At 38.3% G+C, this 54988-nt stretch overlaps 1 protein-coding gene, 1 long non-coding RNA gene and 2 pseudogenes across 3 annotated transcripts; 1 reads left to right on the top strand and 3 right to left on the bottom strand.

Moving 5' to 3' along the window:
- Positions 1-448: 448 nt before the first annotated feature.
- Positions 449-14622, bottom strand: LOC143591464 (uncharacterized). The gene is made up of 5 exons (XR_013145692.1): positions 14421-14622; positions 14215-14315; positions 13889-13963; positions 588-746; positions 449-522 (listed from the first exon to the last, which is right to left on the bottom strand). It is a non-coding gene; the product is annotated as an uncharacterized LOC143591464 (long non-coding RNA).
- Positions 14623-17672: 3050 nt separating this feature from the next.
- LOC143593235 (cysteine-rich receptor-like protein kinase 2) lies at positions 17673-22273 on the top strand. The gene is made up of 8 exons (XM_077072930.1): positions 17673-18142; positions 19655-20058; positions 20220-20342; positions 20469-20596; positions 20686-20896; positions 20981-21212; positions 21558-21711; positions 21798-22273. Exons 1-8 carry the CDS (start codon positions 17688-17690, stop codon positions 22107-22109), a joined length of 2019 nt encoding a protein of 672 aa, XP_076929045.1. The 5' UTR covers positions 17673-17687; the 3' UTR covers positions 22110-22273.
- A 5661-nt stretch (positions 22274-27934) lies between these two features.
- On the bottom strand, positions 27935-31320 carry LOC143592227 (sucrose synthase 5-like; annotated as a pseudogene). Its single transcript, XR_013145879.1, has 6 exons — positions 31147-31320; positions 29500-29616; positions 28942-29409; positions 28307-28870; positions 28080-28218; positions 27935-27970 (listed from the first exon to the last, which is right to left on the bottom strand). The product of XR_013145879.1 is annotated as a sucrose synthase 5-like (transcript).
- A 20576-nt stretch (positions 31321-51896) lies between these two features.
- On the bottom strand, positions 51897-53131 carry LOC143593245 (mitochondrial uncoupling protein 5 pseudogene; annotated as a pseudogene).
- Between the last annotated feature and the right edge of the window lie 1857 nt (positions 53132-54988).

Below are 54988 nucleotides of genomic sequence, written 5' to 3' on the forward strand. Positions count from 1 at the left end.
GTTTCTATTTAATGCCAATACTTCTTAAATGATTAAATCAACTTGACCTCCACCTATCGAGTCTCGGGTCAACTTGTGGAAAAACAAAATTGTCATATTCATGGAAAATTTGTGGCGCGACATTAATTGAACAAAAAGATAGTGGTCAATTTTAGATATGAACTAGGGGGTTCACCCGCCGCGAGGCGGGGATGGTTTGACAACCGATTATCTCTGTTGACGGTGACGAACCAAAAAAACATACGTACAAATGTTAAACCACTTTTGTCTACATGAAAACCCCACCCATTGTGTCAGCTCGAACTTAGTTAACACATGTAGGCGTCAACATTTCTGGAGTCACACCATAGTTACAAAAGAGGTTTCTACGTGTATAATGGCAAAAGATTTGAGGTTGGCATGCTAGACAAATGATGACACAATTATAAAAGATTACAAAAGGTGAGTATTGTTTGGTCCTGGTCTTCTCTACTTGTAACCATCCTTCTATGGTTCTTGCTTTTTTGCTGCTTGCTGCATTGTCTGTAGATAAAAAGTGGTTGGTTACTATGTAGTTTATTCAATTAACTTGCATGTGTGAAAAGTACCTGTAGATTTGTGATGAAATGTTTTAATCAACATCATCGCCAAATATGATGTAAGCCTCAATTGCCTACATGTAGATGAATCCAATTGATAGCACCATCTAACCCATTTGATAAACGGGTATTGTTCGGGTTGACATGTTTATCCGATTTATTACACCCCTGCCAACTTGTTTAACCTAATGTAATAAATAAAAGTAACTGAAAAACAATTGAAATTGAAACATAAAATAAACTACATAATTACTCAGATCTCACTTCTTGATGCATTTCTTTCTCATTGCAAGCAAAGAGTTCCAGAGATAAGAAAAAGCCGAGCACGTAAAATCCAATTGTTAATAAAGTAAACTGTTTTCCATTAGTATTCTTTTCATAAAAATCAATATATTTAACCTAAAATTAATAAACAAATAAAAAGATGCCACACAAATTTAAACTGCAAAAGTTTCGAAGCATAAACTTAGAATTATGCTTCAAATTTTGAAAAAACAATTATTAAGTCTTCTTGTCTTCACCTTATAGCAAAATGTTCAACTTATGAGCGCACTAATGTGATCTTTACAAATAGGGCAAAGTAAATTAACAAAATCATATGCAGCAAATTAATCAAAACATCATGTACTATAAGCGTTTGCCTTAAAGTGCTTACAGTAAACTAATCAAACTGAATAACCTCAAGTGAAGAGGTATGTACCCGCCTCAACACCAAGTAAGGCGGGTCAACCCACAAGATAAAGACATTATGAAGGCACAAAGCCAAAACCCAGGCGCATGGCGCATACAAAACATGCTCAGGCATCATATGCTCGCGCATCACATATGCGCGCGGCGCATATCGCATGCTCTTGCACATCACATATGCTCGCGCGTCACATATGCGCGTGGCGCACCAGCGCGTGGCGCATATCACACGCTCGTGCATATCACACCTGCGCATGAAATATCTGCGCGTGAGAATAAAAAGAAGACTTCGCGCATCCTCAGGATGGGCGCATATCACACGTGCACATAATCAACCTCGTCCTTATCCAAATCAGGATTAGGGCAACCTTGATTGTGCACGACAGACAATCTTCTAGAAGGCATCTTTTTAAGGAGTAAGAATATGCTGATGTTGACAGCTGCCAAATGAAGGGTCGACAACTCAGCATGACACATGTGCTACCACATGATTACAACCAACGAGAAAGCGCCAGGTGTCCCAGAGGACACATGGCGCAGTGCGATTGGAGGAGGCCAACGAGGCTGAGCCCAACCAGTGGAAACCCTAGCACTATAAATACAGCATCAACTCCACTTTGATGACACATTCATTCACACTCAATCATTGACAGTTACAAGCAGTGATATCACATTCAATCATATTGAATTATATTCACTCACAGTCAGTTACAGAAAAACACACAGTCACATCATCAAGGGTATTCAGCGATTCAGCAATACTCTTGAGATTGACTTACCTACAAACATTATTATCTTCTCCAAAAGATACTGATTCTCACGCCGGAGGGTTACCCCAAAGAGGACCCCTCTGTCCCTTTCTGAGGGGTAAGTAACGGCGCTGTTCATTTTGTAGGTGGAAGAACTCGGATCCAGAAGAACCATCGGTGAAATAGTTTAATCACACCCGAGGAAAGTAGATCTGCTACCAGTGAGTAGATCCACGTTTCTTCATTGGCGCCATCCGTGGGAGAAAAACGGCAATCAGATCTCATCCAGATCTAAAAAATTCAATCACCATGGTTTCTGGAGTTCGTAACGTTGATCAAGCTCTGGAGGATATTGAACGTGAGGGTGTTAACGACGGACAGCAGGTTCTGAGGGTTCCGCGTGATTCTACGCGTACCACCAGCAACCGTCCCTTCGTCACAACCCCTCACGGCCAGACTGAAACTCCTCCAGACGATCACACGTTACAAAATATGGCCGGCGCGAAGCTGAAGGGACCAATGGGTCCAGAAGATGAAGCAGACGATCCGAATGAATGGCTCATAAATGAGCAGCGGCGTCTGATGGAAAAGTACACTGAAATGATCAAACAGAAGAAGCTAGCCGACCAAACACAAAGGCAAGCGATGGAGAAGCAGCCCACAAAAAGGCCGCGCGCGCCGGAAGAAGGGCATTCTGTTCACACTGCACACACAGAGTTCAGTGATGAAGAGGTGCATAGCATGAGAAAGACAAGGGATACTCATGCAGGAGGCTCGCAGCTCCGCGCGCCTGTGAACATGGCGCCAGGAGCCAGAGCAGATCCGGATCTGCACATGCCATACAGCCCACCGGTCAGAGGGCAAGTGGACGTAACCACACCCTACAGACCAGCCATCCTGGTAAAACACTCAAAGTTTACTGCGCGCATCGCGCAGGCTCCCATCCAGCACAAGACCAAGATGCCAAGTGGTCTGGGGAAATATGATGGCACGACAGATCCAGATGACTTTTTGCAAGGTTTCTATAACACGGGAAACCTAGAGAGCTGGACGATGCCAACATGGTGTCATATGTTTGCCCGCTGCCTCACGGGCGCAGCGCGAGTATGGTTCGAGAGCTTGCCGACAGGGCAAATTGATGGGTTCGAGGAACTATTAGAAAAGTTCCAGGCCCACTTCGTACAGCAGCGCAGGCACACGCGCGATCCTGATGACATCATGCACTGCATCCGCAGGAATGATGAAACGATTGAAGATTACATCACTCGTTTCAATCAGGAGTCCCTGGCAATCGGGGGCATAACTGAGCAGCTCCTGCGCGTGGCCTTTATACAAGGCGCGCGCAGTGATCAGTTACGACGAGCTCTCGTAAGCAAAGATGGTATGCCCACCACGTGGGCCAAGTTAATGGAGGCATCGCGAGTTTTCGCGAGAAATGAGAAACAGATTGCCCAAGATAGGGCAAGAGAAAGAGCGCATCAGGCTGAATCACCGCGCAGCAAAGAGAAGAGGGCCAAACAGAACTCTGTATGGTCCAGGTTGCAGCCAACAAGTTTTTCTTCCGCGGAAAAACAAGCGCAACCAAGCTCACCCCAGCCCCAAAAGGATGCTCGTAAACACGGGGAGGGTGACAAGAGGGAGGGCGGCAGAGATCCTAGCAGACCTCTGCCAAGAATATGGACTCCCCTCACTAAAACACCTTCACAGGTGTTAAGTACTGAGAATGTCCAATTCAAGCCTCCCAAGCAACTACACTACAAGGGGCCGCAAAACAGTGGTAAATATTGTGAATTTCACAGGTCCCCGGGCCACAACACCGACGCATGCCATCATTTAAAGGATGCGATCGAGAAGGATGTAAAGTCTGGCAGGCTGGCTCACTTGGTAAAAAACCAAAGAATAGAAGATGAGCAACCGGAGGGAGCCTCTGCCAGCAAGAAGTACAAAAGAATCTGTGTGGCTGAGGGGGGACGACAAGGGCAGACGTCAAGAAAGAGAAGCGCGCAAATTCACGGAGATTGGCGCGAGCAGCAAGTCATCTTCCCAAGAATCAGGGGAGGCCCTTCAATAAGCAGTCCTCTCGTTATTACCACACACATTGCTCATTACGAAGTGTCAAAGGTCCTGGTGGACACTGGAAGCGAATCTGACATTATGTATGAGCAGTGTTTCAGAAAGTTAGACCCGGCAGACCAAGCTCGGCTCGAAATTGTGAACGCACCAATCTGTGGTGTCTCAAATGAAATCATACATCCCCTAGGCCAGATTCAATTTGAACTAACTATGGGGGATGATGAGCACAAGCGAGCCGAAGTTGTCAACTTCTTGGTCTTGCCCACCACGTCATGCCACAATATGATCCTGGGTAGGGGAACGATTGCCCAATTTAATGCTGTACCGTCGCCAGCGCACGGCGCATTGGGGATCCCTACACCAACAGGCGTAGCATTTGTTTACCGCGATCATTTGTGCGCAGTGACAAGCACGCCGCGGGAAGGGAGAATGAAACTTACAATGGCTGACAATGCGCCAGAGAAGTGGATTTTAAACCCAAAATTCCCAGAGCAAACGGTCACAATTGGCGCTACCATTTCAGACGAAACGAGATTGAGAATGAAAAAGTTGCTCACAAAATACACGTCGGTTTTCGCGTGGCAACACTCCGATATGACGGGAGTACCGCGAGACTTGGCGCAACATTCTCTTAACACGTTCAAGTCGGTGGAGCCAATTGCTCAGAAGAAGAGAATCATGGGGGATGAAAAGGCGAAGGCCATGAATGAGCAAGTTGAGGACTTGTTGCGCGCAAACATTATCCGCCCGATCCGATACCAGACGTGGGTAGCCAATCCTGTGATGGTAAAGAAAAGCAACGGGTCATGGAGGATGTGTATTGACTTCAAGGACCTCAACAAAGCATGTCCGAAAGACTGTTACCCACTACCAAACATCGACGCAAAGGTGGACTCCGTGGCGCCATTCAAACTCAAATGTTTCTTGGATGCCTACAAAGGCTATCACCAGATTCAAATGGCACCACAGGATGAAGACAAGACGGCCTTCAGAACCGACAAGGGTGTTTTTTGTTACACAAAAATGCCCTTTGGTTTAAAGAATGCGGGCGCCACCTATCAGAGACTTATGGATTCTGTTTTCAATGAACAAATCGGAAGGAATCTAGAAGTCTACGTTGATGATTTGGTGATCAAGAGCAGGGAGGAGAGACAAATGCTCAACGACATCGAGGAAACTCTTCAGCGCCTAACGGAAGTTAACATGAAGCTCAACCCGAGCAAATGTACTTTCGGCGCGGAAGAGGGGAAATTTCTTGGTGTAATGGTCACTAAGGATGGTTTCAAGGTGAATCCTGAGAAGGTGGAAGCCATCCTTGACATGCCTTCACCAGCCACCATGAAAGAGGTTCAGAAGCTGAATGGTAGATTGGTGTCAATCAACAGGTTCCTAGCTAACCACGCCAGCAAATCTACTCCATTCGTTAACACCTTGAGGAACTGTTTGAAGAAGAGCCAATTCAAGTGGACGCCTGAGGCTGAGCAAGCTTTCACTGAGATAAAAGAATGTCTCATTAAATTGCCAGCGCTCACAGCTCCACTTCCTGGCGAGACCCTTACATTGTACATGTCAGCTGGAGACCGCGCGATCGGCGCAGTATTATTGGTGGATCGCAAGGGGATACAAACGCCGATATACTATGTGAGTCGGGTGCTCACAGACCCTGAGACGCGCTATTCAATCATGGAAAAGTTAGTTTTGTCGCTAACACACGCGTCGCGCAAGCTCCATAGATACTTCAATGGTCATCCTATTGAAGTACTGACTGGTTACAACATCCAGCAAGTCTTGCGACGTCCCGCGCTCTCCGGAAGGCTGACAAAGTGGGCGCTGGAATTAGGTGAACACACGATCACTTATAAGCCCCGTCCAGCAATAAAGGGTCAAGTTTTGGCGGATTTCATCACGGAAATCCCAGAGGGAAAGATTGAAGAAGCTCAGCGCGAGGTAGACCCTCCGCGACCAAATGATGAAGAAGATGTTTGGAGGCTATTCACTGATGGAGCCTCCAACAGCGAAGGGTCTGGCGCAGGTCTCAAACTGGTGGACCCTGATAATCATGAATATACTTATGCTATCAGGTTGGACTTCAAGAGTACCAACAATGAGGCTGAGTATGAAGCCCTGCTGGCTGGTCTGCGCATCGCGCGCAAGTTTGGGGTTAAAAGACTAGAGGCGCATGTTGATTCTTACTTGGTAGCTGCTCAGGTCAACGGCCTATATGACGCCAAGGAGAACACAATGCCTCTGTATCTAGAGCAGGCAAAAAAGCTCGTTGAGCAGTTTGACTTCTTCAGAATCATACACATCTCGCGAAGCGAAAACAAGTCCGCAGACGCGTTGAGTAAAATGGCATCAACTAATTTTGATCACTTTGGCAAAGATGTCAGGGTGGAAATAATGAGCAGCCCGTCAGTGCAAACGCAATCGGTCCTGGTAATTCATACAACTCCTTCATCCTGGATAACTCCAATAATGGAATTCCTGAAAGAGGGGAAGTTACCGGATGATCGCGCACAGGCGAGAAAGATAAGACACAAGGCACAGAACTATGAACTACTTGATGGTACAGTGTATCGGCGCTCTTATCTTGGACCGCTCATGAAATGCCTGGATGCGGAAGAAGCAAGCTATGTGATTAGGGAGATTCATGAAGGAATCTGTGGAATTCACGCTGGTCCGCGCATGGTGGTTGCCAAGGCGATGAGCTCAGGCTACTATTGGCCAGGCATGTACTTGGATGCGCTAAAAGAAATCCAAAAATGCAAGGCATGTCAGAGCCACGCGCCAAACACCATGCGTCCAAAGAACAACTTGATTCCAGTCACCTCCGCATGGCCTTTCCACAAATGGGCCATTGATATTGTGGGGCCCCTGCCGCAAGCGCAAGGGCGAGTGAAATTTTTGGTAGTGGCGATAGACTATTTCACAAAATGGGTTGAAGCCAAGCCACTAGCAAAAATCACAGCTGAGGCGATGAAGCAATTTATCTGGAGCCACATCATTTGCCGTTTTGGCCTTCCTATGGAAATTGTGAGCGACAATGGCAAACAATTCACTGACAGGAAGATGTCAAGCTGGCTCAAAGAATTGCACATCAACCAAATCTTCACGTCCGTCTACCACCCTCAGGGGAATGGCCAAGTGGAGCGCGCGAATCAAAGTTTGCTAAATGGGCTGAAGAAAAGATTGGAGGGAGAATCCCATTCTTGGGTCGAAGAGTTACCTAATGTCCTGTGGGCGCACAGGACATTAAGCAAAACTAGCAACGGCGAGTCACCGTTCAGCCTAACCTATGGGACAGAGGCTATGATCCCAGCGGAAATTGGGTGCCCATCCCATAGGGTACTCATGATGAGCAAAACTGATAACGCGCGCGAAAGAAGATTGGACCTTAATTTGCTTGAAGGGCGCAGAGAAGCGGCTATCATTAATGAAGCCAGATACAAGAAAAAGCTGGAAAAATATTATAATCAGCGCGTTAAAGAGTGCCACTTCAAGAAAAATGATTTTGTCCTTCGAAACAATGAAGCTAGTCGCGCAATACCCCCAGGAAAAATGTCTCCCAATTGGGAAGGACCTTATCAAATTTCAGAAGATTTGGGGAAAGGCGCGTACGCTTTAAAAGATTTGAAGGGAAAAAAGATACCGCGCGCGTGGAACGCGACACAACTTAGAAAATGCTTCATGTAAAAAGTTCAAATTTGTAATCAAGGCTTTCAAGCCATCATGAATGTTGATTCGCGCTATCTTTCAATATTTGTCGCGCTATCTTTCAATATTTGTTCTATTACCTTTGCATACATGTTTCACACTTCCTTTATTAAATTGGAACAATATGACAACACTATATTGACTTCAAAACAAAATAAAGCGAAGTAAAACATACATGCGCGAGCCTTAGCTCAAACGCGTTAACGAGTCTTAACTCTAAAACGTCAGGGCCTTAGCCCAAAATTACGAGCCTTAGCTCAAACACGTTAATGAGTCTTAACTCTAAAATCGTCAGGGCCTTAGCCCAAAACAAAGAGCCTTAGCTCAAAACACTCACATACATCCATCTTATACCCCGCGCAGCCTGATCATAAAAATCCTTAAACATACATGCCATATCATGTTAAGGTCTCAGGTCGAGGCCGCGCGCGGAACCATAGTGGATATCTGAGTAACACAAGCTGACATGTAATGGCTAAACTCATACTTCCATACCGCGTGACACCAACGCGCGAAAAAGAAATAACGAAAAATTAGCGCGCATGTCAGCATGAGCAACATACTGCGAGAACCACAAACAAAATAGAACAGAGGTTAAGTGAATAATTTCCTTACAACCTTGTTCTTATTTTAACGTTCAAGCATATCTTATATCTATACAACCAAACATGAAGAGATGAATGGAAATGCGCAAGATACGAAAAGGAGATAACAAGTTTCATTTCATTGGATCGAAATTTACAAGTATGATGAGTTACAAACTACAAGTATAAAAGATAAATATACAAAATTTGATGAAGGGCTTCTCAAGTCTCCACGTCGACGTCAGCCGCTTCATCACCCTCATCATCTCGCGCAGCATCTGGCGCGGTCTGCTCTTCATCTCCAAACTGACCATAGTCAAGTTCTTCCTCCTCATTGGAGTCTTCGATCACAACGGTGTCACGAGCAGATTCTTTCGCCGCGCCAGAGCCGCTGGCAGGGGCAACATCCCCCGCGCCACCATCATCGCCACCAGCCCTCTCGCAATCATCAAGCAACTTCTTTAGTGCGCCGAGGTCGGGCTGGTCAGCAAGCGCAGCTATCTGTAAATCATTAGAAAAGTAATGAGTACAAAACACTTAGAAAAGTTAGTAAAGTAAAACTCATTAGGATCAAGGTACCTGCATAAGGATGGGGATGGGAGTATTCATATACTTTTCCCCCACCGTGGCCATGTCCGCGCAGGCCGCATCGCTCTTGTAAGGGTACTCGGATGGGTTCTTCCTCAACATGCCATACTCATACCCATCCGTAAACCCTTCAGCTCGGCCAACCAAGCGCGCGGCGGCATTGCAGTCCATCACAAGGGCTTGAAACTCGGCGGAATATTTCATCGCCAAAGCGCAGCGAGCCATGCCCTGTGACACCAGCCATTGGCGATCCTGCGCGAGGCCAGCAACAGACGTCTCGAGGGCAGGAACCTGAGAGTTTAATAACTCAACAGTTTCCTTAGCCTTTTTTAGTTCCTCCTTATCAGACGCTGCTGCCGCCAAAATTTTTTCTTTTTCCGCCTGCGCAGCACCAAGTGCTTCCTGGCTAGACGCCGCCGTGGCCAAGGCCTCATCTCTATCGGCCTGCGCGGCCGCCAAATCCCTTTTCAGGCGCGCAACCTCGCTCTCCAGAGATGATTTCTCAGTAATACTCTGGATGATAGCTTGGTCACGCGCCTCGGCCTGCTGTTCCAAGACACGCACTCTGCGCGCGTACTTGGCAACTTCGGCCTCCGCTAACTGCTGCTTCTCCCGCGCAGCTTGGAGCTCATGCCCGCGCTTGATGTATGCGGTGTTGGCACTTGCTCGGTTTTCACTGAGCTCCGCCTGGAGTTTCTCAGCTCGCGCGCGAGCATCAGACAGGTTCCAGGCGGCCACCTTAGCCTCTCGCTGGGCTTCCACAAGAGCGTCGCGTACTTTAATATAATCACGACGAAGCTCTTGGGAAGCAGCGAAAAAAGCCGACCCAGCGAAAACATGGTCGTTAAGCAAGTCCGCGCGAGTGCGCTCCTCTTGATACCTCCTTTCAGTAGGAGGCACGGCATGAGCCCAGAAGTCCTCGCATACGCCCATGGATTGAAAGGAACTTTCTTCATTAATATTCCATCTCGGGCGGTAAACGTGGTCACCTTCCTGCAAAAACACAAGAAAAGTTCTAAGTCATAAAACATACTTATATGGAGATACGCGCAGCGGACTAACAAATCAATACATACCTGCGGGGATGAAGCAGGAATGTCTGCGCCAGCCCCACCAGAGGTCTGCGCTGCAAACACTTGCGGCATCGCAGGGCTGGCGCGATCTCCCAAGGAGTCTTCAACTTGAACCCCCTCGTCCCCCTCATCTTCTTCAACAGGCCTCTTCTCCTGCGACCTGAAAGGCTCCAAGTCAGCCGCGCGGGGAGGGCTTCGCGCGGGAGGAGGCGAGGGAGGTCTCGACGCCGCAAGTTCGGCGCGCAGTAAGGTTTCCTGCTCCTTGGTTATCCCAACAAGGGGAGACTCAGCACTAGCAGGAGCAGGACCAGAACCAGCGGCGCCGGCAGCGGCGCCAGGAGTATCACCAGCAACTGTTGTGCCAGCTACAACTCCTATGAACAAATAAACAAGGAAAAATGGTTTATGACTAAGTCCAAAAGGAAAAATTCAGAAGACAAATGTGCAAAACTTACCTTGGCGCAACTCTGTTCGCGCGTCGAACATCGCCATAAAATTCATTCTACCCTTTTCAGAGGGTAGAACAGGGGACTTCGATGGAGTCCCCGGCGCAGCCGTAGCACCTTGTGGCGCCTGCGGCTGATCTGTTACCGACGCCGGCTCTGCAAACATTCAAATAACCAACGGTTTAATAACAACTCAATCAGATGAAGATAAGCAAAGTATACCTGTTGCAGGCGCGCCGCGGCTTCTCTCTTCAGCAGCGCGAACGGAGGAGGCGACGGCACCATACCTCAAGTGGACAGGAGGCCTGCCCACTTTCACAGGGAGGGAAGATAAAGAGACCTTGGTGGTAAACACCTGGGTTTCCTTTGGTCCCTTTGTTTGAGCATGGGGATGAGCGACAGGGGTGTCATCTTTCCTTTGTTTCTTACTGGCCCCTGCGCCAGATCTCCCCTTAGCTTTGCGCTTTAGTAGAGGCACCTCCTCTTCCTCCTCCTCCTCTTCCGCGAGCTCTAGCTCGTAGTTTTCAAGCGCATCTACAAAAACAAGCGACGGAACTGTTAATAAACTTGGGTATTCTAAAGGAATGACCAGGAGTGCGAAGGCTTACCAGGCGCGTCACCGTCAAAATCAAAATCCAGATCCACTGGGATGAACATGTCATCAAAGCGATCCGGGAAACCAACCTCCCCAACGCCAAGTTCGACGGAGCCGCCCTCCACATGTTCATCATAAGCGGCAAGGATGTAATCCTTGGTGACTGCGCAAAGACAAGTTAAATGATATCAGCAAGAGAACGATGTTCGCGCAAAAAAAAAAAAAAAAAAAAAAAAAAAAAAAAAAAAAAAAAAAAACTTACACAACCCGTCGACTTGGATAACGGGCTCAAGCGCGCTGTCGGCCCAGAGCCTGCTCATGCCGACCCCAACCAGTGCCTCCTCGCAAATTTTCTTCGCGGGGGATGGTTCGGCGGTCAGTTTCTTAACCCACGCGCCAGTTGGGTTCTTGAGGACATCCTCATCCGCAGGCGCAGAAGTGATAGAGCGCATGGTCATACGGATGGGGATCACACCGGCCTTAATGTAAAAAAACCTCTCAGACCAGTCATGAAGGCTTTTGAATGAAACAGTGGAGCACTTCACCTTCTGACTGCGAGGAATAAAAGAGATCCAATTGTCTTGGATCTTGGCCTTATAAAAATATTGAAAGCGCCGAGGAGTGGGTTCCTCGCGCTGGGATTTGCACATGAACTCAAAGTGAGTCACGCGCACGAGTCCAAACGGATGGACTTGGGATATGTGAATCCCATAGAACTTCAACAGTGCACCCACAAACCTTGTCATCGGGAGACGAAGGTTGCAGTGGGTGAAAAAGTGGCTATATAGGGATATATAGCCGGCAGGTGGGTCCGCCGCCGTTTGCCCGGACCTAGGCAACATGCAGCCAAACAGGGTGGGAAAGCCCTGAGAGGCGATGAGGTTGTCGAGATCGGCCTGCTTCAATTTGCAGGGGATTTCATTCCACCTTTTGGTGGCCTTGGTCCTCCCTACTTCCTCCGATGTGGTTTCAACAACCTTCTTCCCCTTTCCTTTTTGCTTCAATGTCGACATCACCACAGATTTCACACGGCGTCTTCGAGAGGCAACGGAGGTGATTGAAGGGCTAGACGAGTATGAACTATCAGACATACAACTGTAATAGCCGATAATCGAGGATTCGAATCGATGAAAACACTCAAATCAGAATGTGAAAGCAGAAATTTGAATTTTCGCAACAATGAAGATGAAGATAAAAATTTCCTAAGGGCCTGCTTTTATAGGACCAGGAGAGAGAAAAGTGGCAGCGGATCGGATTCCACGCGCCCCCACTCGCAGGGGCAACCCAACGAAGGCGCGACACGTGTCCCTAACAGCTGTGTGAGGTGACAAACCGACCTGCCACGGAACAGACACGCGCCCCCACTCGCAGGTACTAACCAATGCGAGTGCGACACGTGTTCAAGACAGCTGTGAGGGGACGTGAAAGGCAACTGTAGCACCTCGAGCACACGAAACGTCTGACATGTTTACGGCGCACGTCATCACCAACCAACCACGTGTTTGGACCTTTCGTTTTCAACCAAATGGATAGAACTTCGCGCGACGATGGAAACAACCAAGAAAACGACAAAACCCCCTACAAAAGGACAACTCAGTGAGTCTAATATCTATCTTACCGCGCTCGCGCGAGATAAGACACACATTAGACTGGGGGGGCTTGAAGAGGTATGTACCCGCCTCAACACCAAGTAAGGCGGGTCAACCCACAAGATAAAGACATTATGAAGGCACAAAGCCAAAACCCAGGCGCATGGCGCATACAAAACATGCTCAGGCATCATATGCTCGCGCATCACATATGCGCGCGGCGCATATCGCATGCTCTTGCACATCACATATGCTCGCGCGTCACATATGCGCGTGGCGCACCAGCGCGTGGCGCATATCACACGCTCGTGCATATCACACCTGCGCATGAAATATCTGCGCGTGAGAATAAAAAGAAGACTTCGCGCATCCTCAGGATGGGCGCATATCACACGTGCACATAATCAACCTCGTCCTTATCCAAATCAGGATTAGGGCAACCTTGATTGTGCACGACAGACAATCTTCTAGAAGGCATCTTTTTAAGGAGTAAGAATATGCTGATGTTGACAGCTGCCAAATGAAGGGTCGACAACTCAGCATGACACATGTGCTACCACATGATTACAACCAACGAGAAAGCGCCAGGTGTCCCAGAGGACACATGGCGCAGTGCGATTGGAGGAGGCCAACGAGGCTGAGCCCAACCAGTGGAAACCCTAGCACTATAAATACAGCATCAACTCCACTTTGATGACACATTCATTCACACTCAATCATTGACAGTTACAAGCAGTGATATCACATTCAATCATATTGAATTATATTCACTCACAGTCAGTTACAGAAAAACACACAGTCACATCATCAAGGGTATTCAGCGATTCAGCAATACTCTTGAGATTGACTTACCTACAAACATTATTATCTTCTCCAAAAGATACTGATTCTCACGCCGGAGGGTTACCCCAAAGAGGACCCCTCTGTCCCTTTCTGAGGGGTAAGTAACGGCGCTGTTCATTTTGTAGGTGGAAGAACTCGGATCCAGAAGAACCATCGGTGAAATAGTTTAATCACACCCGAGGAAAGTAGATCTGCTACCAGTGAGTAGATCCACGTTTCTTCATCAAGAATTTGCATATTTAATCAAAACAGTAAGGTTCAATCATCTAAGAAACTTAAGCGACACTAAGTCCTAAAAATAACAAAAAATGACTCTTGGAAGTTAAAAATCAAATACTAAATGCACTAAAAGAAAAACAGAGAGCTTACCAACTCTAAGTTGTCTCTTAGCCGAGCCAACGCTTCTCAGTCCATAGGTAGTATAGGATTCAATATAAAGACTTCCTGCAATAAACAATTGATGCTATAATACTATTAAAAAACCAAAGTAAAAAAGGAATTATCAATTTATATACTTCTAGCAACAAAGTCAAATACCCTTTAAATTTAATCACATGGAAAAAAACCAATAATAATAAAATCACCTATATTAATTATATGAAATAAAGAAACATACAGATGCATCAGAAGCATCAAATTGAACTAATTTAATGACATAAACAGGAAGAAATTGTGGTGGCAAACATAAAACTAACCTTTTAATTTGGTTTTCAATATTGGCACACTTTTGTCAATCTGTTACCCTTGAAACAAAGTGAATATGCTCCAAATATTTATATGATTCAACCTGTGATTTCTGCACAGAAATTATACATATAACATGATAGAATTTCATTAGCACTATCGTTTAATAACTTATCAAAATCCTAATACCAAAATAAGATAATTTTTAGTATTTTACATAAGATAGAAGCTTTTTCATCAATTGAATTGTCTGATTATCGTCACCTTCACTAAAATAAGATGACAAATCAGGGTTTACAACCATCATCATCATTAAAATCTCAGAATGCACCAAGAACTGGGGGTTTTAGGGCAAAGAATTGGGCGAATTTGATAGTGAAATAGAAGAGAATTGAGTTGAATGGAACCCGGTATTCCACCACCACAATCGTCTTGGTGGTAACCCATGAGCAATCATGGTGGTGAAGAAATAAACATTAATCCCTGATTTTGAACAAACTATGGTAGAGTTTTTATTCAGTGGTTATTTCTTCACCACCAGGAGCAATCAGTTGGGTGATAATGGTCAGTTCGTCATCCTGGTGGAGGTGTATGCAATGAAATGAGAATTAGGTATTTTTGGGCCTTCTGACTAGGTTAAGAGGGACGATGGATGAGGATGATAGATTATGTGGGACGCGTGTTATGAGAATGTGATAAAACTGTGCATGGGGCCAAAGCACCACATACCTGATAATAAATACGTACAAGTCACACTGCATATGTTACAATCTTTATTGCCAAGTTCTCCCGATATATAAATTAAGTATCTAAATATTTGTAAGAGAATTTAGATGACAAGTGGTAACCATTCAGCATTGAATCATCAAAGATGACATGAATATGAACAAGGATTATACTTGTGGAACTATCATTCAATCTAATCCAACATCATTGTGTGAAGTGCTAAGTTAAGGGAAAATTCTTAAAATGATCCAAAATATGAGAGAGGAAAAAAAATTATCTAAAAAGAAACCAGATTCTCAAAATAACCCATGAAATTTGTACTGAGCCGACACCTTGGTATTATAACTGACGGGATTTTACAGCCAATTAAAACATGACACTTGGAAAGTTTCTGACATTTCCGACGAGATTTTTAAAAATCTTGGGGTTTTCGTCTATATTTCTAACTTAAATCATTTTGTAAAAAGCAGTCTCTCCAGACGGTTTTTTTATGTTTCTTATCTGGTCCGTTAAAATTATATATTTCTTGAGAAAAAATCTTTATGAATTTCGTCTTTCAGACGCATTTTGAACGAATTTCGTCTTTCAAGTTCATATTCTCATGTTTCTTATTTGGTAAGTTTTAAAAGTTTAATATCGTCTCGACCGATATGATTTTTGGTATTCCGTCTCGACCAACTAAGTCTTTGAATATTCCGTCTACTTCGACTATATTTTTAGTTAGGTTTCAAGTGGACCCCACTTTCTTAAATTAAATTATCAATTAAATATAATATTATTGTCTTCATCTTCTTCCACATTCTTCCATTTTCATCTTCTTCCACCTTCTTCCATTAAATCTAATATTATTTTTTTCCCTCTCCTCTTTTCTAATCCCACCAACTAAGAATAAAATCTTTATATACACCTAAAGACCTAATTAGATTAATCCAATTTTATTAAGAACACTTAGGATAAGGGGTATACATCCCTCAACACAATTCCTCTCACTCGCCACGTCTGCGTCACGTCAGCCTCCCTCCCATCATTCAACATCAACATTCAACCAAGGAAATACAATATTCTCTATTATTCACCAACATTCCATTATTTAATAATAAGAATAATTGAAAACGAAAAGAAAAAAAAAAGTTTGATTGGGATTTGGGAGACTCCTTGCGTGACCATACTGGCGGTGGTCAGTACCCTCAGGTCATGCTTGATCATTTTATGGGAGGACAGTGTTCCAGAGAGACCCCTCACGTAAGGGGTGCCATGTGGCTGCCACATCAGACCAGCCAGTGATATACCGGTTAGCCTTATGACTTAGGGTTTCTTGGTTGGGTTATAGCCTAATCAACGAACTTGAAAACTCTTTTAACTAATTTCCAAATGTGTTGATTTAGACTATTCCTAAAGGTAGCATACGCATTTTACCACTAGAATTACTAAGTTGCTAATCACCGTTAAGGTTTTAAACCCAAGATTAATGAACGTCAATATAATCCGGAAATGGAATAATTCCAATTTAACTAGCATAACTTTATTAAAATATCAAATCAACCACACAACTCAACTAAACAACTAAGATTTACACGTAATCATACGTGTCATAAGATTATCTTAACAAACCTGAAATAAAATCACATTACATAAGAAAATCAATCAATAAATCATCAACCCGTTCTACGAATCACTGCATGTGAACAGTTGCTAGGCTTTTTGACAAACATTGCAAACAAAATAAACTAAACTCAAAAGAATTCATGTTTAGATTGGGAAAGGGTATGTCTGCCATTAATGTAAGGGCTATCTGACTGAAAATTGACATCTTGACATTTATGTTTAATTTGTTATGTTTAGAGACTTCTTTTTGTGTATGGATTTGATAAATTTGGGTATAGATTATAGCTATGTTTTTTTAGTGTTTGCGTAGCATGTTTATGAAATTTATGATATTTAAGAACCATGTTTGTGTTGCACTTCATGTTAGGGGCCGATTCATATCGGTCACTAGGAGTACTAACACATACAAGATGACACACTCTTCATATAGGGTCTTTTTTATTACTTCCTTCGTTTCATTATAAGTTTCCAGGTTTGAATAACACAAAGTTTAATGTGGATTGAATGATTATTTTTTTTTCTTACCAAATGACAATAATACCCTTGAAAAGTGGGTCCATCAATATTGTATATTAATGTTAGTTGTGTGTGTTTAAGGGTAAACTTGAAAATTGGCTAATAAATTTTGAAAGTAGACACTTGTAATTGAACAAATAAAAAAGGAAATATGGACACTTAAAATGAGACGAGGGGAGTATAACCTAGTCATGATCAAAATTCATATAAAAGTTTATTAAGCAAAACATGTTTAGATTTGAAATAATGATAGAAATGTTGTTGCATATAAAGCGGCCACATTAAAGGCATTCCCGACAGTTTTTCAATCTCTATAATTGCATAAAGAACATTGTCATTTTCTCTTCTTTTTAGTTAAATAATACTTTTATCATTACATTTTCTCTCATCTTCACTTACAATCAATTTCAAAAAGCATTACAAAAGTATAGGTGATAAACAATATTTCTTCAAATTTACTCGTGAACAATAATTTTTTTTATCTCTATTTAAGTCATAACCACTTAAAACTACTTCATACAATATCGAGAACTCACTCAAGTAAACATGAAGAACCTATTGTGAATGTTGTTTTATTATTATTATTATTATTATTATTATTAAATAAGTCGTCGCTCGGTCACTTAAGCTACTTTATATGGTAACACACCCACCGGACATTCTCAAGTTCAAAATCTACTTTGAACCAAGAACCAAAGGAGAAGCCATGAGTCAATGGTGGTCCTTAAGGTGGCAGATGGTGGTGGTTGCCACCGTGTTCATGGTCTTTCTCACAATTCCAGCGAGTTCACAGCCCCAAACAAACGTGCTAATCCAGTCTTGCAGCACAGTCAACGCCACCAACATCCCAAATTTCTTCCGCAATCTTAACGATACTTTCGGAGTCATCCGAAGACGATTATCCAATAATAACACCTACTTTGCCGTCGCAGATCTGACGCGAAATTCAGAGCCGGTTTACGTGATGGCTCAGTGCCGGAAGTATATGTCGACAACTGACTGCCTCGGTTGCTTTGACTATGCGGCTAGTTCGATACGTGCCTGTGGAGGCTTCAACGGTGCCCGATCAGTACTTGACGGATGTTTCCTCAGGTGAACACTCGACCATTTTGTTTCGTCTTTTTTTCATTTTATTTATCGGAGTCTTGGATTTAAGAATTGTGTGTGGACATGTGGTGGCGGCGGCGCTAGCCCGTTTGATAAATTCATAGTTACTCAAATGACTAGTTTAGAATTATTGGTGTAAAATATTTGTAGATAAAAAAACACTTACTGCAATCAAATATCTAGGATGTAAATGTATAATTGTCCTGGTGTTTTTTTTTTTCATAGAAAAATAAAGTCAACAGCTTATTCTAGTTTAGAATAAAATTTTGATTCTTTTCCACATGATCGATGGCTATCTTATTGTTGCATTAACTATGAAACTGTTATTATTAAATCGTGTCCACATGGTTTTAAATATGATTATTTGATTTTTATTATTGTTTTGACGATTTTTATACTTTGAAAGTCCCATATATTGTATTATATAGATGGTATTTAATGTCTTGGTCTTCTTCGGTAGGCGTATTTTTCGTCAAACTTGAATAATGCTTGACGGGCTACAAATATCTTAGTTAAATGAATGGTGGCCGTGGATGGAACAATATTACCACTCATACCTAGCGAGTGCCATTCACATTAAAAAAATTATTAATAAGTCCATGATTCAATCCACTCTGTGATATGAAATGATGTTTATCTAATTAATTATACACACATTAATAAATAATTACTGTATATATAATATAAGATTATAATGGTAGGATTTGTTACAAATAAAATCTTTAATATATAAATAAATAGAGTAAATATAATTACCGTAGTTCAAAAACTGTACTATAAGTAATAATTAACCTATTGATAGCATAATTATTTTAATTATTATACAACTTTTACCTCAAAAGCTATATAAATTTGATTCTAACACTACGTACATATAATGATACCTTTTATATTTTTTCAATCCTATGAACCAAAATAATACAATAATACAAAGTTTACTATAAATTATAAAATAGAATTAATTAAGATGTGATACGTACATACTACATATTACATCAAATTTACAAATTTGGTTAATGCTATGACATCGTACATTCGTACTCAGTTTATATCTTAATTGGTATAATACATTTTATGTCCATGCATCTCTAAGCATGTTTATTTTACATCCATCTAATAAACATATCTAATATGAATTATATTATTGATTCGACTAAGTTTTTGTTACAATATGCATGAAACATAGATTAAACTATGTATATCGAACGCTATACTTGAAAAAACATTATGTATTAAACTTTATAAAAATAAATAAATTTATATTTTAAAAATAAACTAAAAAACAATAATATAGTATCATAAATCAAATAATTGCATTATTCATTTTCTAGGTACGAATTAATAGATTCACCCTTATACGCAAAATGGTCAAATTTAGTCCCTATAGTTTCAAATGTTTGTGAATCATACCTTTCATTTATGCATAGCAATTTAACCAATATCATATCCTATTGGACCATAGAACTGGTAGACTAATAGTTATCCTATATTGTCCAGATACGAGAGTAATTCATTTTTCGATCAAACAACATTGCCCGGAAATCAAGGCTTATGCGGTAACCGCACTTCATCCGGACAAAGCACTTTCGAAACTGTTGTGGATGGATTATTATCCAATCTTTCTATCGCGACCTCAAAAATAAACGGTTACTATGCTGCGGTCACAGCACCTGTTAATGGTACCAATACAAGTACTGCTTATGCTATAGCTCAGTGTGCGGAGACAGTAACACCAGACGGATGCAGAAGTTGCATGCAGGTGGCGTATGCCAACATAAGGAGTTGTGCCAGTGATGTTACTGATGGGAGGGCTGTTGATTCGGGGTGTTTTATGAGGTACTCCGCTAATGCAATTTTCAGAATTAACCAGACGACTGACATTACGCCGTTTTTACTAGATGGTGAGACTTCAACATCTGTATGCTAATTTTATTTTAGAATTTTGATTTACATATAGGACTTTTATGACCAGTTATTGTGTCCGGTAATTATGAGACACTAAAACTATAATCGGTGTGTCAAATGCATCAAAACTATTTGACTTTTCATATTATTTTCACAGAAACTTCAAGCAGCAATAAGGGAGCCATTATAGGAGGTGTTGTTGGAGGTGTTGGTGGTCTGATCCTCCTGTTAATCGTTTTACTTTTGTGGTATCGTCGATCAAGTAAAACTACACCCGGAGGTATATATGCATTATCAGTTGCTAGTAAAATGAAAGTAACAAGATCACTTTGACTCTTTAAATAAGAGATGAAGTATTTCTAAAGCTCAATTGTGTCAAATGCTGAGTTTATATTCATCATACTAGGTACCTTATATGGGGCAACTGAATTGCAAGGCCCAAAGGATTATAGCTACAGTGACCTCAAGAAAGCCACAAAGGATTTTAGAGAAGAAAACAAGTTTGGAGAAGGAGGATTTGGAGATGTGTACAAGGTACTCATCTCTTCAATTCACCTTAAGTTTCATTTCATATCATAAGTTTCAACATGTTTATTTACGGTGTTATGTTGCTCGCCAAACAGGGGACAGTAAAGGATGGGAACATTGTTGCAGTGAAGAAACTTGCTATTGGTTCCACTACTGCAAAGGATAACTTTGAGAGCGAAGTACGAGTTATTAGTAATGTCCATCATCGGAATCTTATTCGCCTTCTTGGATGTTGTAGCAAGGGACCAGAATTACTTCTAGTACTCGAGTATATGGCTAATGGAAGCCTCGAAAAATACCTATACGGTTAGTTGTGATCTTAATAAAAAGATGAACCATGTTTATGATTATAGTGGTTTTATGCATTATGTTTGATTTTGTTATATCTAGGTGAAAAACGAGGGACCCTTAACTGGAAACAACGGTTTGATATTATTTTCGGCACAGCTAGAGGTTTGGCGTATCTACACGAGCAATACCATGTAACCATCATCCATAGAGATATAAAACCAAGCAACATTTTACTCGACAATGAGTTTCAGCCAAAAATTGCCGATTTTGGATTGGCAAGGCTTTTACCTGAGGATCAGACTCATATTAGTACTAGATTCGCAGGAACATTGTAAGTATTATGTTGTGCTTTCTTTCTTTTTTATTTCTTTTTACGGGGACAGTACCACTACAAAATATAATAATGGAAAGAGTTAAAAGATAAATAAATAAATAAAATTGAAGGTAGTTAGCCCACTAGAGGAATTTCCCATGGGTCGACTAATTTATATTTGGGCCGGACCCAAAGAATCCTAACATGGGCCTTGTACCACTATATTGACATTCGAGCCCAAGTTTTTTCTAAAGCCTAATTAAGCCACAACACAATACAAGTATTATGATATTAGAATGCAAATATACCTCTTACATATATATAGACAATAATAATAATAACAAATTCTCTAATTACTTATAGGGGTTATACGGCACCAGAATATGCAATCCATGGACAGTTGTCCGAGAAAGTTGACACCTATAGTTTTGGTATAGTTGTCCTTGAGATCGTTAGTGGAAAAAAATGCACTGACATCCCAAATGAATCCGATGGCGAACAATACCTCCTTGAACATGTAAGCCCGTGTTGATTAGAACTTAGTTTTATTTTTATTCTGAGGTAAATATGCAGTAAATTCACATATTGAATTTGTGGTATTAGGCTTGGAATCTATATGAAACTCGCATGCAGATGAAGTTGGTTGATGAGACACTAGACCCGAGTAAGTATAAAGAGGAGGACATAAAGAAAGTTATAGAAATAGCACTTATGTGCACTCAGTCTCCGGTATCAGTCAGGCCAACGATGTCCGAAGTGGTGATGCTTCTAAGTGACCGATCACGAGTGCAAAACCCGCCAAGTAGACAAAATGTCAATTTGGGAGATGTGAGAATAGATGTTAGTAACTCCACGTCCACTAATAAGTCCATGAGCACTGCTGATGCTTCTATCACTGAATTAACAGGACGGTAAGTTGTATGTAGAGGATTTGAACCTTGAAGTGTATGTTTTTGCTTGCCTTGTATGTTGATGGATAATATCGACTTTCGTATAGGATATGAACTCGAAGTGTGTATGATATTCAACTATATGTGAAATTTGATCTTGCAATAATACTACGTATGCTCTAAACTTAACTCATGATTGTCGCAAATCAACCCATCACCAATTACTTTGTCGCAAATCTGTTTGTCGCAAGGAAATCGATCGTACTAGCTCATTAGCCATAAATAATTGAGTTACTAAAAGTCCCTAGCAATATTTTTCTATCTCAATAGTGCTTAGTATGAACAGATTATGAAAACCAGAAAAGAAATTGTTTTTATTGATTGTATTGGTTTACAAAAGAAATAGAGTACAATTTAAATAGAGTAAAGGCTATAACATTATAGTAAAAAAGGAATGAATTCCCTTTGATTGAAAAACAACGGTCCATGATTGTTTAGCTGTATGTTTGCTGTGAAATCTTCTTAACAAGGAAATTATGTGTAAATGAATTGATCCCAACTTTGTATATATCTAACACTCCCCCTCAAGTTGAGCAGTGGGGTCTCCGATGCTCAACTTGCTAAGACAACTGCTGAATATTCTTCCGTTGAAAGCCTTGGTTAATATATCTGCTAGTTGATATTCTGATCGGAAGAAAGGTAGTTGTATAATTCCTGCTTCAAGTTTTTCTTTTATGATGTTTCTATCAACCTCCACATGTTTTGTTCGATCGTGTTGAACCGGATTTTCTGAAATTTGGATTGCAGCTTTGTTGTCGCACATAATCGTACTGGCCTCATATTGGGGAAAACCAATTTCGGCCATAAGTTTACGTATCCACATAACTTCTGCCACGCCGCGTGCAGTTCCTCTAAACTCTGCTTCAGCACTAGATAGTGCTACTACTTTTTGTTTTTTGCTTCTCCATGTAACAAGATTTCCACCAACTAGTGTGAAGTATCCTGCTGTTGATCTGCTATCGTCTTTGTCCCTTGCCCAATCTGCATCAGTGTATACTTGGATTTTTAGGTGCTTGTTTGATTGAAATAGAACCCCATGACCTGTTGTCCCTTTAAGATATCTGATAATTCTGCATACTGCTTTCATGTGAGTGACTTGGGGTCGGTGCATAAATTTGCTAACTACCCCTACTGCATATGCAATGTCTGGACGAGTATGTGAAAGATATATCAATTTTCCTACCAAGCGCTGATATCTTTCTTTGTCTGCCAGTTCCCCTTCTTCTTCCATATGGAGTTTATGATTAACCATAATTGGTGTGTCAGCCGGCTTGCAGTCGTTCATTCCTGTTTCTGCTAAAAAGTCAAGGATATATTTTTTCTGACATATAAAGATACCCTTTTTAGACCTTAGTACTTCAATTCCAAGAAAATATTTTAGTCTTCCTAGGTCCTTCATTTCGAATTCCGTGAACAGGTTCACCTTCAGTTTCTTCATTTCTTCCTCATCGTTCCCTTTAATAATCATGTTATCAACATATATGATTAAACAAGTCGCAAGGTTACCTTTGGTTTTAAGGAAGAGTGTGTGACCAGAATTGCTTTGTCGAAAACCATTTTTCTTCATTGCCGACGTGAATCTGCTGAACCAAGCTCTAGGAGATTGTTTAAGCCCATAGATAGTTCTTTTTAAACGGCATACTTCCTTTGCTTTGAAATTTTCTGTGAACCCAGGTGGAGCTTCCATATGGACTTCTTCCTTTAATTCTCCATGTAAGAAGGCATTCTTAACATCAAATTGCTGAAGAGGCCATCCTTCATTGGCAGCGATCGATAAAAGAACCCTGATTGTGTCAATTTTGGCTACCGGGGAGAATGTTTCTTGGTAGTCAATCCCATACGTTTGGGTAAAGCCTTTAGCCACCAACCGTGCTTTGTATCTTTTAATGGTATCGTCTGGTTTGCGTTTAATCGTGAAGACCCATCGACATCCTACTGGTTTCTTCCCTAATGGACGGTTACATATTTCCCATGTATCATTTTTTATTAATGCCTTCATCTCTTCTTCCATAGCAGCCTTCCAGTTCTTTGATTTTAAGGCTTGTTCTACAGAGTATGGAATTTTTTAGCATATAAGGAAACGTTAAAAGCTTTGGCTTCTTTGGATAGGTTTGCTTCAGCTATGTTTGCAATGGGGTATCTAGAGGATTTAGATTGAATCTCTGGGGAGTATCTTTTTGCAGGTATTCCTCTATTAACTCTTGGTGGGAGGACATATTTCTCGGTTGTTTCTTCTTGTCTTGTTTCTTCATGTATACGTTCGTGTTCCTCCTGCACTATTTCCTGCATTGTTTCCTGTACTGTCTATTCTTCTTCTACTTCATGATTGTTAGATATATCAACATTTTCATGAGTTATATTTTTAGATATTTGAGAATTACTTACTCCGGATGTAAAGTCGGGAGCATTTAGGTCTGGAACACTGATTGAAGGCTCATCAGGTTGATGACTCATTTTAGGTACTGTGATTAATTTATTCAGATGATGAGGCCCATTTTGGAACCCATTTTAACCAACTAAGGGTGTCATGCTCTTTCTCCCCCTCACTATTGTTTTGGGAGGTATAAAAGAGTTCTGCTTCAAGAAAGTCACAATTCATAGTAGTGTATATGTGACGTTTTGTTGGACTATAACATCTGTACCCCTTTTGGTTGACCCCATAGCCCACAAAAACACACTTTTCAGCACATGGGCCAAGTTTGCTTCTATTGATTTTGGGTATGTAGACAAAAACCGAACACCCAAATATTCGTGGTTTGAGTGTAAGGGGTGGTGATAATTTGGTGAACTCTGAAAGGACTTGAAGAGGGGTTTTTAGGTCAAGGGCCTTCGTTGGTAGTCTGTTAATAAGATATGTAGCGGTGGCAACAGCTTCGGGCCAGAAAGATTTTGGAACTTGAGACTCGATTAGAAGGGCCCGGGTTATTTCTAGTAGAATACGATTTTTTCGCTCGACGGTGCCGTTTTGTTAGGGAGTGTGGGAGCACGATGTTTGGTGAATAATTCCTTTTGTTTGGCAAAATTGTTTCATAGAACCATTTACGAACTCCCCCCCCCCATTATCGGATCGAAGAATTTGGATGTTGGTTTTGAATTGGGTTTGTATTATTGTATAAAACATAGTAAATTTATCAAAAACTTCAGATTTTTGTTTTAAAAAATAAATCCATGTCATACGAGTGCAATCATCAACAAATAGGACAAAATAACGAAAGTCTTGTCCTCCAATAATTTTTGCCGGACCCATACGTCTGAATGGATAAGTGAAAAAGGAAAATTTACTCTTGTGTTGGTCAGTATAAAATTATGTCTATGGCTTTTGGCCAAGACACAAGTTTCACAATTCAATTTTTCATTAATAAAAAAGTTTTAGAAATAAAATATGCAAATAACCAATAGAAGGGTGTCCCAGTCTCCTATGTCATAACCATGCTTCTCTATTTATTATTTTATGGGCTAACATAGCAGTACCATGATGAGTCACTTCTTCCACATAGTACAATCCATGGCGTTCAGTGCCACGCCCAATAATCGCTCCCGTCCTGATATCTTGTAAGATACAAAAGGTCGGGTGCATTAACACTGTACAGTTTAATTCCTTTGTCACATGACTAGTGGATAATAACTTATGTGACAAAGATGGAACGTAAAGACAGTTTTAAAGTTTTAAAGTGGGTGATATTTCAATAGTCCCCCCTCCCTTTACGGGAACTATTCCCGCATTTGCAGTTTTTATGTAATTAATTTTTGGTTTAGAATTTGAAACTATGTCGATAATTCGAAATTCATGGTGTCAGTTGCACCACAATCAAAAATCCATTGTTTATTTAAATTTTCATGAGTTTGGGCCACATTGGCTTCTCCCATATTTTTATTTGATATATTTTTATAAAAAACAGAATCTTGAGGGGCTTCATATGTAAAATTTTCAATCTTTTGGTCGGTGTAAAAATTATTAGAATCATTAAGGTTCTTATTGGTTTTAACATATTCTTCAAGGGGGTTTATTTAACAATTGTCTAACTAAAGGGTCTAAAAAATTAGGGCTAGAAATACAAGGGGTTGAGACTAATAATGTCTCAAACCTGTTACCTCTACCATCGACATCACCATCACAGGGAGCCATTGCTTCTTCTCCGGCGGATACCAATCCACCGAACCCACCATTGTGCTGGTCGCTACTGCTATACTGATGGTTCCGCTTAGTCACTGATGGTTCTTCTTCGTGTTCCCATCTTGTCGCTGCTACTCCGTCACCATCGTCGTCCCTTAATCTCGTAGCGTTGGTGTTGTCCATAGCGAAGATGGCTTGTTTTTGTGGAGAGTGGCGGAGGTTCGACATCGTTTCCATGGTTGTTTCTGGTGGCGGAGGTGCGGAGCATTTCAGGTGAGTTTTATCTAGTTTAGGTGGTTGAATCCGACGAAACCCGTTTGTTACGAGGTTGTTTTCTGGGTTGTCGGATAGTTATGGAGTTTGAGACTGGATATTAAAACGATTCTCGAACGGAATGGTAAATTGAATCGTTAAATCTGAACCCGGGTTACCGTCTTAGGACATGGCGACCCGGTTGGTTTTTGGAAATCGGTCGTGGCTGGAAAGATTTTGGTGAGCAGTCTGATCCTAGAATCAATAACACCGCTCTGATACCATATGAACAGATTATGAAAACCAGAAAAGAAATTGTTTTTATTGATTGGTTTCCCGAGAGCTACTCAATTTGCATGGTTTCATCCTACCATGCCCTCCTCAGGAGAGCGACAACAATTCTCGACGCGACTTTGACATGTAAACACTGCATCTAGGCACATACACCTAGCTATTCGCTATGGTTCTCTCAAATGAAGCCCAAACTAGCTAGTTTACCCAAAAAGTTTAAGTATATAACAAGTAATAACAACCATCAGTCATTAGTTACGTCATGTTAACCCACCACCATAACCATGCATGCCCCAGTGCATGTGCCTCGTATCTACATTGGTACACCGAGAAACTATGTTGTCAAATCGCAAAATATTGTTGGCTTCCCTTTGGCATCAGCTAAATGGATGTATGTAAAACAGTAGTCAGCTACCCGGTTATGGAACCAACAAAATGTTAGTCATCTACATACTGATTCCTCATCGATTAGATGGAGTAAAACAATACGTATGTCAAAGAAGAAACAGATTCCTCATCATCAAAGAAGATGATGCCACAACGAATAATCAATTCCCTCAATGTGATTTTCTAAATAATCTCAAATAACCGAACCCGAAAAACCAAAATGTAATTCGGTTTGGATATCGGTTATATTTTCAAATACAAAATACTCGAGTAACCCAAAACCCGAAAAATACCCAAACAACAAAAGAAAATCTTATCTGAACTATTGTAACCTAACCTATCTATCCTAATAAATTAATCTAATCAGAGCATGGTACCCAAAACCAATTTGTAATTCTCATTTATTAGCTACCACAATTAAACTTCAATGATTAACCATCTAACTAACCGAATACGATAAACTCTAGAATATGGCCACCCACACGTTGGTGGTTCTATTATTGTTCACCGTTTGAGATAATTCAATCTCAATTGGTGTAAAGAATGTCACTGTTAGAGAAAACACAGCATAGATGAAGAATGTGAATCTTTATTTTTCAAATTTTACACATGCATGTTGGCTGCCTAGCTCTCCCTTAAAGACACTTCATTGGCCTTTTAATTATCATAATGTTACTTTCTTTTAAGTTTTAACTATGTTTTTTCACGTGATCTTGAAGCGAGGTGCATTAGCATCAATCAATCGCTTAAGCTCCATCACTAGCGACGGGCACAGTCCTGACCTGTGACATTCATATACATATTATGAATTACTCCGTAAATTATTTAAAAGTCAACCTTCACAAATAATTAAATCTTCGTTACTTGGTAAATAAATTAAAGGATATATACCAAGTTCTTATAATGTAGATTGTAGAAAAGTTCTATGTATCTTTGTTTTGCTTCTTTCTGTTCTTTGTTTAACAGCTTCCAAAACGTGTAAATGTTCCCCATATTCAACACTTTATTTGCATATATCTTCCACGTGTAGCTGAATAATCAGAAACAACTAACTAATTAACAACAATATATAATGTAGTTTCAACTACAATATGTGTCAAGGTTCAATATTCGATTACCATTCTTGTATGCGCTTCAAACCGCCTTCTGAAATTCTATTCCAGTATCCAGGATCCTCTTTGCATTTCTGGAAAAAATCAGCAATCTTGTTGCTGGACTCCTCACCATGATTAGGATCAATCTGAAACCCAGAAACACCATCAACAATGATCTCAGCTGGACCTCCTTGATTGGTTGCAAAAGTTGGTAACCCACAGTTCATTGCCTCAATAACCGTGAGCCCAAACGGTTCATATAAAGCCGGTTGCACAAATGCCCCTTTTGTGTCAGCAACGCGACTGTAAAGCTCACTGTTCCTGTTTTTATCTGATTGGGCTGCTATCCATCTTATTTGACCTTTAAGTTGGTATTTCTCTATCAACAAATGCATTTTCCTTATTTCCGCCATTTCTTCTCTATTTCTTGCTTTTGAAGGGTCCAAGAAACCCGCCACAACAAAATTAACCATGCTCCTGAGCCTCTTGTTCTCTCCAAACCATTGGGTTACTCCCGTGATGTTCTTCACCTTGTCAAGCTTTGCCATTGAGAAGAGGATTGGTTTGTTTTTATCTTCTAAATATCCACTGTCAAAGAGCATGGATGTCAACAAGTTCATAAAACACATGTAGCACAAATATAATAATATTCATCTTACATGTGTTCATGGTTTTCAACTTTACTAAAGAGTAATTCCTCTATGGCAGGTTGAAATGCGGTGAATCGTTTTGATGTTTCGGTGTAAGGGAAATATACGGTCTGATCAACTCCAGGAGAAGCAATGTTGAATTTGGGATCGAACACATTGATGCCAGAGACAACTCTATATAAGCCTGGAAGTGTAAATGCAGCATGGCTTTCATACGGTCCAGGTCTATCTTTACTGAAAACAAAGCATCAAAGTTGTTAAGTTAAAACTGACAACAAGAAATGTGGTTATGCTAGCTTGAATATCAAACCTTCCAGCAATTTCTTGGAAAGTACTGGTGATGATGAAATCTGCTGAATTCATTGCAATCATATCAGCTGTGAATTGACAGGAAACGTGAAATTTTGGGTCTAACTGCTTCCATTTCAGGTCTGAATCTTCGTGTTTAGTCTTCTCTAACGCATGTGCAATCGTTCCCTGTAAATTCATGAAGATTTATCTATCATTTTGATGATTAATTTATACATAGTAAATTTCCCAAACATCTTGAAAACCATCATCACATACCAATGTGGTTCCAAATTTCTTAGCCACAAGAGATGCAACCAGGTTTGCATCAGTATAGTTTCCAATGATAAGATCCGGTTTCCCTTCCATCACTTCTATGATTTTGGTACTTGCATCCTGTAAAAGAGATTGCAATTAATACTGAATGTTATAATTACAATAAACGTAACCAGCAATATATAGGAACAAAACCATGAGAAACCCTATTATGGGTCTATACAGCATAAAGTAGTAAACCATAATCATAATAACATTAATAACTATCCAAGTTACGGCTGGCATCCTTTTATGAATTTATGTTAAGGCAATTTAAGTTGTGAATTATGTATTATGACATTGTGAAATGTTTGAATGATGTTATGTAATTTCCACTACCATGGTTGAATGAAAAATTCTGTTCAGAACCGTGTCTTATGAGTAAATCAATCGTTGTGAGGTTCCCAAGTTCGAGGCCTTACAAGGTAAGTCCTGATGGGAACAATGAACGGCGACTTATTGGACATGATCTGGCAAGGGGTTTCTGTGTAAGGAGGTAGCAGTGGATGGTACACCTACAGTGAAATGGAAATATGTGACAGGTTGGTTCAGATGCTGGAACAGGACAAGTTGGGAACTCGAAAGGTTCGTACACTGAAACAAGACTGGCCCAATACAAAACAGAAACAACAAAGTCACGGAAAAAACTGCGTTGTCAGATGATGGTCTAAGAGAAGATTCTGGTGGCCGCAAGATATTTTGACAGCGGATTACTGTGGGAAAAACAACAGGGTTTAAATGAACTGGAATGGCGAGTGCATAGGACAAAAAATAAGACAATGGTCAGACCTCTCACACGCCCTCATGCTCCGGTGGGAGGGCGGTCTTGGCAAAGGGATGTATGGTGCATCCGGTAGCAGTCTAGGAGGTATTTTATGGGTACCCTAATCAGGGTCTTTTGAGAATGATAGTGGTTAGTGGTTACAGTGCAGTGCAAAGACTTTTTGAAAAATAAAAAATTCAACAGACGCGCTTGGCAGTAGTAACAAGGACTAAAAACCTTTTTTTTTTTGGTTCTAGAAACTGGCGGCTAGAAACTGAAATTTTTGATTTAAAACTGGAACCGGATATTCAGAACCAGAAACTTGGATGGAACGGAGCCAGGGGTTCAGGGATGGTAGAAGCGGAAGAGGACTTGCCACTCTCTAGGATTTGTATCAAGTGACGACTGCTAAGGTTTGTATATATTGTACCCAATGCTATAGATTTAATACCATCTCACAGAACTGAGATTAATATCAAATGTTGTAACCATAATGGAGAGAACCCTCAAGATACTAGAACCAAGTACAAAGAATATCTATTATGAACCTACGAGACATAAAGGCAACTAATTAAACTCTAATAACGACTAGGAATAATCAAAATAAACACATCCCGCAGTTTGTTTTTAAGAGCAAAGACTGCTCCTAAATCCACCTAATCCGCCTACCTCAAGGTTTGAACTCTTAATCTTTAAGGGAAGTTGCCCCTATTGGCTATTAAACACCTGGATAGCATTGGCCAAATGCTCCTTGGTATACATCCCATAGTTTTAGTTTGACTAATTAATATCCCCATAAAACAAGAATAACATTCAAAGCAAAAGTAACGAAGCATAGTGTAGTATACCTGACTGAAATTTTCAAGGTATGGATGGATATCAAACCGAGACACCCATTTACGAAGAACACCTTTTTCAGTCCTAAATGGGACTCTGAGAATGTGTGAATGTTTCGTCTTGAGAATTGGCTCCATCACCTGGTTACAGTTGGTCCCTTTGGCATCAGGAAGAAGTCGAGTCACCTAATTGTTCGGATCAAGAAATTAAAAACAATTCTATTTAATATATGAAAAATACAAATCATAATCCCACCACAAGAATCTGAGGCTTAAAGCTGAGTCCTTGCTGCTTAAATCTATGGAGCATTTCCTCTTCCATGGCAACAACTTGATCCAAAATATAAACTAATTGACCTCCTGTATCAGGCAGGCCAAGAACATTGGATTGACCAAAATACCCATGAACTGAGAATATAACAACATTGAATATGTTTGGAACCCTGCTAAAAAAAGCTCCACGTTTATGGGGTCGGGTGCTTGAAGAACCTCCAATAGAAACCGAATTGTTTCACAAACCCTTTCTGCATTATCTCCCCATCCCTTCTCAAAACCCCATTCTTTAAATCTGTATATATACATCATTTTTTTTAATTTTATTTCAAATAAAAGTAGATAAAACATGCGGAAAAACTAGAAATCTAAACTTCACTAAGGTTTTAGGATTAGTGTGGAATAATAGAACATGCAGCGAAATAAAGATAAACAACAACTTGAAGAGCACATACGAAATGGTTCAAGAGATAATAACCATAATACCTATATGTGCTTTTTTATATAATGCACAAAACATAATAATCTTGTTTACAATACCAGTTTATGCTAACTAACGGGTACCACCAATCATTGCACTTTTTCAAAGTGATGTTAAGATATGTGACTGATAACTAATAATAAAACATGCATAGATTATAATATACTTAAGGATAAACTATTATAATACTAAGAATAATAATAAATTACGCCAAGTCTAGATTGCATCTATTTTAACAATTAGTAGGCAAACTAACTCGGCAAGTTCACTTACTTGGCAAGCGAACTCCATAGAGTTTTGTGAAAAATATTAGAAATGGAAGCCTTAGCTACTATTAGAGTTATCCAAGGAAACTCACCGAGTTCGTTTGCCTTGCTAGCGAACTCAAAAAGATATTGTCATAACTTGCATTTGTTCACTTGCAATAGTACAGCTGCCTTGAAGTTTAAAGAACTTTCAAATACACGTCTAAACAAAAGCTACTTATCTAAATCCTAAATCACCTACTAATCCAAAACATTCAAGCTTTACCTATGTTCAAAGTGTTGATATGGCGTGTCATTGGGCAACGAAGAAAGGGAAGCCTGAGCTACTATTAGAGCCGCTTGAAGTTTTGAAACCCTGTTCAGGGTGTCATGTATCATAAGTTTCTGCACGTTTGATTTTGAAAATGTTAAAATAACAAGTAAAAGAGCAGTTATTTTTGTAAACCTGTATCAATTTAATCTCCTTACATACTTCTCCTTTATGAGTTAACGAAAGTAAGTAATCAACGAGCCGCTGCTGGCTGCCAGATTGAGCATAAAGCTTAGAAGCAATGAACTTTGATGTGAAGTTAACTCCATTTCCAATGGAAGAATATAAGCTCATGGTAGGCAAGTGAAAGTCCATTGCTCCAAAGTGTATATCCGGCGTTTTTTCATCATTAGCCCTGAAGGATTTGAACATTGATAGCACTTAATGATATAAAGTTTGAGATACCATAACTACAAAATCTTGTATACATACCATGTCTCGTCAACGATCATTTCCTTGAACTTCAAGTAATCTTTGGCAGTGATTCCATCAACCGATAGATCGTTAGAATTGACTTTAACAAACTCCCATAATCCCGGGTTTGGCCTTACAGCAAAGGCAACATAAGGAGGAACAACTACTGCTTCCTGTGAGATTAAATCACAGTCTATTAAACGTTGTGGGAATAATCTGATTCATATGAAAAGGAAAAGAAAAAACAAATAGATAAAGAGATGATGAATTTAATGTTGATTCTTCGCCACTGGTGGCAACGAAGTTCTAGTTTGATGGTTCGGTTTATCTAGTTTGACTGTCTTTATTGATTTAATTATAAGGTTGGTATTGAATAGTATTGGGTTATATGTGTGTCTAGTTGTGTGAGTTTGATCAATAAAGGAAAAGAGTCAAAGCCGTGTTAGGCATCAAATCCTTTTATGTTCTTGTGATCATTGAGTCCAGATGCACATTTATATATTTGTGTGTGTGTATAGAAATAGATAGACATAGACCACCAGAGTTTTGCACAAGATGGAGTCGAGTAAGCCTTCCAAGGGTTGAGCCTTTTCGTCCTTGTCCTCAATGACAGTATCCATTTCTTGCATCAAATGGTGGGGTTTCATCATCCGCTTTCCTTTTTCTACGTATTTTAGAAAGCATCTTTTCATATCATACCGGCTCTGTGTTAAAGCTTCCATGAAAATTGAACTTGAAGAAGCTGCCATGATATGGTAAATTCTTTAGAGACTAAAGAAATTAGACACAAGAGACAAGACAAGCAATTGTTTTACTTTATTTTAGTTCCGACTAAGTTTTTTATATTTATAAGTAAAGGCAATTGTTAGAATATTGGTTTACTTCTGGTTTTGTCAACCATTTGGAAATTCTAGGAAGGGATGGTTTTAAGAAATGTACGAACAAGGTTAAAGAAATGTGGAGTTACTTTTGAAAAGGAAGGAATCTAGTTTATATGTGGTAGATTTTTAAATAATAAAAAAGAGAAAATGTGGGAAAACTATGAAAAGGGATTCTTTAGCCAATAAATTATCTAAATAACCCTTTGACTAAATCATAAATATTCTAAATAACTATTCCGTGCTAAAGAAAAATAATAATAATTTAATTGAAATATTCCCAAACTAGCCATTTTTTACCATTGTTTTTTAGAGATAGATGGAGACCAAACAAAATACCCAAAGTAGTCAAAATTTCCATCGGATCTGACGGAACCCGTTTCTGAGCCGACGAAATTTTACCCTATTCCGACGCGCCACGAAGCATACTATTGCGTTGGATCCGACGGTTTTCCGTTTTGTCCGACGGATTAATGAAACAAACCGACGTATTAATTAATAGTCGGATATGACGGTTCAATCCATGCTTTCGTTGGATCAGACTGTTTAGTTTGTCCGACAAACCCTAGATTTTTCAATTCGGGGGGTTTTTGATTTTGAGTTCTAGAGTGAAATTGAACAATATAGTTGTGTTCTTCTCGGAAACTAAGCGATTACACTATCGATTTGCTTGATTTTGTGGAGAAATAAGAAAGATTGAGATGGAGGTTAGTTATAGAAGTTTAGGGTTTAAGAGATAGAAGATGAAGAAGATCCGTGGGACCCAAATCACACTACGTGTCAACGTATTAATGGATTCGACGGAATTTTGAAAAATTCCGTCGTATCCATTAATACGTTGACACGCGCAGGCTTTGATTTTAAAGGTCTAAAAATTTCGTCGGATCCAACGGATTAGTTAGGTTATTCTTGGAATTTATTTTGATCTTGAGCTAAAATTGAGTTCAAATAATGACTAGTTTAATTTACTAGAGAACAACTTTCTAAAAAAGTTAGACATGTGTTAAAATCACGCTATTTAAATGCTTTCCGAAAAAATCATGTTTAAACCCTGTCATACTGCCATTGCCATATATGTGATGTTTGCACAGCCAAGACATATGTCCGTAACCAAGCATATGATACCCCACGTCTTTATTGTGCCTATCACATTTCTTTTGCTTTTGTTTTTGCTTTTACTTCAGGTTGTAAAAAAAATGTCATTCATTCGGTCGTTCTTGATCCTTCGTGAATTTAACCAAGAAAGATAAAATCGGTCTGGCGACTTTCTAAAACAATTAACAAAAATAAAACGATCATCGTCCGCAAATGTTTTTAATATATAAAGATAAATTTGTGTAAAATCCATCGCAAAGTTTAGAACATAATTAACAGAATAGTAAATCACTTGAAAATGTGTTTGAAAAAATAAAAATTGAAAAATAAGAAACCAGTGGTAATGTGATCACAATTTGTAAATTTAGAAAATAAGAAAACATTTGAGATCTAGTTTATTCGGCAAGAAGAATACTATTTAACAATGGTGATCAAATCTTGACAAGTGGTACCCGATACATGTTTCTGGCCATCTAGATCAGTTTAAGTACCATTGATCTTGACCGTAGCCTGCTCTTGTCTAACTTCTGCAAAAGAGACATTAACATTCGGTGGAATTTGGTGCTGATTAATAAAGATGAAGCGCTCATCGATGGCTAAAATTTACAAAAGGTTTGAGAAACAAGCTATTGAATTTGTGAATTCCAAAACTAGCTAGAAGACACAACATAGCATGTTCATTCAATCATTTACGTTTGCTTTCATCGTATGTTGCTGTAAAGAATCCAAAAAGAAAATAAAATGTAAAACCGGTACTAAACAAAGTAGCAAAATATATCATATTTTACTTGAACTACAATTCCGTCATGGATAATGCCCCATGAACTATATCCAATGATACAAATTATAGAATGGGATGATTATTGTATATGCTTTCCTTACTTATCCTTTTGTACGTTATTGTATTTATACCTTTGGTGTATTTTCCTTTTGGATAAGATTTATGAAAAACCTTTATGGTATTAGAGCGGGGGTATCACACGGCCGAATCTACCTAAACCTAAACTAATTTCAGCCGCTGCCCGACATCCACCTCAAACTCATCGTCTTTCTCACCATCCGTCATCTTCTCTAAATATGTCCGTCCTTGTTCCCACGTTTAATTTATGGATTGCTAGTAAAGGTTTTGTGATTCTTGGGAAAATTAAATATATATTTATTTGGATCTTGGGATTTTCCAAATATTATCGACTCTTAATATAGGAATACGTAATTTTTTTGAACAACAGAAACAAGGATTTATCATTAGCCAGTAAAAATGTTTGTATCTTGGGATTTTAAATTAAACAAACAGGGTTTGTTGGAGGTCGTAGCCCATGTTCAGCATAAATCCCAAAAATTATATACTATCGTGCTCTTAAAATAAAATTATATTTGTTACCATGTGAGAATGACATAAATTTAAAATAAAAATGATAGGAAGTGGCAATGGGATGGTGGTGGTGGGCGGCGCACAATAATGGTGGAGGTGGGTGATGGGTGGTGGTGGGGATGGGCGAGATCGATTGGTGGAGGTGATAGTGGATGGTGGCGGGCGGTGGCAATAGTAGGTGGCGGGCGGTGGTTATGGCCGGGAGCGATGGCTGGTGGTGGCGGTGGTGGGCGGCGATGGTAGGTGGTGGTGGATGGTTGGTGGTGGCGTTGGTGGACGACGTTGGTAGGAGATGGTGGGTGGGTGGTGGTAGATGACGATGGTAGGCAATGGTGGGTGGGTGGTGGCGGTGGTGGACGACGATGGTAGGCGGTGGTGAGTGGTTGGTGGTGGCAGCGGAGGTGGGTGGTTGTGGTTTTGGGCGACGGAGGCGAGTGGTGGTGGTGGCCGGGGGCAAAGGCGATGGGAGGTGGTGTTGGGCGGCAGAGGCTGTGGCGGGGTGGTGGTGGTGATAGGATAATGGATAGTAGTGCTGGACTGCTGGGGGTGGTAGAGGTGACATAGTGTGAAAGATTGATGAAATGAAAAAAAAAAACAATGGGTGGATAGAATGAATTTGGGTGTTTTAAAGGGAATGGAATTGACATGGTAATAAGTGATTCCATTCCATTAACCAACCAAACAAAATTTTTTTCATTCCATCAAAATGGTTCATTCCATTCAGCCTCTCATTCATGCATACCAAACACTACCATATTTTTTCACTTCATCGTAATGGTTCATTCCATAGCCTCTCATTCATGCATAACAAACGCTACCTTAATGTCATGATAGATGTCATAGAACAGGTTGGAGTGGGTTGACATGGTTCATTTTTAAAATGATTTAAATTGATACAGGTAGTTGCTTCTCGTAGAAAGGGTTGGAGTGGGTTCATTAAGACGACCTCTATAATGCAATGGGTCAAAATGAGTTAGTGTTATTTCTTAACTGGGTTGGAGTGGGTTGACTGCTCTAGCTTCTTTCCATTGATTAATTACAAGACCTAACTTTAATCGAAGCAGTATATGAAATAGATTTCTGGAAAATATATAGCAGCGAAGTTTGTCCAAACAATTTGCAAGCAAGGAAGATCTAATAAAACTCAAAACTAGGAAAAAGAATGTACCTAATGAGAGAAGATTCAAACATGTGGCTCGCGTCATGTTTGGTTTTATACGGTCACGTTTGGTTTTATACGGTAGGCTTGCGAAAGAAACTGCAAACTAAATTGTTTGCTACGGTTTGAATTACATTTTGTTGGTCGACCAAAAGTTAATTATTTTTTGCTTAAGTTTGCTTATTTTTCTTTGTTCTCAAGCTAGGTACAATGATTCGAGGGTAATAAAAATAGTTATACATCTCCCACTTGTGGCCTAGTAGTAAGAGACTTTAGTTCTCTAATAAAGACCCAACTTGTGGCACTTTGGTGGATATTGGCAATGAAGGATTTAAGCTAGGCCTTGCGAAGTTGTCAATTAGAATCCCAATCCCACCCGGGTTTTAGTCCCATCATGTGTTACACCAGAGAGTTCTGCTCTTGTGCTAGCACAACGGGTGTCGAGTGACAACCAGCAGTATGGTTTCCCAGGGAACATCCAAGCCAAACTCTGAAGCCAGTGTGAGCTTGGTTAAGACAACATAGTATAGCCATAGTGGGGCAACGTGCCTCTCCAAATTAGAGACTGTTGTGTTAGCCTAACACACAATAAAGTCGTCATTCTTAAAAAAATAAAATAAAAACAGTTATATTGCTTATCAAAAGTAACCATCAGATTTATTTTAGTAGATACTAAAGTAGACACAAAGTATGAAAGAGTATTACATTTCTCAATAATCCCTTACGACCAGTGACACTATATGGTGATAAGTTATCCAAAATGGCATTTGAAGCTTCACCTGGCTATCGCTGAATGTCATCGACAACCTTCCAATGATGGGTCACTGGTCTGATAATTTCATTTGGATAAAATCCTGAGTTTGTTTGTGGTTTGTGCTTTATCATACGTTTATTACCCACAAATGCATCGATTCCTACTGGGGCGAATTCAGGGAATACTGTGTAGTATATACAATCATGGTAATGACAAGCAAAGTTGCATTGCAAACACTTCCAAATCATATTGGATTGCAATATTCTTCCGCAAAATTGGCATGAACCGTCATTTTCAGTCCCTGGAGCAAATGAGACAGGATGTTCATGAAAATCTCGTTCTTCTACAACCCCAAACTTGATGTTAATAAACTTATAAACGCCTTCCAAATAGCGAGAATTAACACCTTGTTCAGACTGAAGTTTTAATGGAGCACAAGCGGAATGTATAGATTGCACACACTCTACACAATGATAGAACCATTTTCCAGGATCAAGATCATCCTCGCAAATTTCACAAAAGTATTGACTTTTGTGATCCTCAACCGGGGAATAACTCAGCTTCAATGGGTGCTTGTCGAACTTATGCCTAACTGTTTTAGGTAAAAGCAAAGCTCATCGGCAATCCAAATAGAAGTCACAAGCACTGCATCTATAGTAAATCTCACTCGTATTAATAATACTTTCACGGCATGCACGACATTCCACCTTAGATTGGATCAGGCTTGATGAAGCATTCATTCTTTTAAGTAAGTGATTCGCATGTGCTTCATGTGTAATTTCTTCCGGGATGAATCCACAATTAACATCAATCACATAATTGCACTTGTACTCAAAGCAATTATATGAAACCCCATTGCAAGATAATCCACAAAAACGACATATGAATCCTAGACTGGATGGAACATTGACAAGCCAAAGTGTATGTTGTGGGTGGCCCACATGGTCTTCTAGTATTGTGGGTAGTCGAGTGCATTCATCATGGAGAACCAAGTCACAACTATTATCATCAATGGAACATTTGTAAAATGGCAATTTTGTAATCGGTCTTGAACATCCGGTGCATAATAATTTAATCCTCTTCGTTGGTTCGTGAAGGGACAATGATTTGATCCTTGAGGTGGTTGTAATATTATTTATTTTGTCATGTACAAGGACTACTGGATGTTCATGACTGATATGTTGATAAGTGTCCCATTTAATTAAATGATGTGATAAAATGTGGGATTCATCAGCGAGTGGGAAGTGTAGAAGGTTAGGATGATCAACATCTTTGAAATTTTTTTCTGTTTTTCCCAGGCCTGATACACATAAATTGATACAATGTTCGATAATTCTAAAATATGAAATATTTAAACAAGTGCTTAAAATAGTGAAACGTTGCAATCAACACTATTATGACAAATATGTTTTTTTTAATTAAAAAATTACTTATTTAATTTATAAGCTAAATCTTAACGATTTAAACAAATATATATGTTATTTTTTTACGATTTAAACAAAGGAGCAAAATAATATTATAGTTTTGTAGTATTTATAACCACACTAGGGGGGGGGGGGGCAATGGGAAAAAAACCAATCCGGGGCCTAAAAAAATTAAACCGATCAAAATAAGAGAACATAAACAAAAATCAATGATTCAATTTTATATTTTCAAACAAAATTTTAGGTTAAATATTGGTTTTACGTGTAATTAAAACACAAAAAACCAAACCGAACTTATATATTTTCATTTTTGTAAAACTCTAAGTAAATAATGTTTTAATATATAATTTAACCTAAATATTTTAGTTCAACTTTAACTCAATCGATTATTAACTAACTATAATATTATTTACACCTAAATTCATTATTTTTAGCTAGCCTACTTTTTTTTCAGGCCTAAAATTTTAAGCAAAATGGCAAAAAAAAACGAAAAAATCGAAACCGAATAAAACTCAATCAAACAAACGAAAAAAACCAACATCGAAAGGTTTTCAAAAACTTAAAAGCAAACTTTTGGTTTTTGGTTCAGCTATAACCCAAAACTGACCCAAACCCACCTATACACAACCCAAACACAAAACCAGTGTTTGCGTTGTGCTGTTCGGTGCAGTTTTGGGCAAATGTCAAACCGAAAATCAAAATTTTTTAATGTAAACGAGTAAATTTACATTGTTAAGAAAAAATAACAGGGGGGGGGGGGGGGGCTAGGGTTCCCTAGGCTACACTTATAAGCCAATGCTCGCAACGTGTTCTGATTGTTCCTACAACATAAAAACAAAAGGAAAGCATGGGAAACTGGAACACGTAAATTTTGGGGAAGATTAACTAATAGCATAACACAACATAAGACGATATGCCATTGGGACTTGGGTATGGATTTAAAGTTATGTGAGCCATGAAAATGCTAAACTAGTTTTGATATTTAGTGCTACTGATGATTGTTAGTTGGGCATGGATTTGGTTAAGGGCGTTCTTAGTGAGTAATTGCCATGAAGTTGAAAATTCTAATAAAATTATATATTTGATGATTGTTTGACTCACTGGCTCTGAAAAAGGTATAGAAATATTTTTTTGTTGATGTGTAACATTAAAGATTTACCTGGTAAAAGGATGGAGATGCATGGTTCTGTCTTCTGTGTTGCACAATCTGAATGAACGTAATACATGCATTTACTGCACTTGTAAAGCAGATGTTCATCTTCTAGTTGCATACCACAAACCCTGCACTCGAAATTATATAATCGATCTAGAAAGGAATAGGAAAGTGTGAGTAAATGACGGTGGCTAAAACTGTTCTGTTTGAAGCAATAATTTTATGGGTAGGGATAGGCACTCAGAGTTTATTAAGAAGTTAAAACAAGTGGTGCATTGATAGAAATACCCTTCGTGTTTCTTTCCACAAGTAAAACATTTACTCAAAATAGGTTCTACGCTAACAAAGATTAATGGGTGAGTGTGGCTAGGGTGATGGATTTTATTTTGCTCCAAAAATGTGGCACAAAGTAGATCGATTCCATAATTGCATGTGGAACATTGGTAACAAATCTCATCACGATAATATCTAAGACAACCATGACATTTCTGATCATTTGTTGTTTTTCCAAGGATAAGAGTATGAGAAGGGTGGCCATGAAATTGTATGGTTGTTGGTAAATTTTCACAAAATTTATGAAGTGAATAATTGCATGACATGCTACACTTGTAATAGTAACGGTGGTACCAGTCGATTCGTCTTCCGCATCTGTTACATGTGCACTTAAAATTTTGAGTTGCGATCAATTCATTGTCATCATAATCATCGTCATCTTCTTCATAGTCCCGATGCATCAGTTGCAAATCTATGAGCATGAGTGGATGCTCATGTTGAAGCTCTTTGTCATCCATTTTGTTATTTCTCTCTTTCACTGCATTATAAGTAATGTTTGGTTACTTCAAGATGTAACATACCATGTAAATAAAACAATATAACTTAAACCTTAAACTCAAAGAGAGGTGTAAACAAGTTGAGATGTTTGCAGGCTGCTCGGGATATGCTTGTAATAATCTCAAGTCAAGCTAAGATCATAAATTAAATAAAAAAAGCTATATATATATATATATATATATATAGCTTTAACAACTTTAAAAAGTTAAGAATTCTTAGGAACTCTAAACAACCAAAAAAAAATTTAAATTTTTTTTATATATTAACATTATTTAAGAGTAGTCTTATCATATTTTACATAAAAATTATTGATTACATATATTAATCACAAGTTTACATATGTGTAAAATTTATGTACTAACAAATTTACATAAGTGTAAAAAAAACATAGATATGTATAAAAACTAATTTTCAAAATTTTAATCGTAAATATATATAAAAAAAATGATAAAGTTACACTTAAATAACATTAACATACAAAAAATTTATAAAAAAATGTTAGTTTTCAAGGGTTCATTCAAGTTCTTAAATAATTTAACAGTTCTGTAAAGATAATTATATATATATATATATATATATATATATATATATGTGGAGAAGTTAACATTACAAATGAAATTAATTTGCTAATAATTGTTAGAATCAAGTAAAGTAATTATATATAGAAGTAGAGTAATGATGTAATTACATAATAACTCTACTTGGTTCTCATAATTAGCACATTAATTTCATTTGTATTTGATCCAAACCATATATATATATATATATATATATATATATATATATATATAAGAGTTCAAATAAAAAACAAGTGTTTTGTGAGAAGAGCTTTAAAATAAAAGAAACCACCTAAATATGATACTATACAATGTAAATATGAAACAATACAATTATTTAGAAACTACCAATCTCAACCACTAGATTATAGATCCAAAGGCCTAGATCTATTCTCATTCTTCTCACAAAAATATTGTTTTTTACATTAACCCTATATATATATATATAGAGAGAGAGAGAGAGAGTTTATTGGGTTCAAGTGCCGCAGACGACAGAAGAAATTCGTCTTTCAAAAAAATGATTTTTTAAAGTTTCTTATGTATGTTTCGAGTTCGAGATTTAAGAGGCAAAGTCAAGGTCGGTTATTTCTAACTCAAACAAGTTGAACTTTATTTAAACACGAGTAACTTCTAAGCCTACTCATCATCAGTACAATATATACCGTGAAAAAAATAGTTGAAACATAGAAGATCACGTACAATATAAGTGTTTACATTGGTAATTGGTTGTGCTTTAATATTACATATCAATGTGATATCGTGATGTATCACTTTATTTATATAGTGGGTGACTGGGTGAAGACCAACTTTATTTGGAATATGTTTGTTCATAAGCCAAAGCAAAGAATCGATGCTATTCTCTTTTCTAATTCGGGTAAACTTTATAGTTTATATACTTTGTTAATATATTAAGATAAAGAATGTCTTATATTACTTCTTTTGAATATATGGTGGTATTAAAAACATGGTAAATTAAGTTAAAATACCAAGAGAGACAAAAACGAGAAGTGTGAGAAGGATTTGTGACCACACAAAAACCCCTTAAAAATATATTCAAAAAAATAATAAAAAATCATAAGTTAATATATAAATAAAAACGAAAAAATTTTAAAAATAAAATGTTTCCGCCATCATTCCCGTTCAAAAAATTAAAAAAAATTGACGAACAGACACAATGTCGAGGTCAAAAATACAATGACGAAAATGAATCAAATACGCAATTATAACTATAAAAAGACATTAAATCGCAAAATGTAACATAATGTCGAACAAAATATAGCACAATATTGAGTAATATAACACAATATAATTAAAGAAAAAAAGATACAATGTCAAAGAAAAAAAGACATAATCAATGACGAAAATAAACACAAAACATGATAGTAAACAAAAAAAACACGACTTTTTTTCACTCACCATTGTGTTTTTTTATGAGAACAAGAAAACGGTGGAAACATTTTTGTGTTTTTTACTTTTTTCGTTTTTTTATTAAATTTTGAGTTATAATTTATTTATTTACTTTAAATTTTTTTTAATAACTTTTTTTGTATGGCTTTAAATTCTTCTCATCCTTCTGATTTTTGTTTCCCTCTGTAGAATAACTTAAAAAAACATCGATAAAAAAATAGCATGTTCATTCTACAATTCAATATTTATATTTTGGTTATTAGTATTTTGTGGTTCTGCATATGTGAACGAGCTAGGGACAAACTGATCTGGCTTGATATAATGGTGATAATGGGCGCTTGCATATGTGTAGCCCATTGGCTTAAAGTGGGCTTAAGGCCTGTACAAGTAGAGGTGCACAAAAAATCCGTATCCGGAACCGAATCCGAAAAAAATACCCGGAACCGGTTTTTTATACCCGGGTATTCTATTCTCGAAACCGGAACCGACCCTACCCGTAGGGTATGGATAGGGTATGCCTTTTGAGCTCAATACCCGTATCCGGAACCGTACCCGATTTATACCCGTAAATACCCGGAACCGGCCATACCCTATACCCATACTCGGTTATACCCGAACTCGATACCAATTTTCTAATATCCAAAAATAATACATGAGTTTTTAGAGTATATTTGTATGTTTACTTCACAACTTTTATGTTTAATTTTTTTTAAAATGCATATTATTAAGTAAATAATTTGTGCTTATGTGGATTTATGGTTTTGGTAATATAGTTTAAATACTTTTTATAAATTACACAGCAAATTTAAATTTTAAACAAATTTAAAATGAATAAAAAAATTACAAATTCAAAACCGGGTATTAATACCCGGTCGTACCCGGGCACATACCCAGTTTCAATACCCGTACCCGATCATACCCTACCCGGGTGCATAGGGTTGAGTTTTTCTCCTGAATACCCTACCCGATTTTTCTCAATACCCCATTTTCCAATACCCGAGCATACCCGAAAACCAGTTCCATACCCGAACCCGGGTATTAGAAAAAACTCGATTTATGCACGTCTATGTACAAGGTTTAGGCTAGAGCTAGAGCATAGACGTACCCAAATCGGGTTTTTTTAATACCTCGTTTCGGTATGGAACCCGAGTAGGCCATACCTCAGTCGGGTTCGGGTTAAGGTATTGTTTCCAAAAATTATACCCCATGCACCGGGTTCAGGTTCATTATAGAACCAAGGTAGCGTTTGTTATGCAGTAATGACAGGCGGAATGGAATGATTCATTACGTGTGAATGAAATAAGAGGTGTTTGGTTGCACAATGGAATGGAATCATCCATTACACATGGAATCTCATTCCATCAAAACCATTCCTTCCTACCCCCCTTCTTTTTTTTCATTCCATTCCTCCTTCAACCTACTTTCTCAACAACACCATCATCTAACAACAACCACCGCCACCACCACCACCACCACTACCATAGCCACCACCATCATCTGACCACCACCGCCACCGTCACCACCACCTCCGCCGCCACTACCACCACCTGATCGCCACCTACACCACCACCACCTTACCACCCAAGCTACCACCGCCACCATCGTCGCCATAACCACAACAAACATTGTCACCGTTGCCACCCAACCATAACCGCCACCACCACTATCACTGCCTGGCCACCACCACCGTCATCACCACCCTACCACCGCCATCACTACTAATGCTACCATAGCTTGAACCCCCCCCCCCCCCCCCCGCCTGACCGCCACCACCACCACCGTCGCCACCCGCCACCACCATTTTCATCTCCAGAGCTGCCACCACCGTCGTCATTTCAGGGTTTTTTTTTTTTTTTGTAAAAAATTTATATATTTTGAGATAGGAATATTTTAATTATTTCTATTTCATTCATAGAATTTTTTTCAGATACCAAACAACATAACGTAATTATTCATTTCATTTCCATATATTAACCAAACAAGACAAAGGAATGATAATGATCCATTTCATTCCTTTGTTCATTCCATTCATTTTCCCATTCCATTCCCCTTTCATTCCATTCCTTTCAACCAAGCATACCCCAAATATTTTAAAACCGGGTATTTGAATCCCTATTTCCAGGTATTGAAAACCCCTTAGTTTTTGGTATTTTTCGGGTATATATTGGGTTTTTCAACGGGCTACACTTTTTTGGGGTATTTTACAGGTATAGGTCAGGTACTTGAAAAACCCGGTTTTGGTTATTAGAAAAAACCAATTCCGTTACCAGATACAAATCGGATCAGGTTCCGGGTACAGGATTTGGTACTGAAATGCATACCCTATCCATAGCTTACGGTCTAGTCGGGTACGGGTTTGAGTAGTAAAAATCTAGGGATAAAAAACCCAGTTCTAATTTTTTTTTGTTTTCAGAGTTTTCTAAATCTAGGTTCGAGTTTTTTTGTGCACATCTATTGGAGCATGTCATTTCATCTTCTCACGATCTAGGTTTCTGTTAAACATTCGCATGATTCATAATAATCTTAAGTGTTCGTATATGATCATCACATTGATATTTGTTATTTATTTAATTTCCAACTCAAATACTTTCTATATGTATTTTTTTCATATATATAATTGTTTTTTCCTAGATAATTCTTGATAGATATATTTTTGAGTATGTTAACAATTTTTTTTTTTTTATGGTGGAATTTTCTTGCTTCTTATTTGTTTCTAATGATGATTTATAAATATAGGCCTTCTTTTTAGTTTCGGAATAGATACACAAATGTATAACTCCCCAGGAATTTCAATTGCGCCCATATTCATCACTGTAGGAATTAGGTTCAAGCTTTCCCCAGCCCCTTCTTATCAATGAACTCCTGACGTATACGAAGGAGTGCAGTTTGTTCGATAAATTCCTACCTCTCTATCTATCTATGAGATGTTTGGATTTTTCAAAATTCCATTGACATGCATGAGAGAAATGCTATCCCCACTCGGACCAAGACATAACTTTTACTTGTTCAAATAACAATTAAAGCAGCCCAGACGAGACTTACTATATCCACGTGAATTATGTCTTTTATCTCTATGATAGAATTATTCCATTATTACTCACTAATAATAGTAGATGAATGGTTTATAGTCAATCAAAAAGGGATTATGGTTGAACACTATTAATGAACCAATAAAAAAGTTCATTTCAAAAGCTTCTATATGTATTATAATCGAGTAACACTAAACACAAGTAAAATCAAAAATCAAAACTAGAAAAAAATGTTATTGTATCCTACCGCTATGGGACGTAATATAAAAAGTGATTTAATGGTATAACTCATTTGCAATCATTTATTATTATTTTTATTTATTTCTTAATTTTGGACTTTCCATTTGATGAGTGTTAAGGGTTCAATCAATTTCAAACCAGTTAGTTTTTTAGGTCGGGTCAGTTAATCAGTTTTAGTATTTTTAATACAAAGAGAGGATAGTTGTATATAGAGATGGCCAAAAAAACCGGTTGGGGAACCGGTTTAAACCGGAAACCGGTTTTTACGAAAACCGGTTTTTTAAAAACCGGTTTGACCGGTTTAGAAACCGCCGGTTCGTCTTTCGGTTACAAGTTCTAGATCCAAAACCGGTTAACGAACCGGTTAATGGAAAAACCGGTTTTTTTTATTAACCGGTTATGAAAAAACCGGTTAACCGGTTTATAAAAAAACCGGTTTTTTTTATTAACCGGTTATGGAAAAACCGGTTATGGAAAAACCGGTTAACCGGTTTATAAAAAAACCGGTTTTTTAATGTTTGTATTTTTAATGTAAAAACTATAAATGAAAGTTATGTGTTTTTAATCTTTGGTTTGTTGAAAACACATTCACCAACACACACTCATACTCATCTTCCAAGCAAAGAACCCTAACAACGAAAGCAAAGAATGGCTTCGGTCAGTCCGTTTTGCCTTGTAGTTACCGTTTTGCCTTGTAGTTACCGGTTTGTTTATACTGTGAAAAAATAATGGTCTTCATTAAGTACAAAATATAAAAAACAAATATTCGTATTTGAAACCGCGAAATTTAAAAAAAAAATAAATAAAAAAAACCGGTTAATAAAAAAAACCGGTTAATAAAAAAACCGGTTTATTAACCGGTTCTAACCGGTTTCTAAACCGGTCCTAACCGGTTAGACCGGTTAGGGTTTTGACAGCAAAAAACCGGTTAATAACCGGTCCGGTTATTAACTGAACCGGTTTTTTTCCGGGCCAAAAAAAACCGGTCCGGTTAATAACCGAACCGGTTTTTTTAAAAAAACCGGTTTGTGCACCTCTAGTTGTATAGCCTAGAATCAAATTGCAAGCTATAAAACCCTTGTGGAAGAAAGAAGCTAAACCCCAACAACAGAAGAAGAAGAAGATGTTTACAAGAATGGGGGGTTTCTTCTACTCGTTGCATCCCAAATGTTGCTATCATCTTGTACGCCTTACAGAACCAACCTGCAATCTATATTCTATCTGCCTTTAAAACCCAACACCATTACCCTCAGGTACGCATTCGCATTCTTAATTATTTACTACTCTAAACCCTAGATTTAGATCAAATTTCAATTAGTTCTGAAACTGGTCATGTTGAACAATGTTCGTTTCTTTTTGAATTATGTAATTTCATGGTTATATTCGTTTGATATTGATTATTCGTTTGCCCTAGATCTTAAGTTAAAATCTCCTTGCTAGCGTTGTTCTCGTCTAGTTTGTAACTCTCAGAGTCAACCTAATATGCCTATTTACATATTTTTCGAAACCGGGCCTTATTCAATATGAGTGAGATTCATCATTCACTGGCCTCACTTGTGAAGGTCATGGACTTCAGTCACTTTGAATCAATCATCGATCGTCACATATAATGTCTATCCAACTTAAGCTGAACTTGTAATTTATAATTTCACATCCAATAATGCGCGATTCAATTTACCAAGCTGTTTAATTACATAGAAATTAAACAAGTAACATAATTAAGCACACTTTATCCTTACGTGTACAATTTGACCTATGGGTCGATTTTACCATACTTGTTGGTATCACCAATCCAACAATATTTGGTCTAATCAACTATAGGCATCTGTTTGATCATGACCACATGCCTAAGAGAGTGAGAGTAGAATCAGGCCATGTTAACTAAAAAGTTTCATGGCAATGGGTTGATGTAAACGTAATGTTCATCCTAAATAATATGAAAAAGTTTACAAATGGTCATTGTGTAAATTATCGACCTGAAAGATTGTATTTTTATCTGAAACAACTAGACCCTTAATTGTTTTCATTTACAGGCTTACGCTACTACAACTACACATCTTTAAAAGCAACATCTTCTAATGAAACATCAAATGAGGCGAACCAGTATGTCAAAGAAGAACAAGATGTGGTCAACTACTCATCTATAGAATCAAAAACACCTGAAGAAGCATCAAATGGAGTAAATCAGTATGTTAAAGAAGAACCAGATACAGTTAACTACTCATCTATAGAAGCAAAAACATCTGATGAAGCATCAAATGAGGTAAATCAGTATGTCAAAGAAGAAACCGATGATGCAGTGAAGGTCAACGAAAGTCAACCTGATGAGAGTTATGGGTTTGGAGGATTTGATCTATTTAAAGATAATGCTGCAGCCGATGATCAGTTCCCTCAATATGATTTTCTAAACAAGCTCAAAGTAGAGGTATGAATAATGATTATGTTCATGAATGTTTCTGTTAACTGTAAGGTCAAAATGTTTGAACATTAGTCAATGTCTAAAATGCTCCTCAAGATTTTATTAGGACAGTAAACGAACCGAACGTTTAGTGAACCGTTTGGCTGGAAGTTCGCTTATTTAATAAATGAACGAACATGAACATAACTTTTTGTTCATTTACTTAATATTTTAACAGGGCAAACAAGAACACGTCTCGTTCGTTAATTTATGTTCATGAACATTCGTTCATTTAAGTTTGTTTATGTTTTCATATATGTTCATATATGTTTCTTAGTTTACGTTTGTTTGTTTACGTTGGTTAAAATATTCATTTAATCATTTTAGGCCCAATACAGTTTAGTCCAGTTTATGAAACTAAAATATTAACCGTTTAACCTTTTAAGGTTCACTCTTTGTTGTTCATTCATTTATGTTCAATTCGTTTACATTCGTGAACCATTTGTTTATACTTATAACGAACGAACATAAACGAACACGCTCATTTTCTTGATGAACGAATACAGACAAGAAAACTCGTTTATCAATTGTTAATGGTCAATCATTTGTTCGTATAAAGTTAAATAGACGATCACGAGCATGCCTTGTTCTTGTCATTCGTTTACGTTTGTGAACCATTCGTTTATCCTATTAATGAACGAACATGAACACGCTATTTTTTTAATGAACGAACATCAAGAAAACTAGTTTATTTAATTGTTCATGTTCAATCGTTTGTTCGGATAAAGTTAAACGAACGATCACGAACATGCTTTGTTTTTGTTCGTTCGTTAACGTTCATGAACCATTTGTTTATACTATTAACGAGCAAACATAAACGAACAAACTCATTTTCTTAATGTACAAACACGAACAAGAAAACTCATTTATAAATTTTATGTTATTCTATATCTCCATGAATCTAGTAACTCGACTTGTTCAGTTCGTTTACAGGCCTAGATTCCCTGATTCCTTTTGTGTATACTGATAAAATGCTTGTGATTATTCTGCAGTTGGATCTTGAAGATTCCTTGTCAATTGCTTTACTTGGTGTAGGCGGTATTACAGCCCTGTGGTTAACCACATCAATACTTGGAGCCATTGATTATATACCACTGGTGTGTTTTATAGTTTTTGTACTTACTAAAATAAATTTTAACATATTACATAACCTATCTTTTAACTTTTTTATATTTGTTTTTGTTTTCAAATTTTTTATTACCAGTTGCCTAAATTGTTGGAATTGGTGGGTCTTGGCTACACGATCTGGTTCTGCACACGTTACTTGCTCTTCAAGGTATGTAACCGACATTAAGATCACTTATCACATGGTTGTATGGTGTCTTATATGTATAACAAACTGAGGAAAATGACTACTTTTATCGTTTCTGTAAAATAAGTTTATTTTGAACGGGATATGGGTACGTTTTGCAGAGAAACAGAGATGAATTGGCGTTGAAGATCGAAGAGATTAAGCAACAAGTTTTGGGATCAAAGAATTGATAAATGAGGTTACTGAAATGATCCTTTAATATCTCAATCTAGAATATAAATTTATAAGCTTTTTGGTACTTATCTGTGAATGAAAACGAATCTTTAGTTTGTTTCTTGTGGCATGCTCAAATATTTAAAACTTTTGGTTGCAACCGAATTGTGAAATAGTTTTACGTTGACAACCGGTATCAATAGAGCTCAGAATCTAAGGGTGTAAATGAGCCGAGTTTGAGCTTGAGCATGGCTAGTTTCAACTTTCAATTGCAATTACTAAAGTTTGAACTCGACTCATGAGTAATGTTGAAAGCTCAGGTCAAACCTGTTTGCTATATATTTATTGCTTTAATTTCTTTTTATTTGTATAGGCTCGTGACCTTAGGTCATATTATACCTAGGCTCATTTAAGCCTTAGTCGATTCAAGCCTTTATAAACTGATTGTAGATAACTGGCGAGCAGCTCGTTTACATGTCAAGCACTCGAGGGGCAATTGTGTAATTTTATTCCTCCCAGGTTCTAATCATGCTCCAAAATATCCAGCCACAAAACTTGGACCATTGCATCATGTAATTGATGAGGTTGTTAAAGGGTCCATCGAAGAGGGTCCCTGCATTTGTGAGGTGTGACTCATTGACCTGTTCATACTTGTCTTCTTTCCACTTAACTCTCTTTACTTGTATGCTACCCTACAAAAATTAAAAAGAGAAAAAAAAGAATAAAAAAACAAAAACAAAAGAAGACAGAAGCATAACAAAAATTCTTGGTACCTTTAAATTTTAATCCTAAATAATTGACTTTATTCATAGCTAATTGATTAAGAACAAGTGTAAGGGATTTATTTTTGGATTTCCTCTTTTGAATGCATGAAAAAATACAATCAAGAAAAAAACAATTAAGTTACATCAAAGTATTTGTGTATATTCTATACTATTTTTAAATGAACTTGTAATTTTGTATATTCTTGTCGTTTTTGTGCAATTACTTTACTATTTTTAAATGAATAATAGTTTATTAGAAAAAAGTATCTACATAGTCACATCTACAATCAACTTAAGATTAAAAAAAAAAAAATCAAACCGCACCATCAAACTTTTGTTGGTTAATTTCAACTAATAATTGTCACACTTTAACCTTTTAAATATCTCAAATCATTTCATAGTAAAAGTAATATAATGACCAAAAATAAAAGATATGTGAATCTTAAATAATATTTTTTGCCACTTCAAATAATTTCTTATTTTATCAATATCACAAAAAATATCTCACAAAATTAACTTATTGTCTTTCTCATAATAATATAACCATCCACTTTCCTAAATAAATCATATATCGTCATCAACTAAACTAGAAATCCTTGAACAATTTCCGAACTTGTTCAAGTGTGACAAAGAGAACGATAGTAAACGGTCCCTGCCTCGATATCGTAGGAATAAACCCTTTGTAAAGCGCCATCGGGCCTTCGGACTTTATAGTTTGCAGGGCACAGTCCACCGCACCTGAGTACGGTGGAGCCTTGCCACGCTCCCACTTCATATTCATAACCCTGGTTTTAATAACATCAATAGGGTTCGTGACTACAGAAGCCACAAACCCTGCAGCAAAACTCGCTGTCACGTGGGTCCCAAGCCCATCATTCATCACCCCATTATCTAATATTGTTTCTTTGATCTGATCATAAGATGCCAACTGTGACGCGGTCACCAACATAGCGCGGTTTACCGTAAGCGATGAGCCACGCCATAAGCTACCAACCCCCTCGTTTTTCGCCATTTGCGATATAGCGTCGACCACGCTTTTATAATTCCTACGCTGCGCTGCCGGGAGGCGCCCGTCCGCCTGCATGCGAACCATCGCCACGTCAGCCGGGTTCCCAACCATCGCCCCGATACCCCCAGCGATCAACCCGGAACCGATCTTCTTCCACAGCTTCATGGTTCCTGTTTCGGGATCCGTCCATTTATTCTTCATCACGTCGTATAGGCCCATGCGAGTCGTGGAATAAAGAGTCTGGCGAAGCATGGTGGCGGAGACTCCAGAAAACAAAGCAGCTGCTCCGTCCTGCTGGATGATCCGCATCCCCACAGCAACGGGTCCCATGCGTGGGGGCGCGTTGACAGGGATGTTGGCACCCAGCTGGGCTGGAGCAGCGCGTACAGGGGAGTTTTCCCCCTGTAGCTGCATCCGGACCTTGATGAGATCAAGAGGATGAGTTGAACATCCCGCGACTATCGACGCGATGCCGCCTTCAACGAAACCTTTTAATCCCATTATTATTATTATGGTGATAAAAAAGCCAAAGGAATTGAATGGGATTGTTAATGAAAGTGAATAGGGTTCATGTGGGTGGAGATTAAAATGGAGGAAAAGTGGACAACGTTTGGTATGCGAATCATGTGCTAGAAAGAAAGAAAGAAAGAAAGATCGAGGGATGAAATAATGGTTTTTTTTGGGGGAAAGTTGAATAAGTATGGGAAACATATATACGACTTCATTAAGAAATTTGGTATTTGCATCCCTTATATAAATTGATGATGCTGACATTTTTGGTAATAATCTTTATTTATTTTAAGAGACTTTTAGGGCGTTTGCTAGATGTCACGTTTAATATAATTAAAGCGGCGTATGATTTTCGCTTTGATTTAATATATCTGTGTGACCTAATAAAAATAAGGTGGCCTAACTTGATATCTAGTTTTTGGTGGACTAACCTTTCATTCAACATTCAACTATTAGATAGATGCACACTAAATTGGTAGAATGAAAACATATATGAGCTAAGCAATAGGTCTTTAAAGGTTATTCTTTAATAATCTGCAATGTCTTATTCGTAACCATATCCATTGCTAACATACGGGTGTACCATTAAAGAAGTTTGTAGTGTCATTAATTTCGTTTTAGTGATTTTTCATAAAGATTACATCATATTTAGATAACATGACAAAGTCATTTTATCAGGTAATATACATCTAAACTCATGAATATCACTTTATCACATTGTCTCGAGCTTTCTTAATTGTCTTAACATTATTTCCGGGAAATATTTTATCACAAATTATGTGCTTAATTTGTCATCCTTATTGGGTTATAATCATACTATCATGCAACGTGAGGCCGGATTAGTATATTGATTTTGAACAACATTTTTGTGAACACGTAGTATAATGTATCTTCATGATACAATGATCTTCCATGAATCCGGCCTTACACGTCTACAAGTTTCGATATGTCTAATGTGCCCCTCATCTCACATCTTCATACAATGATCTTCCATGAATCCAGTCATACGAGTAGCTTAATTATTAATTCATTTGTTTTGTTGTGATATTATTGGTGCACTCTATATATGGCATAAGCCCATAACATAAGCATGAGTATGAGCCATGTCATCCATGGTATGGACATTCTTATCCCCTTGGAGATCATTGTCAGGTTGTAGGAATTATTATATTCCAAGCATAAGCATGGGCGTGCTTGTCGGTGTATAGGAATTAGTTAGTCATCAGGGCCGGCTTGGCATTAGGGTGATATGGGACCGGCTAGGACACTTAATTTTCGGGGGCACAAAATTATTTTTTATATATATTTATATGAAAAAAATTATGTATATTTAATGTTTTACGTTAATTATACAATAATTAGGTTGGTTTAGTGGTAAAGGGGTATGACTTCCAATCAAAATGTTGCAATATCTAGTCTCACTTGAGACATTTTTAAGTTTATTTTATACACAACCTAAATCATAACAAGTAAGCCCATTTAAAATTTTAATTGTTTAAATCAAACATAAAGCTCATTTACATAAGGCCTAATTTTTTTTATTTTTTATTTTTATTTTTTGCTTATAATATTTCATTACTTGTTAGCATCTACGGGCCTTTTTATTTCGGCTCGACCGAGACATATAAATTCTCGGAGACGGCCCTGTTGGTCATAACACCATTCATAGTCTTTGTTTCGTATAATATTACCCACACCCTTATTCCAAACCATTCTACAAAGGTTCCTTAGTCACCATTCAAGTAATCGAGTGTATTATATTGATCGATATGTCTCTGTTTAAGCTGACACACATATTCGTTGTGATACCTATATCACTTAAATGTAGTGGCACAAAGGGATGGTTTAGCAATCTTATGTTTTACCATTAAAAGATGTCTAATTGATTCAGAGGTAACTTTGAATTATTTAGCATATTTCTGAAACTTAATCATCATCATAAACCATTAAAAGCTGTATTGTTAGTGAATCATACATACTCTAATTTTTAAAAATGCTGCTTAAC

This window comes from Bidens hawaiensis, unplaced genomic scaffold (assembly GCF_021521415.1).
Source record: "Bidens hawaiensis isolate Kalapana, Puna unplaced genomic scaffold, B.hawaiensis_p1.1 tig00001685_1, whole genome shotgun sequence".
Taxonomy (NCBI): domain Eukaryota; kingdom Viridiplantae; phylum Streptophyta; class Magnoliopsida; order Asterales; family Asteraceae; genus Bidens; species Bidens hawaiensis.

Excerpts from the sequence above, each read along its gene's own strand:
- LOC143593235 (XM_077072930.1), top strand. The coding sequence starts at position 17,688 with ATGGTAACACACCCACCGGACATTCTCAAGTTCAAAATCTACTTTGAA. Across the intron at positions 18,143-19,654 it reads CTTGACGGATGTTTCCTCAG|ATACGAGAGTAATTCATTTT; the intron begins GTGAACACTCGA and ends TATATTGTCCAG. Across the intron at positions 21,712-21,797 it reads AACAATACCTCCTTGAACAT|GCTTGGAATCTATATGAAAC; the intron begins GTAAGCCCGTGT and ends TTGTGGTATTAG.